Source organism: Sylvia atricapilla, chromosome W (genome assembly GCF_009819655.1).
Source record: "Sylvia atricapilla isolate bSylAtr1 chromosome W, bSylAtr1.pri, whole genome shotgun sequence".
Lineage (NCBI taxonomy): Eukaryota > Metazoa > Chordata > Aves > Passeriformes > Sylviidae > Sylvia > Sylvia atricapilla.
In genome coordinates this window covers 15,469,576-15,541,221 of record NC_089173.1, presented here as the reverse complement: position 1 = coordinate 15,541,221, position 71,646 = coordinate 15,469,576, and the positions used below count along the sequence as shown (strand labels likewise).

At 45.1% G+C, this 71,646-nt stretch overlaps 1 protein-coding gene across 1 annotated transcript; it reads left to right on the top strand.

The window, feature by feature from the left end:
* The first annotated feature begins 40,294 nt into the window (after positions 1–40,294).
* On the top strand, positions 40,295–68,603 carry LOC136373466 (highly divergent homeobox-like). Its single transcript, XM_066338366.1, has 9 exons — positions 40,295–40,447; positions 42,960–44,078; positions 46,259–46,312; positions 56,320–56,466; positions 59,638–59,845; positions 62,872–62,951; positions 64,525–64,608; positions 67,630–67,752; positions 67,964–68,603. Exons 1-9 carry the CDS (start codon positions 40,301–40,303, stop codon positions 68,087–68,089), a joined length of 2,088 nt encoding a protein of 695 aa, XP_066194463.1. The 5' UTR covers positions 40,295–40,300; the 3' UTR covers positions 68,090–68,603.
* The last annotated feature ends 3,043 nt before the right edge of the window (positions 68,604–71,646 follow it).

The following is a 71,646-nucleotide window of genomic DNA, read 5'->3' as shown; positions in this document are numbered from 1 at the left end:
TGTTTTCGGGTCCTTGATGCTATAGGCCCTTGTGGAGGAAGTTTGGGGGCTGATGGGGGAGGTTCAGGTTCATCCCACTCACTGTCACTGCTAGGCAGTGGTGGGTATGGTTCAGGAGTGGATGGAGAAACCCCTGCCTTAGTTGCTGTCCTTCCAAGGGAAGATGAAGTTAGAGATGAAGTAGGGGAGGCTGGAGTTAATGGTGGTTCTGAATCTGCATTTCCCCCCACCCTCCCCCTTTCCTGTCTTTTGGGGGGTGGTTTAAGCATGTCTTCTGTCTCCTGTTCCAAAGCCTCTACTTGGTATACCTTATCGGGATGTGTGCACCTCTGATTTATCGAGCAGGTGCTGCAGCAATGTTTGGGCTTCCCTTTAGTAGCTTTATTGTCCTTTTCAAGGGCCAGTACTAAAGGATCAGATGGTGGCCTCATTCCACAATCCTTTTGCCACTCAGGGTGATTTCGAAGGCTGAAAAACATATCCGCATGTGTCACTTCTGACCACCTTTGTTCCTGCCGGAGGAAAAGCATTAACTGTAATAGTGTCTCATAGTCCAGTGTACCATTTGCTGACCACTTCATTCCCTCATCAAGCTTATAGAGTGGCCACCACTGTGTACATAACTTGACCAGCTTTTTCTTGGTTTCTGTACCATCAAAGCCCACCAGCTCTTTCCAGTGTGTTAAAATGCACCCCAAAGGGCTTCCTCTGGGAATCTCTTTGCTCTCATTTGCCCCCATGTTTAGAATCCTCTTTTTCCCAACGCTTTTGATACACACACACAAAAAAGGAAAACCTCCTTTTTGTTAAAAAAACACCACACTATCAGCCAGGCACTTGACCCCAAATTGCTGGTTATTAATCACTTATTAAATCAGGTCTTCTGTTATGCCTTACCTTGGCTATATTACTGTTAAAATATTTAAAATTAACAAATGTGAACTTTGCAAAGTACCAACCGAGTTCCAGCAGAAATCCCACAATTCTATGCTGCACCTAGAGCTGTGCGAATCACGGCTACCGCAGCACACTAAAATCCCTCAGCTACCTCGGCTGGCACTGGGCTCTCTGTTCTTTGCACGCAATCAAAAGCTGCTAGACCGGGTTTCCCTTTTCTGCAGGGACCTGACTTCAAACACCAACCGTTTTAGGTTCACAAAAGAAACATCCGGGGTCCCTTGAGACCCTAAACACATTCAACCAAAAAAATTTAACAAGGTCTGTTGCTGTTTCTTTTCTGCAACGGCAGCGGCCTGGCTTTTAGGAACGACAGCACGGTGTACACTTTCTCCTGGTGTCACCGGGCTTAGTAACACGCTTACAGCCAGTTTGGTGGACGGTTACAAAGCGTTTATTATCTCAAACATGCAGTTTAAATACTCTGGGGTTCTTCACTACGTCAGAGGGGTCTTGCTACACTTCCTGGGTTAGAAGGGAGAATGGAAAAGTACTGGCACATGTTAGTAGAAGCTTACATTCTTGTGGTGATAGCTTATCTTTGGGGGGTTGGAGTGTTCTGCTCTTCCCGTTACAACCGCTATCTTCCGAGCGCCTGTCCCTATCCAACCACATCTCCCCCCCCCTCTTTTACAAAAGAACGAGGTAGTCATATATATATATATAGGCACTAAATGAGGTAGAAGGTTAGGATTTAATAAGGGAAGAAGGAGTTTGGAAACCTGAGTAAGTTTTTGCCAGGCAAGTTTGGAAAATCTTGTGACTGGCAATGTTCTCTGATTAATTCACAGCATTTCATGTTGGCCTATGAACAGAATGTTAGTCTGTTCTAGGCGAGCTTTAACAAATGAGACTATCTTGTTCAGCAGGCATGGTCCGAAGGTAGCAGCTAAAAGTAGCATTGCCAATGGGCCTACCAAAGTGGAAATTAAAGTGGTTAACCATGGGGATTGGTTAAACCAGGATTCGAACCAGCCTTGCTGAGCTTCCCTATCTTTCTGTCTCTGAGCCAGTCTGTTTCGGAGTTCTGCCATGGAGTCTCTGACGACTCCGGTGTGGTCCGCATAGAAGCAGCATTCCTCTTTCAAGGCGGCACACAGGCCTCCTTGCTGCATGAACAGGAGGTCCAGTCCTCGCCTGTTCTGCAGGACCACTTCTGAGAGCGAGGAGACTGACTTCTCTAAGTAGGAAATAGATTTCTCAATCCTCTGCAAGTCCTCGTCTATGGTCATTTGTAGCTGAGACAGACCTCGATGTTGCGTTGCTAGGGCCGAAACACCTGTGGCCGTTCCGGCTGCTCCTAGGCCGAGCAGCATTGCGATAGTTACACTTGTCATTATCTCTCTTTTGTGGAGTCTGTTGGATTCTTCGAAAAGGTTGTACACTTCTTCGTCTGAGTGGTACAGGACCCTAGGAACAATCAGAACTTGGACACAGAAGTCGTTAGAATGATTGAACTTGGGAAGAAATACACAGGGACTTACTCCAGATCTTTGACAAACCCACATTGCTGACGCAGCTGGAACCACCCACTTATTGTTTTTTCTGCTGGGCTTTACAACTCTGGTGCAGACGTTCCCTTTTCGCTCAGCTAGGGTTGCATTACCAAAGCATTTGCCTCGACCTGTGACTTGACTCAGGGTAATACCTCTGCGGGGTGTGTCCCATCTGCACTGGTGAGGTGCATCAGCTGTGGAGTAACTGAATGGGGTGTTTAAAGCAACTCCTTCATAGAAAGGGGGTTGGACATCATAACAAAGCCAACAGGAATTGGTTAGGTTAGGGTTAGATTCGTTCAGGGATAGGAAGGTAGCTTCTAACATACGAAGGATTGGGTCTGGGTCTGACCTGGCTAAACGGTCTATCTGAAAGGCTTTTGCATCGCTAGTTGGGATTTTGGTGACGCTTGTGGGTAAGGCTTTGGGGTAGGTCATGTTTCTCTTTGTCTGCGTGCTTTTAATCACCTTGTTGGGTCCAACCGCTCGGGATGCTGATGGTTGGAGCCTGGTAATTCGCACATTCACCCACTCTTTCGACCCTTGAAGGACCACTGTCCACGCTTTACCCACTGTCCAACTAGGATGATTGGGCTGCAAGACTGTCATGTTATAGTATATGCATTTTCGAAATCTAGGGATTTTATAGCTGTTTCGATAGGAGTTTCCATGTACAAAGAGAGGTGTTTTGCAACCTGCGGGTGCCCAGGTGAACTGTAGGAACTTGTCGGGCTCTTGTGGGTCCCACCCAGGCCCTGACGGCCTGGCATCTGTTACTATGGTTTCACAGCCCCAGTACCCACAATGTCCCCACCCGGGGTAATTACAATAACTTTTTCCTGCGTTTGAAGCTGGGTACCAGTAGGATAGGTACATGTGTGATGAGTGTGGAGAATAGGAATCTACCTTTGGTTGTCCTGGAGATAGATCGGTAATACGGAGCACGAAGGATGGAGTGTCTGGTGTGGTGATGTCTCTGAGCACCTTGTCGCTGGTAAGGTGTCTCATAACCCACCTGAACGGCTGATGTGGGTAGTAATCTGGGCTGGCTTGTCCTCTGGTGACAAGCCCCAACAACAAAATCACACAGACATATCGTTGATGCTTGGGTCTCACCCGTGCGGGTTTCTCTGGTGCTGTCTGACGGCTTGGTGGTGTGTCTCGTTCCTCTGGGAGAGGCATGTATGCGTTACGTGGATGCCTCACCAGCATGTCCTGTAAACAGAAACTCACAGTTCTCATTAGTCTCATCCTGCTCACTGTGAAGATCAGGTTTGATTGATTTAAGAGGACACCACCTGATTTTTCCGTCCTTTTTGACAGCTGCATACCCTCGCCCTGTAAGCATCAATCTCCAGCCCCGTTCCCATTCACCCAGCTCATTTTTAATTACAACCTGCGGGCCCTCCTCTAGCGCTCTGGAGGCCCAGTGTTTTTGAACGGGATTGTTTGCTTCATTTCCTCTAGGGAATTGATTCAATGCTATCAACGCGGTTGCCAATATACGTGCCTGCTCTCCTGAGGGAATGGACTTGGTAAAGCCTTCTGCTTTTGCCAACACCTCTATCTTGGTTTTCAGGGTTTGATTTGCCCGCTCAACTATAGCCTGCCCAGTACTGTTATATGGGATACCTTGCACTAGTGTGATCCCCCATTTGGAGGCGAATTCCTGTACTGGTTTAGAAATGAAATTGGAACCATTGTCTGTTTTGATCTCCTTGGGGATACCAAGCCACGCCATGGCTGTCAGCCAGTGCTGGATTGTGGCTTTAGAGTTGGTCTTGTGATGCTGTGTGGCTACGATCGTTCCACTGAACGTGTCCACTGTTACTGCAAGCCATGCTCGAGGCTTCAGCAGTTGACACAAGGTGAAGTCCGACTGCCAGATTTCTGAGGGCTTAAGACCTCTTGGGTTGACCCCACTGGTCCACAGGGGTGACTTCTGGCAGTGAGGACAGGTAGCCACTACATGTTTAGCATCCGCTGCCGTGATTCCGCATCTCTTCGCCAGTGCTTTGGGTCCGATGTGGAGGGATTCGTGCAATTGACGAGCTTCCTGCAAAGTCCAGACGCCTTTCGCTGCAGCGTCCGCCTTGTCGTTGCCGGTCTGGAAGTAACCTTTGACTGGGTTGTGGCTGTTGACGTGAATGACAGATACAGTGCCCTTTCGTGAGGAGAGTGCTTCTTCTAGCATTAGGGCTGCTGCTGATGTTGACACACCTGGTCCTGCCATGGCTAGGCAGAGCCTTGCCATGAATATAGAGTCTGTTACGATGTTAAGGTGCTCCTCTTGGAAGAGTCCACACGCCAAGACTACTGCTGTTGCTTCCAGTTGCTGCACTGACAGTGTGGGGTCACATGCTTTGACGCAATGCCATTGCTCTTCTGCCTGCCACACTGCTGTCGCGGTAGAAGTCGTGGAGGAAGCGTCTGTGAAGACTGTTGGTCCTGGCCGTGGTCTGTCCATGACCTTTGGCGGCATGTCTATGTCGACTATGGTCAGCAGCTGAGTCCAAGGTGGTCTGGTGGAGTAGGAGATTTCTCCTCCGAATCCGATGAGAGCAAGGGCTAGGTGCTCCGAAATTGTGGTTGACTCTATGGTCGGTTGCTTGCGGAAAGGAAGGTGGATTCTCGTTGGCTCAGTCCCTAGGTGTTTCAAGGCGAGTTTCCTGCCTTTCATGATGAGGTTAGCGATGCATTCTACTGCTGGGGAAAATGCACGAGCAGGTCTTCCAAGGACCACCCATTGGATCGGTCGGGCCTTTTCAGAAAGTCCTTGGGCCAATGCTCCCACTCCCCGCTTTGGCGTGAAGTGCACGTATAAGTCCAGGGGCATCGCTGGGTTCCATCTGGAAAGTGTGCCAGTGGACATCTGCTGTTCGATGAAGTCGAGGGAGCTCACTGCTTGCGGTGTCAGCTCCTTGGGTTCCCAGGGGTGCTTTCCTTTCAGGAGGTCATACAGAGGGTCTATGACCTCAGGAGGAATCAGGACGATGTTGCGAAGCCACTGCAGCGATCCTACCAGGCGTTGCACGTCATGGAGCGTCTTGACGTCTCGGTGGACTTTCACCTTGGGAGGTGTCACGTAGGAGCTTGTGATTCCCACTCCTAGGAAGGTGACGCAGGGTCCTCTCTTGATCTTCGCGCTCGCGATCTCGAAGCCGTTGGCCTGGAGGATCTCTGTGATCATGGATACCAGATGATCCACTTGGCTCGCTGATGGTGCTGAGACCAGGATGTCGTCCATGTACTGGATGATGGTTGCAGTGGGATAGGAGTGTCGGACTGGCGTCAGCGCTTTGTCCACAGTGATCTGGCAAATGGTTGGGCTGTTGACCATACCTTGAGGTAGCACTTTCCACTGGAAACGCAGGCTGGGCCGCTTGCCATTTGGGAAAACCACGGAAAAGGCAAATCGTTCCCTGTCCTCAGGATGCAAGGGTATTGAAAAGAAACAGTCTTTAATGTCCAATACTGCACATGGCTGTCCTTCAGGAATGGCTGAGTTCATGGGTAACAGTGTCTGAACTGGACCTATGGGTCAGATTGTTTTGTTCACTTCTCTCAGGTCGTGGACTAGGCGATAGCCCTCTCCAGACCTTTTGGGAATTGGGAACACAGGGGTGTTCCATTGACTTATGGAGGGTTCTATGTGACCCTTTTGCAGTTCCCGTTCAACCAGTTCTAATAATGCTGCCACTCGAGGCTCTGACAGGGGCCACTGCTTGACCCATACAGGGTCTGATGATTTCCAAGTCAATTTGATTGGCAGCAGAGGGTGTATGGCAGTGGCCCTCATTATAAATTTGTGATCCTGACTCCGAGCATAGCCAGGACTTCCCTTCCTATTAAGGGTGGAGAATTTTGCAAAATGTAAGGGTAAATTGCAACTGTTTGTTCTGGTCCCTTTTTTGTGTGAAGTGTTATAGCCACCAATTGGGTGCTTTTCCATGCCCTGGATTGTCCTCCCACCCCGTTCACAGGAGGGACTTCTTTAATTTGCCAATGTCTGGGCCAATGTGATTGGGGAAAAATGGTGCAGTCTGATCCAGTGTCTGCCAAAAACTGAAGCCCTAAAACGTGAGGGTCCTGACTGCCGTAGAGTTGACATGTCCCCCACACCCTCAAGGGCTCCTTCCCTACTTTCATAACTAGGGCCACCCAGGGGTTCCGCTCTGGGACGTCCCCTGCTGACCCTGTGACACTGGCACAGTTTGTGGCGGTGAAGGGTGCGTAATTGCCGCTGGTGGTGCTGCGCAGTTCTGCCACTGAATGGCTGGCGGAGATGAAATACTGACTGGTTCCTGTATATATATGGGGTATGAAGGTCCCCTGCCCCACTGGGTGTTGGGAAAGATGGGCCATCTCGCAGTGGGAGGAGGCTGAGTATGGCCCGCACGCCCCCTCCCCCTTCCGTTTCCCTGGGGCCTGGATCTGCATTCCTTGGCCACGTGGCCCCTCCTCCCACAGTTCCAGCAGGTCGGTCTCTGGTGCTGTTGGGTCGAGGGTGCTGCCACGGGCTACTGTGCTGGCTGGGGACAGCTTGCTGCCACGTGACCTGTTTGGCCACACCTCAAGCATGCCATGACATTGGTTATCGTATGAACCGCTGCCTGCATAGGTATTAGCTGTTCTTCCTTTACCACATGTTTGATCATGTCAGCCAAGCTGGCCCCTGCTGGCAGAGAGCGCAGGATATCCTTGGTGACGGTGTTACACTGTTGTTTCAGACAATCAGTCACCACAGGTCCCCTCGCAGCTACAGGCAGGGTAGATGAGTCAATTGCAGCTTGCAAACGGTCTACGAAGTGTGTGAAGCCTTCACTTTCCCCCTGCTTAATAGTGGACCATGGTGTTGACTTGTCCACTACCCGAGAAGCCGCTCTTATGGCCTCTCTAGCTGCTCTGGTTGTTGCTTTCACTTCCTCTGCTGAGAGGCATGCTGCCTGGTCCTGCGGTGTAGCCACATCATCATGCTTGCCTAGCAGTCTGGACAGGGTGGAGCCCTGGAGAGGCTGTCCCTGCCCTGAAGCTTGGGCTAGTGCAGCTGTGCAATGATCGGACCATTCCTGCTGAAATACAGTCAGCCCTGTCCCGTCAAAAAGCATACGAGTTACCTGTGAGATATCGAAAGGTAGCATATCATCATTGCTAAAAAGACCATCCACCAGTGTGGACACAATGGCTGAATTAATCCCCTTTTCCTGAACCGCTTTCACCACTGCTTGTACTTCATTTGTGCTCAACGGGGTGTAGGTTCACCTTAAATTCTGCCGTGCACTGGTAACTCGTACAGGGAATGCATGTATCATAACAGCTGGTTTCCACTCAGCGCATGCTACCTTTATTTTGCCCCAATCAGTGAGTTTGTACTGAGTTTGTTCCCTTACATTGTTAAAAGCTTTGCTCAATTTCGCTGGAAACCTCATAAATTCTGTTATCTCCGTTTCTGTATCGGACTCGGAGCTCTCTATAGAGCTAGCTGTGGAGCTGTTGCTCCCCTCAGTGTCGGAAGCAGACTGCTGGTAGACTTCTGGTTTGCTATGCCTTTTTGTTGGGCTCCGCCCCCGTTCCGCCTTCCGCGGGTGGGTTCGGTCTTTCCCTCAGGTTCGGCCCCGTTCCGCCTCCCGCGCCCGGCCCCTCTCCTCCTCCCGAGGGAGGCGCCGGCACGCCTCTTGGGGGCGGTCCCATTCCCACCCCCTGGGCTCGCCCTGGTCCCCCCCAGGAGGGGTTTCTCCCTTGTATGGTAGCATTGGGAGCGGTTTCCGATCGCGTATCCGCCCCCCCTCGCTCTCCCGCGCGTGCGCTGTGGAGACCGGCAGGTCCGGACTACTAGTTACGCGCGCCCGCGGGGGTTCGCGCTTCCAGGTTTTCCGCGCCATGCGGTCGGCCGCTCCGCCCCCGCTCTGGACGGTCGGCGCCATCTTGGCTATATGGCGGCGGCGACGGGGCTGCTGCTTGCGCTCCGGCGCCGGCTTTTTTCTCGGCGCCCCTCGCTTCCCACACGAGCTCTCCCCAGAAAGACCGCGCGCGCTCTTCCGCCCGCCGCACTGGTTCGGCGGTCGGAGAAGCCGCGATCCTTTGTACGGGCTCTGGGGGGAGGCTGCTGCCCAGCACGCTCAGATCCCGGAGACGGCGGCGAGGAACGGTCGGGAGAACCATGGTTTTTTCGGGGGGTTCCGCGGGGGTTTTTGGATCCGGGGGGTCCTGCGGGAGGGTCTGAGGGTCTCCTATGGGCTCTGGGGGGTTCAGGCATGGGCTCGGAGAAGGGTGTAACGCACCCGCTCCCCGCATGTTCCCGCTATTAATTTCACTATCCCCGGGGGGTCCCACGGTGCCGTAGCTCCCCCCCTTTTGCTGCGTAACGGCAAATAAACATGTTTTCGCAGCATTCCAAGTTTCTTGTTCTTCTATTGCTTTCCGCAACGCTTTCTCAACTTTTCCCCATGCTTTTAAAATTATTCCACTGCCGGTGGCTTTAGTATCTTCAGCCAGAACAGCAGTATATCTCTCCCAACCCTCTGATTTTAGTATATCTACGGGGCGCCGTATTGCGCCCAAATCCAAAAGCCTTGCAATAGCAAGATATAAATCCCTTTGGTCGCACCGTATTCCCCAGCAGACCTCCATTAGACTTACAATCTTCGCTAAAGCTTCCATGCCATTCGCGGGTTCTTGGGGCGTCCCCCTGTCCTCCTTCGCAGTAGATCAGGCCAGCCGCTACTGCCGCTGTCTCCTTCCAGGCGAAAATCCCATCCGCCGAGGTTTCTTCTTTCTTTCCTGGGCTTTCGGCACCACTTGTTGCTGTTTCTTTTCTGCAACGGCGGCGGCCTGGCTTTTAGGAACGACAGCACGGTGTACACTTTCTCCTGGTGTTGCCGGGCTTAGTAACACGCTTACGCCAGTATGGTGGACGGTTACAAGCGTTTATTACCTCAAACATGCAGTTTAAATACTCTGGGGTTCTTTACTACGTCAGAGGGGTCTTGCTACACTTCCTGGGTTAGAAGGGAGAATGGAAAAGTACTGGCACATGTTAGTAGAAGCTTACATTCTTGTGGTGATAGCTTATCTTTGGGGGGTTGGAGTGTTCTCTGCTCTTCCCGTTACAACCGAGATCTTCCGAGCGCCTGTCTCTATCTAACCACAAAGGTCTCACCAAAATCCCACGGATTTCAGCTGGGACGTAGCACAGACCCTTCTGCAGGAAAGCGGGGAAGCGGGGGAGACACCTTGATCTCACACTGCCTTTCTGCTCCTCCATGGTTGAGGACCAAGCCACCAGCACTTTAAGATATTACCACACACTCTGGCAACTGCAAACCTCACAAATAAATAAGAATATTTCTTTTTAACTAGAACATCCACTTGCCAAAAACCTCTCGGCATTTTACAAGGAGCTAAGGGACGTGGCCTGAGGCTGCGCAAGCCTAGATTCCTCTCTGGTTACCAGGGAAACAAATCACCCCCAATCACCGCGGCTGTGTTGGGCATAGACTTTCAAAAAGAAAACCCCTTACCCTTGCTTGTTTTATTTCGTACAAGCAATTAAACAGCTTGTTCACCCACAGATGTTTTTCTACTGAACAACACACTGATTAAAATCACACCATCAGTTATACAGTCAAAACTTACACACAGCACTTTCCGTGACGGACTCCAGTCACGACATGAGCACGCTAAGTCCCTCCGCTTACTCAGAGGTATTCTTCCCCAGATCGGTGGTAGTTTTAAAATCTCTTACAACTTTAAACTTGCAAAACTTCCAAGAACACTCACAAAGGTTAGTAACATGCAGCAAAATCACACAAACCAAAACACCTACCACACAAGCTTTCACAAACCACAACACATACAGTACACAAATGATTCTTTTTCTCACCTAAGCGCACACAATCACCAAACCACAGGACCACCACACAGACACGGATCCATCAATACACACACACCTTTGGCGCAGGGGACCACGACCTAAGACGGCACCCCCCGCGCCCCAGAACTCAGGCTAGCCCTTCAGATTATGGATTACCAGTGTTAAAAATGGGCCAGGAGACCTGCTCCTTTGAAAGGCCTTTATTAGTCAGCTCTTTCAAGGGGGAACACGAGGGGTTGCCTGAGCCGTCGTCGCTCCCGTCGCCGCTCCCGCTCGGGGCGCCGCTGAGGAGGAGGTGCCGATCGAATCTGCTGCTCTCACCGCAGCAGAGTCGGGAGTTCCGGCCTCGTGGGAATCCCCAGGAACTCAACTGGGCTCGTGTGGTCTAGGGGCGTCACTTCTTCCCAGTCTCTTTGTTGTTATGGCGAGGCGGCAGAAGCAGAATTCAGTCCTTAGGTAGCTGAGGGTCTTCTCGGTGTTGTAGTGTCTCCCTTTTATCTGGATTTTGTGCTGGGTCGCGGCTTTTGGGTCCGTTTGCCGGCAACTGCACTTCGGTTTGGAGCGGTGCACCATGGAAGTCCTTGGATTTTCCTATTAGGCGGGGCCGGCAGTTCGAGGAGCCGGCGGGGAATGGCGACACTTTAGCCCGACGGAAGGGGAAGGGAACCCGGGGTTTTAGAGGGGGTATACAACTTGGAATAAGGTTTTGAGGGTACAAACTTTGGTACAAACAGCATAACTTTCTTAACAGACAGGGTACAACTGGCATAACATTTTAAACAGCATAACCTTCCTAACAAATGACAGACTGTGTCAAAAATGGAAGTTTCTTAAATTTTATTCATTTCAACCAAGGTGCACCTTTAAACTACAAGCCGAAACTGGAGCCACCACTGCTCCTAAAACCAACAAGATTTGCGGCCCTGCTGCTGCCGCTGCCTCCCCCCACTCAGGACGCAGTCACAAGTTACCAGCTCTACCTGGAACACAACCATTTACAAGACTCTGCGGAGTTTCCAAAACCCAGTCAGGCTTCTGCTTTGCATAAGACGTCTCTTATGACTTATAAGCTTCCTCTATTCCAAGGTACCTTTTTTCAATATTTTTTAAACATACCTTTTGTCCGTAGTTCCAGCAGGCTCTGGTCTTTCCCCGGGGGTGTCAGCGGGGCCGCGGGAGCCCTCTTCCCAGGAAATTCTGGGCAGACGCCCTGAGGGGTCCCAGACCCCGATGGCCCCCTCGACCAGAGAGAGCAGTGTCCTGCCGCGGTTGCCAAAATGATTTATTGAAAATAAGGATATTGATCTAATACCGATATCCAACTATGACGGACAAAGACTCTCTAACAGTTTGAAGTTAGAAAGTGTATGTTTATTACGACGCCGGGCAGCGTGCGGGATAGCTCCCAAATACACACACGCAATTTACAGATGATCACAGGGTCTTTTTATGTACAAGAGTATTGAATACCCAAAACACAAATGCATATTCATGACTCTGGTCCATCCCTTTCCCTGCTTCGTATGGTAATTAGCCAAAAAGCAATTAAGCATGCGTAGTTTGTTCTTTGAAATGGGTCAGTGGTCCTTCTTATGGGGTGGGGGTGTTAAAATGATGAAGTTAGATGGGTCTTCCTCGCTTTGACTTTTTAACCTTTTAGTGTTGATGACACCTGAATCCTGTTTTCTCAAGACTATCTGATTTATGATCACATTGTGTTCTTGGAGTCTATTGATTAAGTTGACAGGCCTCCTGATTTATCAGTTCCTTAAATCCGGCTTCTGTTAACAAAGGGAAGTTTACCTCAACAATATCTAGTTTAACTGAAGTCCTTAGTTCTTCAAAATTAATGTCTCACCATGAAGAATTTTGTCCTAATGTCCAGCCTAAATCTACCTTGGCAAAGCTTAAGACTGTGTCCTTTTGTGTCATGAGTTGCCTCAGTCCTTAGTGCCCCGGTGTCCCCAGTGCCTCAGTGTGCCTATGTGAGCAGGGGTGTGGAACAAGATGAATTTTAAGGTCCCTTCCAACCCAAACCTTTCTGTGATTCCATGGTATCAGCCTACTGTGGTGCCAGGCACGGCTCGTCATGGTGGTTGGGCAGGGGGCCTTGTGCTGCCATGCTTTCATCTCTCAGGTGTTTGAGGATGAGGAGGAGGACATGTCCTTGGCTGTGCTGTTTTGGAGGTATCACCCCTGGAAGTGCCTGTGTGGCACTCATCTGCCCCGAGCAGTCCCCAACCTTGTCCCCTGCCCTCTTAGCCTGGGGTTTCTCATTCTGTGGATAAGATCACACATAACTCACCTAAAGTAGTGCTGTGTCCCCCCAACTGGAGTGCTGAAGCAGCTCACATGTTCAGAGTAACACTGCATTTTAATTTTTCTTCTCTTTTTTCTGACATAGGTCTTACAAAACGTGTTCATGCTTTATTTAAAACTCGTGGCTAATCCAGCTGCAGTCAGAAGTCTCATTTTCATCAATAAAGCAGGATGGGATGCATAAACCTGCAGTGTTGTGGTTATGGGTTATTATGTAATTAACTTACTGAGGGTTGTCTAATTTGTCCCTAATAAAGGGCTGCATTTTATAGGTAGGGCTGTAATACCATCCTACAGATGCTGTACTTAGTGGAGAGGGAAGCAATTATGCTGCGAGTCACAGATATTTAAAAGTAGTTTTACAAGCTGGCCTGTACATTACACTCACCCAAGCATCAGCCTCATCTACTTGTACTTGGAGTGAGTGGTTGTAAGTGGTTTGGCCTGTGTAGGAAAGAGGCACCAACCTAGAAATTCAGATTATTAAAGGTTGTTGCTTGATGTGCGTCCAGTATATCCACATAGTGTGTAAGTTGGGGGATTGGTTGGTTGATTGTTTTCTTTCTATTTGAGATGTGGAAAAAATGGTGAGTTTTTGTCAGCTGTGGAAAGTGAATGAGATGATTTCAGTTCAAGTTTCTAAAGCTGGAGGAATAGTGTCACTACTGCAGTCTTGTTTTGTCTATAATAGTTTTCTTGCCATAGTTCCAGTTTTGTCTCAGATTTATATTGGCACTAAGACTTGTTATTTTTTACCACTGGAGATCTGTGGAGGGAGCAAAAAAAAAGATAAATTGGGAGTGTGCTGATTTTCTTGTTTTACCTCTTACAGATGGAGAGACTGAAACAGAAATAGTCTTTGTAAGGTGACTTTTTTCTAGGCAAATGCCTTTTTGGAGCTGAAGTTAAAAAAGAAAACTCTCAGAAACTGATTGTTCCCTTTTATCACTCTGTGTTAATCCGTGACAGTTTTAGAATATGTTATACCATAAATATTTTTATACTTAGTTACTTCCTGGTGGCTTGTACTCTTGAGTTAATTGATTTTTTTACTATTTATTTGACATCCAAGACTAGTTTCTATTGCTGTTTGAAGTGAGTATAATTATGGGTTTGTTTCCTATTTTTCAAATTAATTAGTATTAGTATAAAGATTTACCTTGTAAATGTTTACTTGATTCAGCAATCCAAACATTCAAGGATTTTTGGAGACTAAGATCATACTGCTACACATTGTAGGCAGAAATTATTTTTCCTTCTTATGCTGCTCCTTTTTTTTTTCTTTATGTTTCCTGCCATATCTCTCAAGTAATTGCAGAACAGCTCAGTAACTCCTGAATTATTTGATTACATTATTTTTCCCATTTCCTTATAATAGTTCTTTCTTTTGTGGCACTCCTTGACATTGAGTTGTTTCCATTAGTTGCTAAAAAGGAATTACCTGGCTTCACCAGGTCTCCCTGGAGAGATTCCTGATTTTGGAATGTTGGATGAAGTAACTGAGGTGGAAGGGCTGGATTTGCAGCAGACACTGTGGGATTGTGCACTGAGTACCTGTTCCATGAGGCAAACCAAAGCTTCAGGAGCAAACTCTGCTGGAGGTCTGCGTGCTCTCCCCTCTCCCCTCATTCTCGCTCATCCCAGAGAAGGGATGGACTGGGGAGAAGTTGCTCAAGCCACTAAAGAAGCCTGAAAAAGTTCAGCTGTAAGAACAACCTCAATGTCATCTGCCAAGGAGCCGATGATGGTCGCAGGGTGTCCATGGAATTGTCCTTGGGTCAAACTGAAGGCCATGGAGTTCCCATATTTGTCCTTATCAGTCACCACCCTGGGATCTTCCAGTGTCCCCAGTGCCTGGCAGCACCATTTACACCTCCCAAACCACAACACAGCAGAGGGATCTTACAATGAGCAGAATTTTTAATTAGCATTCAGTTCAGAAAGGCAATGAAAACATCTTTTTATTGTTGGGTTCACAGCAGGCTGAGGAGTGGGAGACCGTGGGAGTGGAGAGTTACCAGTGTTGGTTGGCTTAGGACAAGTAGCAGAGGCAAGGGAAACCTTGGAAAACCTGCTTTTTCAGCTGTCATAGGTTATTCTCTGCACTGCCAAAGACACCAACATACTTGGCCAAGGTTGCTGTATTTTATTAGAGCAGGCAGATGTTGAATCCTTAAATACAACTTTGCCACCTCTGTCTTTTATTAAAGTGAAAATTCAATTTATATTCATGGAATTTGTTTGCATAATGCTTTACCTGATTTTTATTAAGTTTCACAGAGTTCTTTTCTGTAACAAACTCTCTTTTCAGTGCCAATGTGTTGCCAACCAGCTGGACACCCAGCTTCCCAAAAGCTCACATGCATGTTTGCTAAGCTTGGCAAGTTGAGATCAAAATGAAATTATGATAAAAATCCATATGGATTTCTAACTTGGAGTTTGAGGTTCAAGACAAGGGGGAGAAATCCTGAAGAGACTGGAGTGCTATGTAGGTGGACAGATTGGGAAAAGGAGTTTATTTCCTTGGAAGTTGCTGAGGTTGTTTTGAATAATAGTGTGTGATGAAGGTGTGTGACCTGCTGATTCCCTTCACACTAATGTGGCTGCCTCAATGTTTGTTGCAAGGGACTCTAATTAGTGGGAGGCTGGACAGAGCAAACGACATGTCTCAACCAATGTGGCTACCATGTCATTCTCCCCTTTATTGTTTCTGGACAGCGAATTGTATAGATTCACAACATAGTTTACAATTACAGGGTATACAAAGAATGCAAACAATCCTTATTTATCTTAGTCTTAAGGTGGCTAAGTTGTCAGTGCTACAATTCTACATTTAGAAACCCACTATTCCCCGGAACACCTTAAGTGAATTCCTAGTGAATTTTTACTGCGCTATAACCAGACGCCTGCAGGCCCCGCGGGCCCCAGAGGCCCACAGGCCCTGTAGGCCAAAGGGCCCAGTCTGGAATTGCTCACTCCTCAATAAATCATGTCCTCGCTCTCCACAACAGATGTTCAGTAATTTTAGCACTTTGCAAGTTACTTCCTGTGTTAAAGAAAAGGTAAGAGTTCATATCTTGTTCTAATTAGGAAAACTGATGCTGAACATGTAATACTTCCCAAAAAAATAATCAGTGTAATCCTTTGGTGAATGTATCCTGGATTAATTTGTCTCAGAGTCAGTAGCATTATGTTCTTACAGCTGTTTGAATACTCAGTGTAGGTAAAATCCCAGGTATGACAGGCATGGGAAGTGAGCAGAACTTGTTGCCTGTGTAGGTGGGGTATGCAGAGGCAACTCTTCCTGGATTAATGGGATGGCTCTGGACTCTGGTTTTCTAGGGGAGCTCCCAAACATCTACCAATTGGTTTATTCAACACAGGGTACTGCTTTGGATATTCAGAATCAGCACTTAAGAACTGCTGATAGCAAACTGATTTCCACCTGCACTTTACAGGTGACTTAATATCAGAGAGCTTTGAACCTGCCAGAGACAAAATATTGCCAGATGTCCTTCACACTGGTGTGAAATCGGTGGAAAATGGTACAGAACTGTCTGGTGACTGAGGATTTGGTATATCCAAGACACAAAAAGCTTTAATAAATCTCACCTGTTTATATTTGAAAGTTTAGATGTTAGAATGTAAACTGCAGTTATGGCAGTTCATAACTCTGTGGCTGGAGGATCCTGTAATCTGTTTATTTAAATCAGTTTCTAATCGTCTCTGCAGGGATTCTTTGAGCTCTGCTTTACTGGATTCAAGGCAGAGGCTACCAAGGAATCTTACCAGGACTTTGGTTGGCAGGTGTAGTTCACAAGTGATTAAAATCCACTGCAAAAATGAGTTATTAAAGCAGAGCATGACCTCTTCTTGAGTTTATCTGGGCCAAGCCTGTCATGCAATGCTCAAGGGTTTATCTGAAGTTCAAGTGATTTAATCAAAATGTTCCACCCTCTCTTTATCTAAATTACAGATGTCAAATGCAACAATGAAACTATTTTAACACAGAAGTGACCTTGGATACAGAAATCCACATAATTAAAAAATGTGTCAAGGACCTGACACAGGTCTTCCCTCGCAGGTCATCAGGTCTGGCTTTAAAAATTTATCTTGCCATTGGAAGAGTCTTCACTGCAGTTGATGAACTGTTTGGAGAGCATGATGTGATTAGCCTGTGTATGGAAATGCTGGAGCTTTGGGATGACTTCAGCTGGATCTTGAAAGATGGAAGTTTCGGAACTATTTCTGATGAGGCCATTTGTGGGAACTGAGCTCCACTAGATAAAACAGGAGCACTGGTACTGAAAGAGGCAAAAACAGGAGTGGAAGCTGGGTCCTGCCAATCGTGCAGGAGAAAAAAGAATCACAAAATTAACTCATCTATGTTCTTTCAAAGTGACATAAATCAGTCGGTGGCCTTGTCATTGTGTATCCACATGGGAGATCTGAATGCATTTCTCAACATGACAAAGTAGATTATTATGAACTTTATTGATTTGTTAATGGACTAATAATTGTCTCCTCTGTTGCTTGCTATAAATTTGTTTAAGGAGTAGATTATTCAGAGCAAGAGTCTCCTTTGCCCAGCTCTGGCTGTGACTGAATAAATGTTCTGGGGGAGGCAGATTTGGGCAAATCTGACTTGTAATGCAGCTGGTGCTGCATTTAGTAATGCACTGGATTGAGAGGGTGAATAAGAATTGAGAACAGAGGTAAAAAATATGATTGAAAAATCATCTTCTATTTTATCCGTTAATTCAAAGAAACAGTAATTTTTACAAATTGGTAATTACTGATTTTTCTATTGCCTGTTGACATAGAGAAGAAAGTAAACTGAAGTCAAAGCTCTGGCCTACAAGCATTTTACTCCAAATTCTAGATAGCAATCTCTTTCTTTATATAGGCCTATTGAATTCTTAACATCCATTACCATTATGTAGTATAATCATCTTGGAGAATAAAGTGAAAGCAGTTGAATGCCTGCTTATGCTTTCAACCCCTTAATAATTTTATTTGCCTTATATTAGAAGCAGCTCTTGTGCAAAGATTAGGTAGATCACCCCTCTCCTCCTTTCCATTCAGAATTTTCAAAAATGCTTGGCTACAAAGGGTTTCCTCATCCCCTTTATTTTCCTACTGGATTATGGCAGGTTTCTTGTCCTTTGGTTCATTCTGTATTATTGTGATGCATGTACTGCATTAAAATAACTTGTGACTGCTGACATTTTTGCTTCCCAAGGCACCAAGTTGAATGCAGGTTGTTCCTGGCCAGCACTTGCACTGTCTCAGCTAGTGGCCTCCTGTCTGGGACAAAAAAAGGCCCTGCCTTGAAAATCTGTGATAATGAGGCTCTTCTTTTCTGATATCTACCCAGAGGATTACATTATTTGCCTGTGTAGATTGTGTAACAAGAGCATCAAGCTCCAGTTTGCTGTTTGGACGCTGCTGTGTGCTTGGTAATATTGATAATATTGGCAATAATATTTGCCTTTCCCCAGCCAGGGCATTAATTTTCACACATAACAAATCAGTGTCTGGTTTAATGTGTTCATCAAAGTGCTGCCCTGTCCAAGCCACCTCCTGTGTCCCCACAGTGAAACTCAGGGGGACCCAGTGCTGGGAACTGACCTGAGGAGTTGCTGCTGGTCTGAGAGGAACCTGGGCCTCATCCTGGTTGAGTTCCTGTGTTGCTATTTATCGGCAAAGCTGGAACTTTGTGTTAGCTCAGTTTTCCGCTATGGATGATTTTGTGTGGGACATGTCCCCCGAGCCGAGCTCCGGGCAATGTGTCTCAGAGCTTCTTTGGCTCTACAGCTAGAATGTCTTTGCTAGGCACAGGTTGGAAGCAAAGAGTGAGAGAGAGGCAGTCTGGGTGTGATCCAGAAGGGTTTATTCTGGATAGCCTGAGACAGACCCACCCCGAGCGCCAGGTGCAGCAGGTTTTAAACAGACAGGATTAAGGGGCAAGTAGTGACTTTCGACCAATCAGGGGAGGGGGGAGGAGAACTTGGGAGAGTCTCAAGCAAATAGAAAACCAGTAAAAGGAAAACAAATTATATGGACGAATGATATGACAGAGATTGATAGAAACTTCAGGAAAAGGGTTGAGTTCTGACAGAACTGACAGCTCTGGGAGAGCAGACAACTTTTGGGACAAAACCCCAGACTCAGACTAAACACGGGGTACAGAACCATCCCTGTAACACTACAACTTGAACAGACTGCAACATCTCCCCTTTTCTTTTTAAAAAGAGAGAGTGCATGCAGAGAAGCTTTTTGGAATCCTTGAACTTTTAGGCAGATTTCTTTCCACCATGGTTGCTCTTTTGGAACTACTGCATGGTTCAACACATGAGTGGGAGAAGCTACCTTCTTTAAACCTTCTATCACCATCATTTTTAAGGCTCTGAAAGCAATTAGGATAAGAAATACAACTACTAGAAACCATACAATTGATTTAACAATGGAACCTTCCCATCCCAAAAGTCCCCAATTTTTAAAGATATTGCTCATCCAATCTTCAGTTTCTTGTTTGATGCTTCCAATCAAGGTCTTCATTTTTCTAATGGAAGCATGGATGCTTTCACCCTTGGAGGATAAGTTGAAACAACAGAGACCCTCGAATTCCTCACACCCATGTCCATGTGCGAGAAGGAGGAAATCAATGGCAGCTCGATTTTGTAAAGTGGCCTTCCTGGTGATCTCCTCATCCTTAAGGAGGTCACTGAGTGCAGTTGACATTAAATTTGCCTGTTTTCTAACCCAGCATTCTAGGTGGCCCAATTTACCCAGAGCTTTGGTTACTGATGCCCATGGCAAAAACACTGAGACAGCAACCCTTTTGGACTTTGACCAATGGAAAATTTCAGGGTGACAGTTCTCATCCAATTGTTGCACACTACGTTTTTGGATGGTCGATTTTTTTCTTTTGGTTCTAATTCAAAATTTTGGTCTGGTTAGGCAAAAACAAGGACAACTGACCTATGGTGCATGGGCCTCTGTAAAGATGAGAGGGGATGCCTGCCCACGCTTGGTCCCCACAAATAAAAAAGTTCCCTTTGGGTAGTTTTTTGGGAACATCAGTAGAGAAGGTGGCAACTTTGTCTACCACAGCACACCATTGGGAAGCCATGAATTCCCTTTTTTATTGTGCCACTTTAATAAACCTCTATGGCCCATAACTGGGTGAATAATCTAAATGAATACAAAAGGCGGCATGAGCAGAGCCAAGGAGTTCAAACTCCTGAGGCTCTTGATCTGCGTCATGTAGTTCTTTCACCCACGGCATCCACTGGTGGAGAGGGCGACTTATTACCAGGTGCTCTTGGAGCACTAGAGGGTGGTGTGGGTTAGAATGTAAATTCAACAAACTTTCAGGAAATTGGGTTGGTTTGAAAGGGATCCCCACCAGGCAAGTAGACAAAGGGTTGTCTACTGCTGCCATTGACATGCACAGATGGTCTTGCTTCAATGCACTGGCCAGGGTCACCTATACATTCTTTTGGGGTTGAGGGACGATCCACACTTCCAAAGACTGGACAAGGATTTCCAGGAGTGACAAGATGTACATCAGCATTCTTAGGGATGGGGTAACCTCAAAAAAGAAAAAAGAGTTACACAATAGCAACCTGAAAACATCTGATAAATGAATCTGGGATCAGGACTCAGGTTCTTCCATTCCTTCCCGTCAGCATCTCCTTAAGGAAGCCACTATCACATCTTTTGGTTGGTTCGCTGGCCCTGTAGATGTTTTGGGGAGATAGGGTTTTACCCATTTTTGAGGTCGAAAGGAAGAGGAAGTTCCAGGCTTCCTTCTGGCTTTTTAAGGCTGTGTGACCCAGAGGTGTGTACCTGCACCAAATTGGCTATTCTGGTTGTCAGTTCAAAGGAAATCGCCAATTGGTCCCCACCATCCATGCTAAACCAACACATTCAGCTTGGCCTGCTGGAACAGATCAGGTAAGTTGGCCATTTCTGCTGGAGCGGCTAGGGCATCAGCCTTTCAATTGCGCTCTGCAATGAAGCCTGGCAGGTCCGTGTGTGACCTCACATGCATCACATAATATGGTTGCTCTCGGTGAGAAATCAGATAGATTAATTTCGAGAGCAAGTTGAAGAGATTTTGATTTGAGATCTCTCTCAAAACTGAATTTTCTGCTCTAGACACTACCCCTGTTACATATGCCAAATCAGTGATTAAATTGAGTGCTTCGGAAAATCTCTCAAATGCCCTGACAACTGTGGCCAACTCAGAAATTTGAGGAGTACCCTTGACTTCCTCAATGTCTGACTCCTACTGCTGAGTTTGAGGATCCTTCCAGATTACCATAGACCTGTGGGATGCTCCAGATGTGTCAGTGAAAACTGTCAGTGCTTTAAGTGGCTTCTTACTCAATTTCTCTTTTAGAATCAATTTAAATTCAGAATTGAAAAATTTATGAGCTGGACTGTGAATTGAAATTTGTCCAGGGTAGCTGTCTAAAGCAAACTGCAGAACCTTGGTTTTTTTTGAGCAACTACTCCAACATCTCTTTTGTTAATTTGTCTGATGACAATAGAGTGGCAAGTGAATGTATGAAAAGTCACACCCCACCTGTTCACACAGCCTTGCTCTCGCTTTTCTAATTAGCTGAGACACCAGTTCTTGTGGCTTTGTGATACTCTTGGACCGTAGATGACTGAGGAACACCCACTCTATAATCAAGAGGGAGTCCCTCTGGCCTTTGTCCTTGTCCCACTGAAATATAACTCCATAGAGATGTGGCAACCTCCCCATCACAATAAGTTTGAATGGCAGGTCCAGCAGGCACTGATGGGCTTGCCTATTGGACATTGCTGACTGTACCTATTCTATAGCAACTCTTGCCTCCTGGGTCAATACCCTAGGTGAATCTAGCTCCTCTCCCCCTTCAATAAATTGAAGAGTGGGACTAGGTCTTTGGTGGTAATGCCTAGCCAAGGTCTGACCCAGTTTAAAGACCCACACAGTCGTTGGAGATCTGCCAAGGTCCTAGGGTCTTCCTTGATCACCAGCTTCGAGGGTTGAATGGTTCTGCTGGTGATCTCCAGGCCCAGACACCTCCAAGGGGGGATCCATTGAACTTTCTCTTGCTGGAGTTCAAACCCTGCAGCAATTAAAGCATCAACAGTTAGGTCAAGCCCATATTGGAGCACATCACTGTCAGGGGCACACACGAGCACATCATCCATGTAATGCAGGATGATGGCCTTCCCCACTTTGGTGTATATTGGGGACAGCAATGAAGCCACATACCATTGGCAAATGCTAGGGCTGTTCTGCATTCCTTGGGGAAGAACTCACCAATGGTAGCGTTTCATTGGGGCTTCTCAGTTAATGGAAGGAACCGAGAAGGCAAACTGTGGAGCATCAGCCGGGTCAAGGGGAATTTGGAAAAAACAATCCTTGATGTCTATGACTGATAGGTTCCAATTTTGGGAGAACATTGAAGGGGAAGGCATCCCTAGCTGGAGGGACCCCATGTCCTCAATGGCCTTGTTAATCTTTCTGAGGTTGTGCAGGAGCCGCCACTTGTCCTTCTCCGGCTTCCGAATAACAAAAACCGGAGAGTTCTAAGGGCTCGTAGTTGGCACAATGTGATCTTTGGCCAACTGCTCCTCCACAAGCTCATTGAGCACCTTCAATTTATCCTTTGCTAGCGACCACTGGTCTACCCAGACTGGGCAATCAGTTTTCCAGTTCAGTTTCTGAGCAGGGTGCTCCTCAGTGGCCGCCATTAGAAAATCCCAAGGGGTTTTTGGGATCTCAGTTTTCACCCCCCATTGGGCCATGGTGTCCCTTTCCCACAAGGGAACCACATAATCCAAAACGAATGGGCAAATACTTGCCAATTGAACATCTGGCCCCTCAATTTGTACTACACTCTTAGATTGTTTTGGGAATTGAGCACCCCCAATGCCACGTACCTTGCCCTGCACGGGTTGCAATTCCCAATGTGATGGCCATAACCTAGAGGGAATGAGCATCACATCCACACCCATGTCCAACAATCCATCTAAGTTTTGATTCTACACCCTATGATTGGCTTGTCCTCCCCCACCACCTTCATCCAGTAGACATCTGGAGACGAGTTGTCTACTGGGAGCTTCGTTGGTATCAGAATGGCTTGGGCGATGACCTGACCCTCTGGGAGGAAGTAGGGTGGGTGGACACAACGTACCAGGAGAAGGAGTCCCCCCGATCTGATGTTATGATCACAGGAGAAATCTCAATCTCTGTGTATGTGCTTGGTGTCCCCAACCACAATGTACCTGCAGTCCAGTCCAAGAAAAGAGTCCATGTCCAGTGCTCTGACAACAGTCACCTGCCTGCGATGTGACTTAAAGTATGTACTTTTTACAGCTGTCAACATAAATGGTTGGTGTGGCTCCCAAACTTCATCTTTACTGCTTTGTTCTCCCCATGCCCCTCTCTGACCTGCTCCATTTTTATCGTCACACGGGGCAGGTCCGCAATCCCCCTTAAGTTTTTTGGGCAATTGACTTGTCTCCCCCCACCCTGTTTGTCATTTTGTCCATCCTGCTGGTTGTCCCCTTGAGGGAAAACCCTGGCAATGTGTCCTTCCTTACCGGTGATTGATGGAGAGACGGGAAAACTGATTCATGATCAGAATTCGATTTTACTGAGGTTTTCCAAGTCTTATATACCATTTCAGAGAGGTTAATAATTTCTACTACAATAATTAGGTTAGAAGATCATACAAGCAACTCATGCATTATACAACATCTTTATCGTAGGGGGTTGATTGAATCTTTTCCCTCAAACAGGTTTTAATCCCATCTTCTCATAGGCTCAAAGTTCTGTTTGTCCTTGCCATGGCATCCTAGTCACCAGACTAGTTATGCTAATTAAGTCTGTCTTACTCTCAGACTTGTGTATTCCCACACTTCGTGCCTGCAAATAAAACAACGGAGCGGTGTATTGCGCTGTCTGTAAGGTGTTGCTGCAGCGACCGTCCTTCTCAACCCTGCTTCTCTCTTCTGTGGCTCTGGAATGACAGCTCTTTTTGCGCATGCCTCAATCCTCATTTCCAAGGTCGGTGGTGGGTCCAGCGGCAAGGCCAATATGATATGCTTACAGGTATCATTTGCATTGGCCTGCATTACCTCTGTCATGACTTCTAATTGCACCAACCAACTCTCCACTTGTTCAATCGCCATCTGAAGCCTTTCTACAAAATCTATAAATTATTCTAGAGGAGACTGTTTAATATTAACATAACTAAATTTGGGGTCCCTTGTAGGCATTGTAATCAAAGCTTTCTCTGCAGCTCTTTTTTACATGCTCCAAAACTGGCTGTGGGATTTTCTCAGCCTGTTTTGGTGCCACAATCCAATCTCCTTCACCGCACCAATGATCAAGTGTAATTTGGTTCCTATCAGCATCAAAGGTGCAGTCAGGAATTCTTAAAAGCTCAGGAAGAAGCTCCTTCAGAGATCATTTCCATGTTCTCTCCCATAGAAGGTATTCTGTGGGAACTAGGAGACAAGAAAATAACTCTTGGTGGTCACCAGGAACCAACATGTTAGAAGAAAAGGTGGCTTTAAGAAGGCCTCTAAAATATTTACTCTTTCTCCCAAATGCTTTCTGGGCTTTACAGAGTTCCTTTTTGTTTTGGTAGGAGAATGGTTCCCATGTGAGATTTCTCCTTGTTTGGCTATAATGCACAGGTGTGGCAAACAGGAGAGGCCCCTGTTCTGGGTTCTGGCTTCTGGGTCCATCACTTCATGGTTCCGGATCACGGGAACCAGAAGTGGGACCGTGGGAACTGGAAGTCAAAAGAGGGGGGGCGGAGCTGCTCAAGACAGAGGAGGTGACAGGGGTGGGACTGAAGCCAAGAGGGGTGACGCTTAAGGATGACCTCATGGGAACAGGGAGTGGAGCTGACAGGGAAGGGGAGGTACCAAGGGAGGAGGGGTTTTGGGGTGATTTAATTGAGGGAAGAGCAAAGGGTGGAGCCAGGGGAGGGGCCATAGCAATCAACATCAGAGGAGGGGCAATGCCCGAGGTATAGGAGGGGTCAAGTGACCAAAAGAGGTTGGACAAGGAAAGAAAAGGATTGTGGGATGAAGAAGCACATGGACCTGCCATGTGGCCTTATCTCCCTTGTGCCCCCTGGGGGCCATTTTGGGTAGACAAAGAAACTGGGGGTATTTGAGAACCTTTATGAACCATAACTTGGGGATTAGCAACTGGGGAAAAGGGTTCTAGGACAGGATCCTTGCCTGCTGGTACCTCACCAGCAAGGCTAGGGTGCTGAGGAGCCTGTGTGGGGTCAGAGAGATGGTGGCTGCTCTGTACTTTTGTGGTCTGCACCAGGCAGTTCTCCCAGCTTAGGGGTCAAGGGTTTAGGGCTGGAGGGCAAGGGAATTGGGATAGCTTCTTCTGGCTGTTCCTGCACCTTCCCTTTATCACTCAATTCCATCCAAATTAAAAGAAACAGTTTGAGAAACTTAGCAGCTATCTCCTTGTCTCACTAGGACTGTTAATTCTGTTCCCACTTTATCCCAGGAGTGCAATGGTGTGGTGCTTTTCTCGGGACTTTCGCTCTCTTTCCCTGGCTAGCTCTGGCATTGACGTCACAAAAAGGTAGGGTCCTGTATTCTGGAATACAGTTCTGATCCTGTAGGTTCTTGCCTCAGCAGAAGCATGAACAATGCGAGAAATAAAGGGATGGAACTCCGGTGGGGGACTTCAACTGGGTTTTATTAAATTCTCATGACTTCCTTTTACCCAGGAGTCAGCCCGCTGAAGTTGACCACACTCGTGGGTTTTCACCTTAAATATGGGGGTGGGGGAGTGGGGAGTGAGGAGGATCCAACTTGGAACCAATCAAGAATGGGAAGGGAGTGATCTCAAACATAAAGGACAACTTATTGGACAAATCAAGGGACAAAGGGGGAAGAGGGACTTGGACTCCACCAACCACTTGATGTCCTCACCAGAACTTTCTAGAGATCAGGGTGAGGCTTCAAAGTGACAGGCAGGACTCAGGTGTCACATAAATGAGAATTGATTAATAACAATAACTGGGGTAAACCATAATGGGGTAAAACATGGGGTACATGGAACAAACCATTATAAAACAAAGAACAAAAGCATGTAGAAACTTGATAAAGTTCAAAATGCACCATAACACAGAAAGGTACCTTCTCTACTTCTGAAGGAGATACATTTGGAAGATTCATGAATAGCCTCCGCACAAACCTTTTCAACTACTCCCGGGAAGAGCTTAACTTTTTCCCTCCCCCTTAAAGGAGTCCCATAACTTGGAAAAAAATCCCTCTCTGTGAAGCTGAGAGCTTAGCACCCATATCTGTCAGCTTCACACAATCCTCTTTCCCCTGTGGCAAAAGGAAAAATGAAAAAATCCTGCTGGAGACTGGTCTGGATGGAGGGATGCAGTTGACATGGCTCCCCCCTTCCCTCGGGAAGCAGTGCACCCCCACCCTGTTTGGAAAGATTAAAGTCTGACAAGAGAGTTTCACAGATATGTATGTTTGGCAGAAAGCTCTCTGAATGTGGAACTTGAGAACGGAATAGAGATGGATGCAAGTTCGTATATAAAAGAATAAAAGATGTCTAAATTAAGTATTGCTGAGCCAGTTGTTACTGGACAACTGAGAAAGCAAAGGTTAAGTCGAGTTGGAAGGAGGTTTTATGACTAGAGCAGAGGATATGTTGGCCACAAACAAAGAAGATGTTTTAACAAGCAGAAAGAGGTCTCACGAAAAGCAAAAGATGCCATAGGCAAACAAAAACATATTTTTACCAAGTAGAAAGAAGGTCTAAGAACTTTCCACTGCAAGAAAACAGAAAAACAATTTAACGCCTTAACTGTAACATTATGTGGTAATGATAGTAGTTATGATAGGCTATAGATGATGGTAAAGGTATTGTGTATGATGCTGACTGGTTTTTATGTATTAAGATGCTCGGCAAAGAAAACTATATAATGCATTGTAACCAAAACTAAAGTGGCCTTCAGGCTTGCCTATAAGTTGTAGCTGGCAGCTTTAGGCGTGGCTCTGTCACCCACAACCCATGACTGCTGTAACATCTTCTATACAATAAATGGCATTTTGAAGAGCCGCCTGTTGTCCCACATCTCTCAGTTCAGGCTCCTATACCACCCGTTCACTTAGCATCCTCCCCTCTCAGGATACTCACCACCTTTGGTCATCCAGAACCAAAAAGCACTCAGAGAAAGTCCCCCAAGCCGAAGGCAGTCCTCTTTGGTGCCAAAGGGTTAATGCCTTCTCCCCCCGGAGCGCCGCCGGACAGAAGTCAGTGCGTTCACAGGAGGTACCTGATGGCAAAATCGTCTCAGAGACTCATTCCATGGATCTTCCCCGGGTCCCTCCAAAAAGAGCCCCTCAGTGGACGCTAGATATCATCACAGCCAGAACCTTTGTGCTGCCTCAGTTTTCCGCTATGAACGATTTTGTGTGGGACACTTCCCCCCAAGCTGAGGTCTGGGCAACGTGTCTCAGAGCTTCTTTGGCTCTACTGCTAGAATGTCTTTTCTAGGCACAGGTTGGAAGTAAGGAGTGAGAGAGAGGCAGTCTGGGTGTGATGCAGAAGGGTTTATTGTGATGTTGTATTATTTAGGAGTGGAGCTGAAGCCTAGATCTCAGTAAGCCTCTCCAGTGGAAAGGCCGCTTGGGGAAACTCAGGCAAAGCAGTCAAGCTCACACATCCACACACACCATGTGGCTAGCACAGCTAGGAGAGGCAGAAGGCCTTGACACCAGATCAGTTCCAGCAGGTTTATTTCCAGGAGCCGAAGGGAAACCCAGAGTCAAGAGGCTGGGTCATCTGCTTGTCCCCGCTTAAGTATGGGGTTCAGCAGCCAATGACCTTGAGGTATGGGGGCAGAGCAAAGGGCAGGTAAGGTCAGTATTCCATAGAGGAGACAGGGCTGGTCACCGGGTCCCACAACCAATGGAGACACACTGAGGAGAGGAGAAACCAAAGGCCAGGGGCATTGGAGGGGGCAGGAGGAGCTGGGGCAAACCATGTGTACAGAGCACCATTGGGAGGTCCCCTCTCTCAGGCTGGGCAGGTAACTATGGTCTGTCCTGCCAAGGCCAGCCCCTGGGTATTATGTTGAGGGGCTGCAGGGATTCCACAACTTCTGTTTTTTCTTACTAAGAAGACACTCCAATGGATTTCTGTAAGCACTTAACTAAGCAGGGAAACATGAGCAAAATTATAAAAACCATGATTATAACCAAAAGGATCCCTTTAACAAAGGATGAAACCAATCCTGTCAGTCCCCATTGTCTGAAAAGTTCGTTGATCCAGTCTGAGTTCTCAGCCTTTAATTCCTTCACTTGCTCCCTCAGCTTCTGGATGTTAGCATAGATGGATTCTGAGTGCAAGGAGAGCCTGAAGCAGCACATTCCTTCAAAGTCTTGGCAGCCATGTCCATGGGCGAGCAGCAAATAGTCGATTGCTGCTCAATTATGCAATGTAGCGTGCCTGGTAATCTCAGTGTCACTAAGCAAGTCACTGAGTGCAGCAGAGGTAGCATTTTCCTGCTTACTAAGCCAGCATTCCAGGTGAGAAAGCTCACCGAGAGCCTAAGCTGCAGCCACCCAAGGTAAAAACAGTAAGACCACGACTCTCTTTCCATTATTCCAATTATAAACTTGGCTATCACAATTTTCATTAAATTCAGTATATGATCCCTTTTGGCATGCTAATTTCCCTTTCTGTTTCCAATTCTGAAGTAGTTATGTTTAGAGTGAAGGTAGTAAGCTGGCCAAGGTTACAGGGGACCCCCTTGAAGGAGTGAGGGGATTCTGGCCCATACCTGGTCTCCACAGATAAGAAACAGTCTCCAAGGCAGCACTTTGGGGTGGAGTGAGGACAAGGAAAGTTTAGGACTGGTGTAATTGCACCAATTTAGGGGGGTATAATTTTTGTCAAATGGAGTTACATCTTTCCTATGTGTTGCAGAGTTTCTTAGAGAGTGAGGACATGATTTATATTTGGATTGAGGGCTGAGGAACTACAGACTGAGCCTTTGGCTTATGAGGCCCGTAGGCCCCTGTGGCGCAGGTGGAAATTCATGTTAAGGTGTACACAGGGAATAGTGGGTTTCTAGTTGTAGTGTTGTGGCATGAACAGTTCAGCCACCTTAAGACTAAGATAAACAGTGTTGGTTTGCATTCTTTGTATGGCCTGTTATTGTAAACTATACTAAGAATCTATATAACCTGCCATCTGAGAGAGAATAAATGGAGAACGCCATGCTAACCACATTGGTTCAACGTGTCGTTTTGCTCTCTGTCTGGCCTCCTATTATTTAGAGCCTCTGTCAACAAATGGTGCCTGAGCAGGGGCTCTATGCTTAAATGCTGGATGTTTTGATACGGTTTTGATTTTTTTAATTTTTTTAATCGGGTTGATGTGGGACGTTTGAATACGGGAAGTCTCAGTCCTTGTTCCCGGACCGAACATGGCAGGGGGAGCAAGAGTGGGAGTTAGGAGGTCAGAAGGCATGTTCGCTCAGTTTGAAAAGTGGAGCTGCAGCGACACGCCGTGGTGAGGTAAGCTACAGTAAGCTGCGGTGGTGAAACAAAGAAACAACAAAAAAATATGGATAGAGACTTGCAGGCAGCTACTCGGCTTCTCTTGAACATTATCTCCAAGAGAGATGAAAAGATAAAAGAAAATTACTTAGAACAACTAGCCCTATGGGCCAGAAAACGAGGAAAATTAACCAGACCGTCACTCGTCTTTAGTGAGATTGAGTGGTGAGAAATAGGAGAAATGCTGTGGGATTGTGCCATCAGAGGTGGGAAAGAAGGAAAATCTGCTCAAGAACTTGGAGCCATTTGGAAAAAACTCTTAATTACTTTGCAGACTGTCTCAGCAAGAAAAAAGCTGCTGATGCCGCCATTCAGGCTCTTGAGGGCACGGGGAACGGGAGCAGGGAGGTGCAAAAATTCTCCAAAATTGTGAAATTCTTTGGTGTTTATAATACCCACCCCATAAAGGGCTTGATGGCACCGGTGAGTTCCACTCTGCAGGATGTGCTGCATCACGTCCAGGGACCAGAAGTTCCCTCGCCAGCTCTGAGACAGAATGAGAACGATCAGGAAGTGGCACAGCCGCCAGAGTCTGGGGGTGTGATGAAAGACGAGAAGTCAGGCGGAGCTGAGAGCGAAATGAGGCTGGCACCGGGGACGACACAGGGTGGTGGAGTGTGAGGCAGAGAGAGGAGTGAGGTGGCACTGCCCCCTCCCTCCCTTGAGAACAGGGAAGCGACGGACTGCGCGGGAGGTGGGATAGCCCCATCTCCTGTGGCGGAGGCAGCAGAGGCAGTGACACGGCAATGTCCTCTTCCCCACGACTCAGGCTCCAAAACATCGGAGGATGAGGGACCCAGCTGTAGCCTCCTATGCAAGCAACGAACCCAGAAAAACCCACAGCATGTAAATGAATTACAACGGATAATAGCCAAGTTTGGTGAGTTATCAACCCGACAAGATCAATTAGAAAAGCAAGCAGCTGTGCTTCCTCAGCCCTGGTCACAAAGGGAGCACAACCTCCCCCCATCCATGCTGACAGCTCCTCCTGCACCGTCGGTTTTCCCTTCAGCCCAGCAGGTGTTGCTGCCAGCTATGCCAAGAAATCCAGTTGAGAGGCTCTGGGCTTCAGTTCTTAAAAATGCCATATTAGATGGAGATTGGGAAGTTGCCGGTTCCATAGCCTGTCCTGTCATTGTTAATACTGGGAATGCTAGTTGGGAACCTCACAAATGGAAAGTGCTTCAGTCAGCAAAGCAAACAGCCACTACTTATGGAATCAGATCAGAAGCGGCCAGAAACATAATTCAATATATATTACCTGCAGATGTACTGTGTCCTGCTGATTCTACTAGCATTGCTTCCTTGTTGTTATCTCCATCGCAGTTTCTCATTTTTGAGTGAGAATGGAGGCGTTTGACAATTGAGGAAGCCAACAGACATCAAACAGTGGGGGATCGGTTGTATGGGATCCAGCCAGATATGCTGACAGGACAAGGACCTTACACCACAACAAATGTTCAGTTGACAAATCCTATCAAGATTCACCAGCTGTCTCAGTTGCTGGCCCACAAAGCCTTGCTTTTGGTTCCTGACAAGAAGAAGCCAGAACCCTATTCTACGATAAAGCAGGGAGCCACAGAGCCTTATGGGCAATTTATTGACTGACTGTCAGCTGCTTTGAAAGATACACCAGATGTGTCACCAGAGGTACAAGAACACCTGTTTTGTTCTCTTGCTTTCAAGAATGCTAATTCATGCACGATAACTATCTTGGCCACATTTCCTCAAGGCAGTCCGGTAGATGAGATGCCAATTGTTGCGACCAGGTCGGAACAAAATAGCCAGACTGCAGCATTCACAGCAGCCATGCAGGATGCCATGCAGCGACAAGGACACATCATTGCAGGTGCTTTATCAGGTGGCAAAATCAGTAACCCTAGCCATAACAACAAATCTTTATGTAACAATAAACCAACTAACAGCATTTGCTTCCGATGTGGAGAAACAGACCATTTCAAACAAGCCTGTCAAAAGACTGTGTGGTGTCACAAATGTAATACTGGCACCCATGCCACGGAAGCTTGTCGCAACTCAGGAAACTTCAAGCTCAGTGCGTCGAGGCAACGCACAAGGACAGAAATCAATGCCTTGACCCACAAGACCCCAAAAATGGCTTCTTGGTGAAAAACAAGCCTGCCACTTGGGGAAGCCTTTGGGTCGATGTATTAACAGCAACAGAAGTTACCTTGCAAGATAAAGAAGTAACCCTGATTTCTACTAATGTATATGGCCCAATGTACAGCACGCTCTCTTTAATTGGAGGTTTGTTACTTGAAAGGTCCTCCACAAGCAAACAAGGTGTGATCGTGCTTCCAGGACTTATTGATGCAGACTTCACAGGACAAGTTCAAATATTAGCGTATGCCCTACAGCCACCTGTGACAATTCCGAAAGGCAGCAGAATTGCTCAAATTGTAGTATTTGAAGATCTTCTACCACATTGCCAGCGTCCAAGAGAACCAACTGAAATGCAAAGAGGGGACAAAGATTTTGGATCAACTGACCATGATGTTTTCCTTACTTTAAACTTGAAAGATCACCCACTCAAAAAGGCACAATTGCATCGTGGCTCCCATCACATTTACCTAAAGTTACTGCTTGATACAGGATAGGATGTTTCTATTGTCAGTCTAATGTACTGGCCATCTACTTGGCCCTTGCCAAGACACCCACATTGTGGGAGTGGGCGGAATGAAGATTCCTTCGGTAAGCAAAGACCCCATCAGCATCACCTTTGAAGACAAGCAAGTTATTGTGACTCAACTATACATCATGCCTTTGCCCATACAGCTTCGAGGACTGTTAGGCAGAGATGCGCTATCTCAGCTCGGCATGTTGTTAACCACAGACCAGAATTTTCCCTGATGGCCACTGTAGGGCAGCTGTCCATCCTGAAAATCACCTGGTTGACTAAAACCCCTGTTTGGGTTGAGCAGTGGCCAATGACTGAAAGAAGGCTGCAAATTGCAGAACAACTAATTCAAGAGCAACTTGATGCTGGACACATTCAACCTTCTGTGAACCCATGGAACACTTCAATTTTTGTTATACCAAAGAAATCAGGTAAATGGAGACTGTTGCATGACCTGTGAAAGGTCAATGAACAAATGCAAGCAATGGGTGCTTTACAACCTGGACTGCCAGCACCAACTATGATACCACAGGGGTGGAACATTGTTATTATTGATTTAAAAGACTGTTCCTATACCATTCCACTCCATCCACATGACACCCAACGCTTTGCCTTCACTGTGCCGTCTATCAATAGAGCAGCCCCCACCAAATGATATGAATGGACCGTGCTTCCCCAGGGCATGCACAATTCTCCTACCATGTGTCAACTCTTTGTTGATTGGGCTTTGCAATCAATATGTCAACGTTTTTCAAATGCAATGATTTATCATTACATGGATGATATTATTGCCACCAAGCAGCCATTGGCAGATGCAAGCTTAAACTGGTTGGTTTCACAATTGAAGCGTCATGGACTAATGGTAGCTCCAGAAAAGATACAGTGATCAGCTCCCTGGAAATATTTAGGCTGGCTGATCACAGATGCACAAATTTGTCCACAGAAAATTACCTTACATGTCAACATTTCTACTTTGCATGATGCGCAAAGACTCTTTGGAGACTTACAATGGGTTCGTACCATTGTGGGAATTACCAATGATGATTTACAACCATTTTTACCATGGCTCCATGGCAGTGATGCTAACAGCCCTCGGATTTGCACCCCTGCACAACAAAAAGCTCTGATTCAGGTATCAGAAAAATTACAACGTGGGTGGAGTGCTTGCCATGTGGAACATCTTCCACTGTCAATTTCCTCTCCAACGCTGATGCCTGCCCACTTGCCATTGTTTTTCAATGGCAAAAGAAAATGGGGGAGATTCGACCTGGCTGGAAGTTTGGTTCAGCAGCAATCATACTTGAATGGGTGCTTTAACCCGTTCAACCAAAATGTCGTGTTATGGGCAGAACAGATGCTCTTGCTGCATTGATACGAAAAGGCAGAGACAGAATTGTAGAAATAGAGGGAAAAGAACCAGCAGATATTAGTGTTCCCGTGAAAAATGAAGATTTAGAATGGCTGTTAAGGCACTCCGTTGCATTGCAAGAAGCACTCTTGGGTTTTACAGGCGTGGTGCACAATAAGCAGCCAAAAGGCCCGATGTGGCATCTAATTATGCATCATCAGTGGTTGGAAAGACCTTTGTGTTCACTGAAACCAGTTGAAGGAAGGACAGTTTTTACTGATGCCGGCTGAAGAACAAAAAAGGCTGCGTGTGTTTGGCAGCAGCAAGGGAAATGGTTGCAACATCTAATTAAAGGTGAAACAGAAGACAGTCTGCAAACCCTTGAATCGAAGGCTGTGTGTTTGGCTTTGCAATCCTGGAACAAAGAACCACTCAATGTTGTTTCAGATTCTCTGTACGTAGTTGGAGTTGTGTAGAGAATCGAAGATGCACTTATTAGACAAACACAAAATCAACGCCTTGGAGAACTGTTTTTGCAGTTGCGGAGTGTGCTGAGACAGCGTCAGCATGTTTTCTGTATCATGCACATTCGGAGCCATCAATACAACAGTGGTCTGGGAGAAGGCAATGCATGAGCAGATGCTGCAGTCAGCTGTGTTGTTCATGCTCCCCCACAGAACAAGTTTGAAGGGGCTTGCAACAGTCATGGAACATTTCATCAAAATGCTAGAGCCCTACATCGACAATTTCAGATCCCCCTGAGTGATGCACAAGGGATTGTGAGTGCCTGCCCTCAATGTAGTCATCATGGCCCTGGCCTTGGACTAGGCACAAACCCAAGGGGACTGAAAGCTTTAGAATTGTAGCAAATGGATGTAACTCATGCTTTAGAATTTGGAAAAATCAAATATGTTCATGTGACTGTAGATATCTACTCAAAGTTTATTTGGGCGATAGCCCAAACAGGAGAAAAGGCTCTGCATGTTGAAAGACATTTGTCTGTCTGTTTTGCAGTTATGGGTGTACCTGTAGAAATTAAGACCGACAATGGTCCAGCTTATGTCGGCCAACGAGTTGCTAGATTCATGCAGAAGTGGGGGGTGAAAGATACCACTAGAATCCCTCACTCTCCTACAGGTCAGGCTATTGTGGAAAGAGCCAATTGCACCCTGAAAGAATATTTAGCAAAACAAAAGCAAAATTATGAGATTGATGTTGCTAGCCGATTGTCAAAAGTATTGTTCACTTTAAATTATTTGTGTTTAGCAGAAGGAAGAGAAGAACCTGTGGTCATAATACATCACTATGCAGTGAAAGAGGGGAGACCACAGGCAATTCCAGGACTTTATGTTTATTACAAAGACATGCGAACGGGTGAAGGGCAAGGACCAAGTCCTGTGTTGTTTAATGGTCGTGGTTATATGTGTGTCTCCACAGGAACAGGATCTGTTTGGGTGCTGAGCCGATTTACCCGTGCATGTCCCCAGTCACAGATACCAGGAAGTAGTGATAACAACGTTGACAACAGCAACTTACCTGGAGCACCCTGTGACAACTCTGAAACTGATGAAAATTGACTTTATAGAGTGCAAAAACAAAAAATAGTTTATATAATCATAGTTATAAAGTTAAGTTTGCTATAGGTTGTAATTAGTATTTAGGATTAAGTAATAACCAGCACCTGTTTATTTTGAATGAGAATTACGAGAGACAATCGAAAAATATGAGAAAAATGTTGTGGGTTGGAATGTTTGTTTTAAGCAGTGTTTTAGCAAAGAAAGTATCTGGACTGCTTGACATTGATCAAAGACAAAATATGTGGGTCACTTGGGCCAATCAATCTGGTCAAGATTCATTTTGCCTATCTTTAGCTATGCCGTCCAATCCTTTTCATACCGGTTTGATTGGAGTGCCGTTGAATTCCATGGCAGAGTTCAAAACTTGGACTCAAGCCAAAATATATCAAAATTTGAATGAAGCTTGGAACACGAGGTGTAATAGGCCCACCAGTTCCTCCAGCACTCAATTTGTCAATTGGTGTGAGACCCAGAAAATTTTAAAGAATGCTTTAGGAGCACAAGCTGTTGTAGTTGCACAAAATCTTAAGATCACAGGTACTAAGCCATAAGAACTCAATCTTCTTGGTTCTGTGCCAGGCAATTATTGTCTAATTTTTGGACAGCATGTTGAAAAATCAGGTCTGTTACCTATGAAAGAAAAGCAGCTAAAAAATGGCAACACTTGGGTGTCTCCTAAATCCTCATTGTATTATAATTATTCAGAATATTGTAACAATTGGACTCAATTTGTAACACCATTGACAGGTGCTGCAAGAAAACTGCCACCAGGAATTTTTCCTTATTTGTGGAGATCAAGCCTGGTGTTCAGTACCTCAAAAAGCTGTAGGAGGCCCATGCTATTTTGGCAAATTAACACTGTTTGCTCCAACCATTCATCAGATTTTTGCATTGTCTCAGTAAACCTGATGAGCCAGACGTAGTGTTTCCCAACTAGGCCCCAATTGCAAAGACCAAGTATCATTATGGGGGCGTCCTGCTGTAATATTAGCTTCAATTTTCTCCCCAGGAGTTGCTTTAGCACAAGCTCTCACACAGTTACGAACTTTGGCCTGCTGGACTGGAAAACAAATTAACATCTAATATGTTAAGTGAACTTGCTATGGATGTTGATAGCATCCATCATTCAGTTCTTCAGAACAGGGCTGCCATCGACTTCCTTCTTCTTGCCTAAGGACATGGATGTGAAGAGTTTGAGGGCATGTGTGTATGAATTTGTCTGACCATTCTCAATCAATTTACAAACAGCTTTCACAGCTGAAAAGCAATATGAAAAAACTTGTGGTTGCTGACACTCCTTTTGATAAATGGCTCAGTTCATGGGATTTTGCTGTTTGGATGAAAGATTGGTCCATTTTGGTATTATACTTTTTATTGTTATTATAGTTATTTTAGTTTTTGTGCCTTGTCTTTGACAACGTATGCAAAAAATGGTTAGCTGTGCCTTTGACTCAGTCTGGATTGCTCAAAAAGAAAAAGGGGGAATTGTTGTGGAATTTCTTAGAGAGCAAGGACATGATTTATATTTGGATTGAGGGTTGAGCAACTACAGACTGAGCCTTTGGCTTACGAGGCCTGAAGGCCCCTGTGGCGCAGGTGGAAATTCATGTTAACTTATACCCAGGGAATAGTGGGTTTCTAGGTGTAGTGTTGTGGCATGAACAGTTCATCCACCTTAAGACTAAGATAAATAGTGTTGGTTTGCATTCTTTGTATGGCCTGTCATTGTAAACTATACTAAGAATCTATATAACCTGCCATCTGAGAGAGACTAAATGGAGAACGCCATGATAGCCACATTGGTTCAACGTGTCGTTTTGCTCTCTGTCTGGCCTCCTATTATTTAGAGCCTCTGTCAACACCTATGGGCAGACCTAATAAGTTCAAGGCAGGTCAAGAGTTCATTGGGAGGTTGACATTGAAATTGAATGCAGTAATGAGCTTTAGAGGACCCTAACAGCTCTAATTCTTGGGGTTCATCTAGTGCTTGTGGTAAGGACTATGTCCACTCATCCCAAGCGTCTACTGGATTGGGTTTCTTATCTGCATATGGGTATTCATTTGCTGTTAGAGGGACTCCTACTAGGCATGTCGACAGTGGGTTATCCATGCTGCCTACGGACAGACATAGATTGTCTTGTTGTAAGGACTTGGCTATTATGACCCAGATGTTCTGGTTGGGCTGAGGGACAATCCACGCACTAGCTGATTGAAGGGTGAGGAGCATCCAAAATCCTTCTCAGAGCAGTTGGGGATTCCCTGCCACAGGAGACATGGCAGTATACTTGTGGATGATGAGATGATCTGTGAGTCTGAAAAAAGGAAATTTTAAACTTATCTAAATCTAACAGCCCCTCGTATCTTCCCTCCTAACCCCTCAGTTTATACTGAGTAGCAAGGGCATATGAAAACACGAGGGGATAGCAGTGCAACATCCAACAGAGAGGCAACAGTAAGATTAACAAAAAACAAAACAAAAGGTAACCATATAACACAATTTGAGAATGAAGTCCATCAGAGAGTTTTATAGTTTCTTGAGGTACTGGAGGTTCGTCTTTTTCTGCAACGAACATCTGTAGTCATACTCCTTTTCCTTCTCCATTCTTCCCGGGCTTGACCTCCTTGCTGTCTCTGAGGTTCCGGAGAGATGTCTCTGGGTGCTGCCTTTAGCGGTTCAATGTACGTCTTGACATTCCTGCCAGGAATCCACCTTGGGCCAGAATCTGTGGACACGCAAGCATATCCTCTCCCCCAAGTTATTAACTGGAATAGACCCATTATTTGCTTGGATTCAGGGTCTTTGATCAGCACAGGGGGGTTCTCCAAGAGCTGAGCTCTGCTTGTGTTGGAGAAGTGCCTGAGAATGGGTGGGTTTGGCTCAGTGAAAGAATTATTAAGAAAATTGATCACATAAAGAGCCTTGCATAATCTTTCTACATTTGATAGTGTTTCCACACCCCCACACTGCTGATCAAGGACTCTCTTGAGAGTGCGGTGAGCCCTTTTTACAATAGATTGACCTGTTGGGGAGTGGGATATGCCTGTGTTGTGTTTCACCCCCCACTGACTCAGGAACTGTTTGAAAATTTTGGAGCTGTAAGCAGGACCGTTATCTGTTTTGATGGCTTGGGGAATGCCCAGGGTGGAAAATGCTTGGAGGAAGTGTCAGATGATATCTTTTGTCTTTTCTCCTGAGTGTGCTGATGCAAATATAGCCTTAGAAAAATGTATTTATGGACATGTGAATGTATTTCAGTCTCCCAAAGGGTGCATAATGTGTGGCATCGGTCTGCCACAATTCTAAACTCTCAAGGCCTCAGGGGTTAACCCCAGCCCCTATGGATGGCAATGCATAATTCTGGCAGTTGGGACAGGAATTCACTATTGCTCTTGCTTGTTCTCTTGTAATTTTAAATATCCAGACTAGGGCAGGTACATTTTGATGAAAAAACTGACGGCTCAGTTTAGCTTGATTAAAGATGTCTGGTAGAGTAACTTGTGTTGCCATTGCTAAAATGTCAGCTCTCCGTTTGCCTTCTGTAATGGGTCCAGGGAGGTCAGTGTGTGACCTCACATGCATAATGTGGTATGGTTGCTCCTGGTGGGAGAGGAGGAATACTAACTTCGAGAGCAAGCTGTATAAATCTGGATTTGACACTTTCTTTAATAAAGAATGTTCTGCCCTCTCGACTATCCCGGCAACATAGTCTGAATCAGTAACTAAATTTAGAGGTTTTTTTAACTTCTCAAAGGCTCTAACAACAGTTGCTAATTCTGCTATTTGTGGAGATCCCTGAACGATCTGGACATCAGATTCCCACTCCTGAGTGTCAGGATTTTTCCAAGTCATAACTGACTTGTGAGATCTCCCTGAACCATCAGTAAACACAGTCAGTGCCTTGAGGGGAGTTCTACTTTTCCATGAGTTTGGAACCAAATTAAAACAAGTTTTAAATAGTTTATGTTTTGGTGGGTGAACAGAGATTTGACCCGAGTAGCTATCAAGGGTGAACTGGAGGTGTTCATTGGTTTGGAGCACAGGTTCTAGCTTGTTTAATGTTACAGGAAGATATATGCATGTGAATTCACATCCTGCTAAGGTCCTGAGGTGAGCTCTGGCCCTAATGATAAGCTGAGCCATAAGCTCCTGAGGTGTAGTGATGGTTTTGTTTGGTTTATGTGATTGAAACACCCACTCTATGATTAGGAGCTGATCCTTTAGAGTGGGGTCCCACTGAAAAATGAGGCCATGAAACCTGAGTGTCTTACCCAAAATGACAAATTGGAAAGTCAGGGCAGGATCAGCACAGTGTGCTTGTCTTGTGGACAGCACCTCCAATACCTTTCAGATCACTTTCTGGGCCTCTGGTGTGATGGTTTGTGGAGAATCGAGGTCATCAGGGCCTCTCGGGAGGTTTAAAATGGGTGCAAGGTCCTCAGTTGTGATCCCTATTAGGTTACACACCCAGTTTATGCTGCCACAGAGCTGTTGAAGGTCTCTCAGGGTCCTTGGATTGTCCTTGATGGTGAGCTGCTGGGATGCGATCATCCATTCACCTATCTGGAGTCCAAGGTATGTCCATGGGCAGGTGCGCTGGATCTTCTCTGTTGTGATTTCAAATCCTGCTCCTTCAATGGCTTTGATAATCTTTTCGGTTTATTCTTCTGGATAGCCTGAGACAGACCCACCCCGAGCGCCAGGTGCAGCAGGTTTTAAACAGACAGGATTAAGGGGCAAGTAGTGACTTTCGACCAATCAGGGGAGGGGGGAGGAGAACTTGGGAGAGTCTCAAGCAAATAGAAAACCAGTAAAAGGAAAACAAATTATACGGACGAATGATATGACAGAGATTGGTAGAAACTTCAGGAAAAGGGTTGAGTTCTGACAGAACTGACAGCTCTGGGAGAGCAGACAACTTTTGGGACAAAATCCCAGACTCAGACTAAACACGGGGTACAGAACCATCCCTGTAACACTACAACTTGAACAGACTGCAACAGCTATTGTATTAGGGATGGCTGAATAATGACACACGACTCAGGTCTTCTCAGAAGGCGAGACCCTCTTTATTCGACATCCCATCCTTTTGTAGACAGTTCCAAGAGAGCAGAACATGATTGGTCCTCAAACCAACACCTCACCACCACTGGCTAACCAGAAATAACACCTCTTCTTAAACACCTTGCAAGTAAACAGCTAGTTCAAAACACCAGCTGCAAAGGTTGTTTTAATACCTTCTTACAGTTTCTCAGGCCAGTGTGGGAAAGTTATGTGACTTGCTTTCCCACAGACTCTGCTGCTGCCTGATACTTGAAAATATCTCTCTCTGACCTGGCTGTCAGCATCCACATCCTGAGCGCCACTTTTGACAAAGCCAAGGAGCAGGAGCCTGTGGATCTTGCAAGTGTTGCAGTTTCCATTCCAGCTTTCATAGTATCTCCTTTTCCTTTCAGATGAATCTGCGTTCTGTATTTACTGTAGAGCAACAAAGGATATTACAGCGTTACTATGAAAATGGAATGACAAATCAAAGTAAAAATTGCTTTCAGCTCATTTTACAGTGTGCACAAGAAACTAAACTGGATTTCAGCGTGGTCAGGGTAAGTACTGGAGCCTTTCAAATTTGTTAAGCATACACATTCATTGCTTTACATAAAATATAGAGAGGTCTGGAGTCTAACCTTATCCTTGTCTTAAATCAGACTTCAGTGTGTGTGTGTGAGCCTATTTTTACCCGGTGAGCCTATTTAGAGTTTGTTTTCACTGAAATATCTTCACATGACTGTTGAATTTAGCAGGGGCCTGGGTTGCACAAGGAGTCATTTTTGTTCTTTGTCTTTTATTGGGATTTTTTAAATTATTATTCATAAAATTATAAGTTGATTTGCCTATAGAAACTTTGTATAATGTATCAAAGCAAGGTCATGTTATCAAGAAACTATTTTTAAGCTAAATAAGTTTCTATAAATTAATATATTTGGGGGAAACAATTGTGAAACTGTTTCTTTTGATGCACTCTGTCACACTCGTATTCCACATCACAATCATAAATATTGTGGTCCCTTGTTTTTATTTACAGTGAGGACATTCTTTTCCTGTAAAACAAGAATGTCCCAGTGCTAACAGGAGCTCTTCCAGAGTCTATGAATTCCATGGGAAGGGAAATAATAATCCCTTTGTGAAACACTAGACAACAAAATGGCTGTTGTCTGAGGGCAGAAATAGAAATCCTGAGGCATTAGATGGAAAAATAACAAAGGATAGTGGAGCTCCCAGGAGCTGCTCTGACACTGGACACTGAGGAGGAGCAAGTGGGACCAGTCTAGGTTGGTTTTTTATTGGTTTAACAGTGGCACATTGACAATAACAACTTTGCTCCCAAATTCTTGCCTGTATTCCCCTCCCTCAGAACACTCTGGAAGCATTAGAAGTTACTTTTTCAACTCGAGGTGGTAGAAGCTGTGAAAGTCAGCCAGGGATTCAGGCTCCTGGGGCAGGCAGGCAGTTGTAACAGGAATCTGGATGCTGATGGTGCAGCCAGGGCTGGTTTGCTATTTTTGTGCTGACTGAATGTCCTAGAAGAGGCAGTTCAGCTCCCCTCTCCTTGCAGTTCTCTCCATCTTCATGTTTCCTTTCCCTCTCCATTTTCCTTCCTGCAATCAAGTATCATTCCTTGTGTTCCCTTTCTGAGCTGTGATCTGCAGCACTTAAACTTTTTCTTACTTAGGAAGTGCAATGGAAACTGAACCAGTGTTTGTCCTGCATTGTTGTGGTGCATTTTGGGTTTTACCAAGTTTCTGCATGCTTTTGTTCTTTGTTTTATAATGGTTTGTTCCATGTACCCCATGTTTTACCCCATTATGGTTTACCCCAGTTATTGTTATTAATCAGTCATCGTTTATGTGACACCTGAGTCCTGCCTGTCACTTTGAAGCCTCACCCTCATCTCTAGAAAGTTTTGGTGAGGATGTTGAGTGGTTGATGGGGTCCAAGTCCCCCTTCCCCCTTTGTCCCTTGATTTGTCCTATAAGTTGTCCTTTATGTTCGGGGTCACTCGTTTCCCATTCTCGATTGGTTCCAAGTTGTATCCTCCCCACTCCTCCACCCCCATATTTAAGGTGAAAACCCGCGAGTTTAGTCAGCTTTGGTGGGCTGACTCCTGGGTGAAAGGAATTTAATAAAATCCAGTTGAAGTCCCCCACTGGAGTTCCATCCCTTTATTTCTCACATTGTTCATGCTTCTGCTGAGGCAAGAACCTACAGGATCAGAACTGTATTCCAGAATACAGTACTGTACATTTTGTGATGCCAGTGCCAGAGCTAGCCAAGGAAAGAGGGCAAAAGCCCCGAGAGAAGCACCACACCGTCGCACTGCATTTGTCATATTTTAGCATGATCTTACCTTTCTCTTCCTTACACCCCTCCACCCCTCATTTCTGCTTCTCCTAATGCCCCCTTTTTTCCTTTTTTTTATTTTTTTTCCTATAAAACTCTTGGTCTGTGATTAGTTCTTTGCAAAATGATACTTGAGTTGCAGCTGGCACTTGCAAATAGGATTATAATAGGCACATGAATTCCTTAAATACAATCGATCAGGAGAATGGGACTCTCAGCAGAGGCAAAGCTGACCAGTAACTGACATTTTACTGCATGTTACAAATTGTGCCTCAAATTAGACATTTTGTAAAATCTGACAAAAAAATTAGTATAGCGGAATTATGTATGGCAGGGATGTTTGTTTTCCTGTAGGAAATCAGTCATGGTGGTGTCAATGAAATAAATCTTGAGGGTAACTTCAAGACAGGAGGCACGAGAGTCTCAGGATTTTTGAGAAGCTGGGGCTTCAGAATTGAGACTGGGGTTGTCCCATGTATGAGTTGTAGATCCCAAGGAGGAGAGGCCTGGATTTCTACCCTGTATTGTTCAGGCCTGTATTTCCACCCCGTCATGTTCACTGCATAATCAGTACATGATTTACATATTTGTAAACTTAGATCGCAACTCGAGCACTTAACATGTCATCAGATCTGCTTAAAAATAGAATTGCTAATTTTTTTCTGCCTCTTTGATGCCTTGTTTTGTGTTTGTTGTGTTTGCTGCCGTTGTTTGCAGACATGGGTTGGCAACAAGCGGCGGAAGATGAGCAGCAAGAGCGCTGTGGAATCTGGGGGCACCCCCCCGGGGACTGCCCCTTCCACTCCCTCCGTGCCCCCGGAAGCAGCAGTGAGAAATGTGGTGAATATTGCTCGATCCCAAAGCCAGCAATCCTCTTGGACCTCTTCTAATAACGACGTGATAGTGACTGGTATCTACAGCCCTGCCAGCTCGTCGGGCCAGCCCAGAGCCACCAAGCACATGGATGCCTCTGTGGCAGAGCTACACAAAACCTCCATCCCACGGCTCCTGGGCAAGAGCGACACAGACTTCCAGCAGCAGCACATCCCTCTGGGACGGCAAGTACCCCACTGTAAGAACGCTTCCCTCTTAGTGGGGGAAAAGACCATTATTCTGTCCAGGCAAACGAGCGTGCTCAATTCCGCAAACTCCATCTACAGTCACACAAAGAAAAGCTACGGCGGCTCCTCGGTGCAGACGGCAGAGCTGGTGTTACCTCACAAACCCATGATTTGCCACAGGCCCTGCAAGGCCGAGCCCTTGGGGTGCCAGCGCTTGCAGAAACCCGAGCACGTGGCCCCGGCGTCACACGTGCCCCCCGGGCCGAGGGGTCACCCCAGGCACCCTGCGTGTGGCACCCAGAACCTGGAGATCCGCGAGGTGTTCTCGCTGGCGGTCACGGATAAGCCCCAGCGGCTCGTGGCGGGGAGCACAACGCAGAAACATCCCTCCCTGGAGGGCAGCTGCCTGTCCATTGCAATGGAGACAGGCAACGTGGATGACGAGTACGCCCGGGAGGAGGAGCTGGCCTCCATGGGAGCGCAGATCCAGAGCTACTCCAGATACTGTGAGGGCAGCGGCTCCGGCCGCGGGTACAACCAAAGCACGGCCGGGCCGGGCCGCAGTGCGGGCTGTGGGGCACAGCTGGGCAGTGCCAGGGATGTGCCTGACAATCTCCTCTACCACAGCAGAGAGTTCCACCTGCCTGCACGGACCTCATTGCACACCACATCCAGCACGATTTATAACACTGCAAACGCAGCCAGAAGTACCTTTTCTCCTCATTTCACATCTTCAAGTCAAATGAGGCTGTCACAAAACCAAAATAATTACCAGGTAATCCATTAGTTTATCTCTGTATTCAAACCTCAAAGCCGAGGTTGTAGCTAAATGCTGTTTCCTTTCAAAGTTGGCAGCTGTTAAGCAATAGGTTCACCGTTCTGCAGGCTGTGCTTCTTTTATGCCATTCAGTGGAGAGAATTCCTTCTCAAACCCAGTGCAGGCAGCACTGCAGTGTGGTAGCACTTCTACCTGTCCAACTGAGCCCCTGGTAGCCGCATATTGAAGGCTTGTACAGGATGACACTTCATTTTTTTGTAGTCAGTTTATGTTAATTTTATTGCCTATGTTTAGCTAATTTATCCATCAGCACAGAGATGAAAATCCTTAGGGAAATCTTCTTGAATTTAAAAATAGATTAAACCTGAGCTAAATGATTATTGGAGTAGTTGAACATCCAAGCAGATGCTTCTTCAAAGTCAGGTTTGTGTGATTCATGTTTTGATGAAGTGATTACTGTCATATATTGGTGGGGTATCTAATTAGCAATTAGTTATAGCTTCCTTACTGGTTCAATTAATCAAATTCATGTTAGTGTAACTTAAAACTAAATTTATTTAAGTGATCAATTTTAATGCCTGAGCAATTTCAGTAAACAAATTCTTCAGCCTACTTGCTTGTCTTAGTTTGACTTTGAGTGTGTTGGAGTAGAGAGGTTATCTGTGCTGTCCTCCAGGCTGCATTGGGATTTAGTCATGGTTCCTTTCCCTAACCCTAAGGGATAAGAACACTGTTGAGAATGTGTGTATTTTTTATTTACTTAGTTCCCAAGCCCAGCCCTTGTGCCTGTTTGACAAAGGCAGTTCAGGACAGTGCCATGCACATTGTCTTTCAGGGACTTCTCTTAAGATGAGCTAGGTTGGTTTTGGCCTCATCCCTTTCAGAACTGTGTGCATTTGTCTTCCCAGCAACCCTTAATGCTCTGCCAGGTAGATTTTGCTTTATTCCCATAGAAAAGCACTTTTTTTTTTTTTTTTTTTTTTTTTTTTTGTAACCCCCCCCCCTTTAAATTAGTGAAGAGGAGCCACCTGGGTAGTTCCTCAGGGTGCCTTTACAGTGGATTCTGTGGTGTGAAGCTGTTGTGTGGGATATAGGGTTGTAATAGATGTAACTTTTCTATATAGAATTTCCAAAATGTGTGTGTGCAGTGAAGAAATCAATATTTTAGGCTCAAAACCTGATGCAGGCTGGCCCTTGGGAGGGGAGGTGCTCCTTTCCAGCCCCCCTCAACCCTCTTTGTGCTGTAGTGAGAAAGTGTCTGACCTTGGGTGAGCTCCAAGTGCTTCCAGCTAAAAGCTTGAAGAATAATAGTGTTTTATGTGCTTATGCAGCAGGCACCTGTACCTGGGCTGCTGTGCTTGTTGTGCTGTCCTGCAAGAGCCATCAGTGAAGCACTTTGTAAATGCAAAAACTCTCAGTGCAGTTTGGTTCAGTCAGCAGAAGTGCACAGGTTTTTTCCTCACATATGTGTGTGTAATGACTTGAGGCGATTGATCTCTCCAGAGCTATGTTTAAGCTCTCAGACATTACTTGTCTGCAGCAGAAGATGAACATGGAATCTTAGATAAGCCTACAATATTCCAGGCTATGACATACCTCAGATGGTCAGGGAAAACACTCTCAGATTTTTATTTTATAAAGTCTGACCTCTGGGAATGATGGAGAAGCAATAGGAATGGAAGCAGCTCTCCTTTGCCTTCACACTCTTTCCCCATTTTTCTTCATTCTGATATCCCTGATTTTTCTGTTGGTACTCAAATCTTTAACATCAGACATTGAACAGCTCAGTGGCAAACATGAGAACATTTTTTCTGGAAGTTGAAGTGCTGTAATTGAAAAAGATGTGAGGGCAGCTCAGTCCTCAGCCCTTGTCTGGCTCCAATCTGCTCATCCTGCCAGTTTGGGAGAGATGGCAAACTGCTGTTGTGAAATCCAAGTTTTGGGGTACTAAAAGTACAGAAACACCCAAGTTATCACCGTGTTATCTTGCCCTCACCCAAAGAAACAGTGTTTTATTCTTGGCAGTAAAGGTGAGTGTGGCTTTGGTTTTGAATCTTAACCTGTTTACAGACACTGGTTTCAGAATTGAATGCACAGTGCTGAAGTCTCAGTATTGACTCTCACAGCAACCTAAGCTGCTCTTGTTTTCTGATCTGTTTTCTCCTTCCTCTCTGCAGATTTCAGGAAACCTTACTGTGCCTTGGATTACAGGTTGTTCCAGAAAAAGAGCAGTAAGTACATTTTCATTTAAGTATCTAATGCATCAAGTGAAGCAATGAAAAGTTGATAAAAGTGCATTTTTGAAAATGTCAGTTCTATTTACCTTGGATGTTTTTTCCCCATTTTTCTTTGATACAAACATTATCTGCAAGTGCAGTATTTCAGTTGAGGTGAAGTTGATGTCTATCTTTAAAAGCAGGTCAAGGTCATAATCCAGTGTGAGGTGATACCCAGGCAGAAATCATGCTCTTAGCTCAAATACAACATCTGAATTGATAAGAACTGAGAGTTTGGAGCTCAGAATATGTTTTTTATATTGAAAGTGAAGTGGTTGTTAATTGAGGTAACTGAATGCTTAAGAGAGTAATTCCCTCTGCAGCTTCTCTGCACATGCACAGAACTAGTCAGTGCTGGCTGTAGGAACTTGATCAAGTCTAATTTTATCCACATAAATGTCATTTCACAGTAGCAGAATCAGCCAGTTTGATGTCCTCAATTCACAGACAACTCCAAACCATTAACGCAAGGTATGAAACAGCTTTTGTCAGGGAAGAAAAAAACCTCTGTCCTACTCATTTGTTTAGTTCCTGCTCAGCATTTCCAGCTTGTCTTTGAAGAGGTGTCAGTTCTGCCTTCTTACCAAGAAATCCAGCCTCAGGTGGGATGGTACAACCAGGCTCTCCAGGGGCTGCTCTGTCACTCCAGCTCTGTCAGAAGCAACAACTGGGGAAGTGTCTGTCATGGTAACCAAACTCCCCAGTCTGTGGAGATGGCACAGCCACTGGCAGTGGCTGCTGTCTTGGCAACGAGGTCTAGGCAATGGAAGAGCCTTTTCTTGCTTTCTCCTGCTGTAACCAGAACATTTTCCTTTCTTGATTATTTTCTGTTCTTTAGTCTTCAAAAGGTATGAGTGTGGCAGTGTTTCCTGTATAAATAGGAATCTAAGGACATCACATTAATGGTGTTTTCTCTCAGACCTTTTCTAGGTCTCAGCTGAAGCACTTCCACTTTCTGCAGAGTTTGATACAATCACTTACTTCTTTTTATACAGAGAGCACTTTATGAGAGCATCTCCCAGAGGAACTGGTACTTTTATACAAATCCTGTTGTGCTCAATCCATCTTTTTTCTTTCCTAAGTGCTAATTCTCTTGAGGAGGCCTTTTAAAATGCAGCTCTTTTCTGGAAGGCTCATCCCCTCATCACTTAGAGCATCACTTAGACCTTTTAGGGCATCTCACCAAGGAGCTGGGGACTGTCCTTGGATAGTTTCACAGCTAAATGGGGAGGTTTTCCCCCTCCCTCCCAGTACTCTGCCACCCCATCCATAGCCAATATCCAGTTGTAAGGTAATCCAGGTCGGGTGTGTGACCTGTCAGGTACAAATTCAGCTGCTGAGGTTGTTTTTTAGTGTTTAGTGCTGTTTTAGGGGTCAGGTGAGTGCCAGAGCCAGCTCAGATTCGGCAGTGGGAGCACTGGGCTGGGAATGGGGTGATGTTGGTGTCTGCCTGCAGCACTTGGGGGGTTGTTGGGCACTGTGGTCATGCTGGATACATGACCTCAGCTGTAGAAGACATTTCTGGAGTAAATTTTAAACTTTCAAGGATGTGAAGGTGCCTGTTTATTAATCTTAGAAGAATCCTTAAGGTTTGAAAATACCTTTAAGATCACTGAGTACAACTGTCAGCCCTGTGAACAGCCGTGGAGTCTGTGGTCCAGCCCGGATAGCCGCAACCTTCCCAGAGAGAGAGGTCTCACTAGAGACAGCCTTCTGGGGGTCTCAGGCAGCCTCCAACCACTGGGCAGCCTCAGCAAGGCGCAGCCAGTGGCTGCAAGTGATCAGCTCTGAGCAGTGGTTTCAGCTCTTAGTAGTGATTTCAGCTCTGCCTTGCGAGGTTCTCCCAGGCCGACTCAGGGACAGAGAGACAAGTGCCGTGTAGCGATTCCACAGGGTAGCTTTTATTATCCAGCACCCTACAAAGGGGTGGCCAGGGACAGCAGCTCCTTGTCGAGCAGGGTAAACTCTGGGGTATTTATGGGGGAAAGCAGGGGTGGTACCAAAGGGGAAGAATCAATGGGTTGGAAAGGTATATCAAAGCATTGTGGGTGCTTTGCTCTGACCCGAGAGAGAACTGCCTCATCTAAGGGTTCTCTCTCCTGGGGGGAGGGGTTTGAGATGAGCTTATCACATTCCATTCAAGGGACATCCCTCCAGGGCAGAGGCCTGGCAGACTCATCCACCTCCACACAGGCCAGCATCAGCATGGTCACCACTAAACCATGTCCCCAAGGGCCACATCCACAAGTTTTTTGAACACTTCCAGGGATGGTGATTCCACCCCTGCCCTGGGCAACCTGTTCTAATGTTTTATAACCCTTTCAGTGACAAAATATTTCCTGATATCCAACCTGAACCCATCCTGGTGCAGCTTGAAGCTGTTCCTTCTCATCCTGCCCCTGCTCCCTGGGAGCAGAGCCCGAGCCCTCCCCAGCTGTCCCATCCTGTCAGGGAGTTGTGCAGAGCCAGAAGGTCCCCCCTGAGCCTCCTTTTCTCTAGGCTGAGCCCCTTTCCCAGCTCCCTCAGCCTCTCCTGGTGCTCCAGCCCCTTCCCCAGCTTCATTCCCTTCCCTGTCTCCAGCCTCTCAATGTCTTTCCTGCAGTAAGAGACCATTAAGGATGGTTATTAGGGAATACTTTTTCCTTAGACCTTTACTCATTTGTCTTTTTAATCAATAAAGTGCATAAAACCCATTGGTTAATACAATCTGTTTGCCAACATCTGTGTCCAGATTTGTGGATGCACTTTCCCAGTCAGAGTGCAGAATCAGCCTCCTTCAGGAGACAAATTGCAGACTTGGCACTCTAAAACTGCTGTGTACATACAGGGGTAAGACAAGCTGTTGCGGAGATCGAGGACATGATTTATACTTGGAGTGAAGGTTGAGCAATTCCAGACTGGGCCCCTTGGCCTGCAGAGCCTGTGGGCCTCCAGGGCCCACGGGGCCTGCAGGCCGCAGTGGCGCAGTAAAAAATTCACTAGAAATTCACATTTCATATTAAGGTGTACCAGGGAATAATGGGTTTCTAAATGTAGAATTATAGCACTGACAATATAGCCACCTTAAGACTAAGATAAATAAGGCTTGTTTGCATTCCTTGTATGCCCTGTAATTGTAAACTATGTTGTGAATCTATACAATTCGCTGTCCAGAAACAATAAAGGGGAGAATGACATGGTAGCCACATTGGTTGAGACGTGTCGTTTGCTCTGTCCAGCCTCCTATTAATCAGAGTCTCTGCTACAACAAGCAAAGGAGAAAAAGCTCCTACTTCCTAGAAACTTTGATTTCAACTGTGAAATTCTTTTGAATAAAGAGTGTGAGGGAACAGAAATAAAATGGATAGAGTTGTAGAAGTGCCATTATGGCAATTACTGCCATTCAAACAGGAAAAAGGCTAATCTGTATTTTGGTTAAAATGGAGAGGATTGTCTTTTAGATGCTCTGAATTTTTAATCTTCTGCCTTGATGTTTTGTTTCCCTTGCCCTGTCCTTCAACTGTATCAGGAGAGAAATAAAAGCTGTGCAGTTCTGCAGAAACTCTTTCTTGTCTGCTCAGTTCTGCTGTAGGATGATGTAATTCTGATTGTTAACAAATATTAGTCTAGAAATATCACCCTCTCAGTAACTCCTGAGAGTGTCTTTGGAAATGACAGAGTTCTCTGTTCTGTCCTGGTGCATGTGCAGTGGCCTTTATGAATGCATTGATTTTTGTTTTTTCACAGGGTGGTGGAAGGATAACAAGGATTCAAAAATAGCAGTAAAGGTACCAGTTAAGGAGAGTTAAATGGGGAGAAAATATCTTCACTTCTGTTCTTAAGTCTTGAGTGTACTGACTGTGCTTCAGTTCTGTGTCATCTGAGGTCTGAGCAGAATGATTTGTTTGTGGTAGATTTAAAAGTACTGATGTGCTCTGGAGAACATTTGTCACACAGGTGGTGGCTCTGGGTAAGATGTGCCTTAGTGGTGAAGTTTTATTTCGGGAGAGAGAAGGGGCTTGTCTGCCCTGTGCTTCACTTTGGAGTGTCTGGGCTCTCAGGCTGATGTATTTGGGGACAGGAAAGACCTGAAATGGGTGGAGAGTGCTAGAATTTGATTTTTGTATCACTGTTTGCACATTGGCTATTTGAATAAAACTGTCACAGGAGTGCAGGCACACTTTGGGCAGGTGGAGGGGCTGAGGTGTGGCACCTGCCCCCAGCTGTTCTGGGCTTAGGAACACAGCTGGATTTTATGGGGGAGGCACATCAGTACAACTCTAAAGAAAGCTCCTTCTTGGCCTGGGGTCTGCAGGGCTCAGGAAAATGGAGGTGAGCTGAGAGCAAACACCTCAGAGCAGCTTCACAGAGAAACACCGGCAGGGATTAAAGCTGCCTGAAGTCAGAGAGCACCTCAGCTCTGCCTTTTGTTTTAAAACTATCCCAGGAAGAACTTGTGGAGTTCTCTCCACCTTCCTCTGCTCTTCCAGGAGGGAAGAAGACTGATTTTGTCAAGTCAGTGGGAGCATATCAGAGTGAGACAGTCGGGGTCTGCAGGGAGAGGTCAGCCAAGCTGGAGGTCTCTGGATGGGAACACTGTGCTTGTTCCTACTTTGTGGCATTTGGGATACTGACTAAAGTGTTTCCTCCTTCTGTGAGATATTTTACTACCTATCTCAAGATACTTCTCCATTGGTAATGCCATCCATAGCATGGCATGGCCACCTGGCTGGGAGCAGCACCTCCTTGTCCCACAACAGTGCTGAAGGAATGCAAAGGGAAACAAGTCTCGTCATCTTTTTATTATGTGATGTGCTGCACCTCAGTGCCACAAATCACCTTGACTTATTGTCTGCTGTGAACCTGCAGGCAAGGAATGCATCCTGTCTGAACAGGAACTGCAAGACTTTCTGGTCCAGTGTGACGAAGACATTAATAGATCAAGTAAGAATCATGATAATTACCATCTAAAAATCAGTTTACTTTGAGGCTGAACATTCACTGTTTCAGAAATCAGCTCAAAATCTCCAGAAGGGTGAGTTGTTAGTTTGTGTGGTTTGAGGGTCGGTTTGGAAATTAGAGTGAGATGACTGGGGCTCAGTGTAATTTCTTTGCTAGACTGTTCATTGCACTGATATTTTTTTTCTTTTTTTTTTTCGTATTTTTAGTTGAGTTTGATTTAGAAACAGATATTAACAGAATATCTGTAATTTTGGCTGAGTGCTGAAGCAGTTGCAGCTCTTCTCACAATGGAGTGCTATGAAATTTTTATCAGTTCTGCTTCCATCAGAGCAAACTTCAAGCTTACCCAACCAGTGGGGAAAGATGCAAAAAGTCTCTGCTGCAGAAACCTAGCAGTGTGTGAACAGGAAGAGTTGAAGGGTGCCTTCAGACACCTTTGTGCCCGAGTTTGTGCAGCTGTGTGTGAGCAGCAGTGTCCAGCCTAAGCTCAGGATGGGTGTCACTGACAGGGGGCAGCTTTGTGGCACTGCTGAAACCTGAAGCTGAAACCTCAGGCTGAAGGAATGTGTAATCTGTGACAGCTTTAATGAGGTTAAATATCTTGGTGTGTTAAGGGAAAATGCAGACCTTCAGAATTTGTATGTGGGAAATCAAGAAATAATAAACTGAAAAGCAAGAATGATATTAAATGGTGCAGATGGAAAAGGAGAAACATAGTGGAATGATTTAGAAATCACTGTTAATACATACAAATAAGATTTTGAGGTGGGAATTGATAATCCTCTGAAGAAAACAGATATTAAATAGTGTCAGGGTTCAGAGAGCTCCATGCTGGTGTCACTGGGAAAGGTGAATAAGGCAAAATGACACTGTGCTTGTACAGAAGAATCTGGGATTTGTTCATAGCTTGAATACTTTGAGTGCTTCTGATCTTCCCATTCCTCCCAAAATATAACAGAGAAGCAGAGACAGGGATCAAAGGCATAGAAAATTTGTTTGTGAGAGGTTTGTTTACTAAAAATATTCATTACCTCAGTTCATTTCATCACCAAGTATCAGAACTGAATGTTGATTCAATATGATTTCACTGCAATTGAAATGAACACCACACAGTGCTCAGCTGCAGCATAAAGGCAAGTTATGTATAAAACCTCTAGTTGTTCCATTTTTTAGCATGTCTTTGATTAATAATCTGAAATTTGTGTATAGCTTCTGTGCACGTGGCCTGAAACATTTTCAACTGGTGCATAAAACCCGATCTAAAAACGCAGGCTCTAAGAAAAGGCAGGATGAGGACACTCCACTCCGTGCAATTATTCCTCCCAATTATAGGCACTGGATTTGCACCACAGATATTGCTGCACAGTGGGGGAGATGAGGGGCTGGGCAGAGAGCCAGGAATGTCTCTAATAAACTGGGTCATCTCTTCCAAGGATGATGTTGTTACACTTGGGAGGTCGGGGCTAAGCCAGGTTTAACCCTGCACGCGGCACAACTACTAATTCAATTTGCTTTTCCTTGGGAATGGATAGGCTGGGTTCTGCTGGACAAAGCCTCTACTGCTTTTTAAACTGTGGCCAACAGAAGTGACAAATGTAAAGGATTCAGCCAACAGCCAGCACTGCCAAGGATAAAGACAAGCCTTGAATCAGCAAGCCAGGTATCTGGAGAGAGGAAATGAGAATTATATTCAGAGCCAAGTTAATGACATAAAAAAAAAGAACTGAATTACTGGCTTGCCTTCACTTATAAGTATTGTCATAAATATGAAGCTTTCCAATATTATCTTTTGATATTTTCCTATAATGAATATTATGATATTTGTAGGGCTCTGAGATTTTCCTCTTGGTCCCTCATTTTCTCTGATGATATTAATCATGAGAAGGTTATTAACTAAATTGATGGAAGCTTAGTTACATGTACAATGTAGAAATTCTATCTTTTGCTTTCTGACAAAAGTAATTGTGTAATTTTTAAGCAGTTCATAATGCAGTAATCAAACTTGGGTATGATCCATGTCAAGGGGATGATCCTGTAATTGAAGGTAGTTGGTGATTTCCCTAAGAAATTGCTGATAAGGCCCATGGCACAGAGTGTTACATGAAGGCAGCTAATCTGGAGCTGAGATTTGGACATGCTCAAGTGTCATTTACATCTACTGAGCTTAAGGGGTGACACTGATCCCATGGTGCTGGTGCAGCAATTGAGAGCAGGGTGTGTAAATGATTATCCTTCAGGATCTCTGAGATCCCACAGTGCTACTGACTTGGCAGAGCACAGAGGCTCCTCAGTGCTGGTCTTGGCAGAACAAAATGGCTAAAATGAGACAGACTCCAAAGTAGAAAAGATAAGCTACATTAACATAATTATACAGCAATTGTGAGGTGAAAACCATTGAGTAGTGATGTATCTAATAAGATTTTAATTGAAACAGTTGCAATAGGTCATCAGAATTAACATCTATCCACTGAAATGGAAAAGATCTAACTCTTCTTTTTAAAGAAAATTTTTGAAGGCCGGGTGCTTTTGCTAAATTCTGCTTTTTTCCATGTAAATCCCTTGTTTTGAGTAAGTAAAAGCTGAGGAGGCTCTGCACCTTCCTGAGTACCATCTCTCAGGAAGCTCGAGGCAAGCACTGGGTGTCTTTTGTCCAAGGCAGGATCCTCTTGCAGATCACTTTCCCTGCTACCGAATCCTTGCCCTGGGTTCTTTTAGGAGAGGAAGCATTTCTGAATAACTGGGAAACCACGTGGCAAGAAGAAACCTGAGCTTCCTCCAGCAGCAGCTGGACTTTCTTTGTGTTTTGTTCTAATTTGGTCAATGCAACCACCGAGGTGGGAGAAGACAGACTGAGCAAGGTTTCTCCCTTACCTGTGCTGTAACACCAGGCACATTTCCTGGTGCTCCACAGAGTTTCACAGAATATTCTGAACTGGAAGGGACCCCACAAGGATCACTTAAGTGAATGGGCTGAAATGAGACAGTTGTATGTGGGAGGGCAAATTTGGGTGTTCCAGGGGGGATTTGGCTATGGATGTTAAATGTGAGGGACTGCTGCGTGTTCTGTCCCTGCCAAGCACCAATCACAGGGAGCTCTGTGAGTTCACTGCGAGGGCCTGCAGCTGTGTGAACTCTGTAGAACCAGCAGGCAAAGGTTAGTTATTTATCTTTGAAAAATACCCACTGTCCTTTAGGAGGTGGGGTTGCTCTGAGCAGTCAGGAATGTGGATAGGCCGGGGTGCCTTGTATCTCCGTGTAGTCTGAGCGTTGCTCTCTGCCTTCCCTCTCCTCAGTGCTGGGCTGCCGCAGAGCAGAGCCCTTCCCAAGTCCCAATCTCTTTTGCCAGCAGCTATAAAAGGAGTTATTGCTGCAGTGATCCAGGAGATGGCTGTACTTTTGTTCCTTGAACATGGCTTGTAGTCAGGAGGAGCTCAGGTCAGGTGTGCAGCGAGAGCGGCGGCAGCTCCGGTCGAACGGGCACCGGGGATTTGGCTTTGCCCGGGTCTGGGGCTGAACTTTGCTCAGCCTAGAGCAACCTTCAGTGAGCCAAGTGGATTCCTTTTGGATAAACGTGACCTGGGGCATTCTGCCTGGGAGCATCTCCTGTTCTGGGCTGCCTGAGGCTGTGCAGAGTGCAGCGGCTCAGGGGTGTCCAGGGTGCTCCTCACCATCCCCACTCTGACCCAGAACATCAGCCATGGGATGGGCAGGATGGGAACAACCCCCCTAATTCCAGACTGGCATGATGGAATGATAGCCAGGAAAAGCTCAGAGTGCCTGGTAGGCAATTAATCGTGGATTCATTAAAGTTGGAAAAGACCTCTAGGGTTATCAAGTGCAACTGGACCATATTTGAATTTATCTGGTGCATCTTTTTACTGGGATTACTTTAGGAAGAGAAAGGTTTGATGCCCCTATTTTGTGTTCATACATTGAGGAGACTCAAGTGCTTCTAACATTTTGAGAAATAGTAATTTTTAAGAGAAGTCAATTGCAACAATTACAATATTCTGAAGATTAACAAAAGCTAGAACTGGGAACTGTACAAGATTGTCAAATGATCCTAGTTCTGCAAAGTTACTTTTTATTCCACTTAAAATTATTCCTTTCTAACTTTTAACAGTTTTTAAATGAGCAAACACAGAATTCAGCTATTGAAATCATGAACACAATTCAGCTACTGAAATAGTGACACATGTGGCATGTTACCTGTGCAGACTTTGTGGTTGATTTTATGTCCTCTAAATAGCAGGAGAAGTGAAAAACATGGGTTGGTGTAACAAAACTGTAGATTTTAGATAAAATTCTGTGCGAAAAGCTTTTGATAAAGCTTGGAAGCTCTACTAGAGAAATACACTGTGCTCACACCAGTTCAAACAGTGGTAAGATGGAATTCTTTTTCAGTGTTACTCCTTTTATCACTGATCCACTCTCACATGTTTTGATAAATGTAGACAAAAAGTTTGAGAACTCACAGATAAACAGTGGAACCAATTTAAACTCGAGCTCACCACATAAACATTAAAGTATTCCCTTTAGGAAGTCAGAATCCTTTGAATTATGCATGTGTTGTAGTTTGCAATAAGATAAAAGAACTTTAAGGAGGGAGGGTGAAAAATTTGAAAAGCCTTTAAGGAGTAATTTGCATAAATTGGGTGGAGAGAGTAAACAGCACAAGGGGGAAAAAGTTATTTTCAGGAAGGTCTTATAGAATGAGGTAAAACAAATTACCAAAAAAATCAGGTGGAGTTGAAACAAAGCTGAAGTGCCTTAAACTTGTGTTAATGCTGCCACTGTCTTTACAGCAAATCCCAGGGAACTCTGAAGTGTCCTGGATAAAAAAAAAAAAAAAAAAAAAAGAAATAAAAAAAAAAAAAACAAATTCTTAAGGGAGACTTAAAAGAGAAGAAGAGCCATGGAGACAGTAGAATGTGTGTGTTACTGTGTGGGAGACCTCTGTACATGAATGCTCAGGATAAGCAGATTTTTTTCAATCTAACAGTATTTTTTTTATCTTGCAGTTACAGGACCGCACACAGTTTAGTGACCGAGACTTAGCTACCCTAAAGAAATACTGGGACAATGGCATGACCAGCCTGGGCTCAGTCTGCAGAGAGAAAATTGAAGCTGTGGCTGCAGAATTAAATGTTGACTGTGAAATAGTTCGGGTAAGAAATCCAGAGTCTTCCCTTATCTTGTCACAGGAGCAAAAATAGGACAGATGAAAGGCTTTAAAAATTTCATGAGGAAGCTTGAAATAGATTTCGTGTATTGCATAATGAATGGTATGTTGGCAAGTGCTCTCCTGCTCTTTCTGCAGTCTATATTTAGTAAAAGCCCTCAGGTAAGAGTCTTATTGATCAGCAGCAGAAGCAGCACTACAAGCTGTTTGACATTCTCTTGAGTAAGATTTTAAGAAAAGTGGTGCATTTTTGAGGGAGATCCTAGAAGGCTGAAAGGTACCATTTATATTGCTAATAAGATACCAAAAAAGGGCTTTTCTAAAGATACAGGGGAAAACTCTTCTCATTCATGCTTGTAGGGAAAATTGTGTGAAAAAAAAATCCTCCAAAATAGGAAAAAAATATTTTACAAGACTGTCTTGAAGGGCAGGTTGAAGTGTGTTGGAGGCATTCTGGGTCAGTTCAGTTTGATGGTCCCTATAGGTGGCACAGGTGTGCTGGAGATAACCTGGTTCCCAAGAACCTCTGCACATCATCTCTTCCAGAGGCTGGGAAGTGTTGCTGCTGTGTCCTGGATGAGCAGACACACAGCAGCACCCTACACCTCTGGGGTCTCCTTTGCTCATCCCACCCTCAGGAAATGGCCCCACTGTTTGCAGTCAGACAAAGACAGGAGCCTTCCTTTCCCTCATGACAGGCGTGACAGTTGGGATTATTCCTTTGAGGCTTCATCTTCTTTTTCCACCTGTTTCCTAAATTTCTGACACTGCTGCAGGAGCAGGGCTGTGAGCCCCTAGTGAAACTCTCCTGTTGTGGAGACATCTGGCTTGGTGCATCCAAATGGTTCCAAAGCTGCTTTTAGGGTTGAACAGCAATCTGGTTATTTGTTTTTGTAGGGACATAGGAATTCTAAACAACCCAGTTGTACTTTTGGAGGCTGAAGAGAATCACTCTTTTCTCTATCAAGAGCAAAGCTGCTCGTTGTTTTCCAAGGGCTTCACTTTGCTCTCTGAAAGGTGAAGCTGTTCCCCTTGGCACACACCTCCTGGACAGCACAGTGACACCCAGGCTCCCTTGGTTGTTCCCTTGGGAACATTCTCGTTATCACACAAGGGATGACACTGGAGTTCTATGCAAACCTTTCCACTTGCTGGAATGTTTCTGTCCTCAGGGCAGAGACAAGGACGGCCTGGAAGGCTCTGGCATCACCTGAACAAGAACAGACTCACAAATGATCCCATGCACTTTACAGACCTTGCTGGAAGTGTTTAAGGAGAATGTATTTTAGGGATAGAGAGAGAATGCTGAATTTCCCACATGGCAATTCCAGTCTGCTCTTGCCCTCACTGTTTTGCTGTTCCAGAATGTTCTCTGTTCAGCAGAGCACACAGGATGTGGAACCTTCTCTTCCCCATTTAATTTGAGACACTATCAAAGCACGTTCATCTTCTCTGATATTCTCAGTATGTTGAATGAAAGATTTTCTGCTTTGAAGCGTCTGTGAAATGATCTGCCTTTCCCAAGTGCCTTTTTTACTAAAAAATAGGTAGATTTGATTTTAAATTTTGTTAGCGCTGTTTGTTAAAATCATAAGATGATGGGAAAATTCAAAAGAATGGCAATGCACTGCTTGGAAAAAAGAGACTCAGATCTCAAAGGGCTGCTTGTGTGGGTGTTTTTCTTTAATTTCTTTCTCCCGAAACTGTAGGTAATAGAAAAAAATGGTCTAGGTAGTTCTCTGCATACTTCTTCAAAGAGGAAAATCAGCAAGCTGGGAAAGCAAATACCAGCCAACAAAAATTATGCCATGGCCTGATCATGTTTTCAAATCCAGGAACTGCTGCTCCTTTTTCGGGGGGGGGGGAGGGGGTTGTAAGTGGTGTGGAAGGGGGACGAGAGCCAGCCTGAGAAGAGTGGGAGTAGCAGTTGGTAAAGAAATGAATTCCTGGCTCTGGGAAGGATTTTTGGTTGTCAGTGGAGAACTGATTTGATGGAATGAAGGGTCTGGGGTACAGGGGCTGTTGAGCAGAGTTGAGATGAGATGAGAAGTTGAAAGCCTGAATGCCACAAGGGAAGGGAGAGCCTTAGGAGGTGAAGAGTTGCAGACAATTCTTGTTACATCATGTTAAACTCTGAATCTTTAATAATTTTTGGTGTAGATGTTTATTCATCAGAGAAGGCAAATTAATGACCAGGTGTACAGATCCACTTGGAGAATTTGGAATGTGGATCTTCTTTTTTTTTTTTTTTTTTTTTTTTTTTTTTTTTTTTTTTTTTTTTTTTCTCCTTTGAAATTCAATTTTATTGATATAAGATGAACTTAAAATGAACTTAAAGCATTCATCTCCATCCATGGCAGGGTTTCCAGGTTCCCTGGGCTGGTTTCATCTCCCAGACTGTTCCCAGTGTGTTCCTCTGCACTCACTGCAAACAACTTTTCCTAAAGCTCTGTCTTACAGCCAAAGGGGACTGAAGGATGAGCTGCTCTGAGCTTTATTCTTCCAAGTTCCTTTCTGTCCTCCAAGGGGAGTGCTGTAGATGTGTCACTTTGGCCAGTTCCCTCTGTGCTGTAGGAAATCCTAGAACATGGAGGATGTTTGGGTCATCAGATGCTTCAGTCCCATTATGGAAGTTGCAGAGTAGGAAAACCTGGATCAAAGACCTTACGTTAAATTTGTTGAATAATTTAGGTGGGCAGAGACCGTACAAAGTCACCTAGTCCTGCTCTTTATCTGGAGCAGGATTGACATTGGAATCAGGTCAGGTTTCTCTGGATGTTGTCCAGTAAAAGGTTGAGTACCTCCAAGACTGGAGGTACCAAGGCTCCTATGGACAAACTGTCCCTCTGCCTCACTGTAAAGCATTATTTTTTCTTTTATATTCTCACTTCCAGTCACAGCTTCCCTTGCTGCCACTTGTGTCTATTGCTTCTTTACCTTTTGCTGTGCACCTTCCTGTTTCCCTTGGAAAGCTGAGCCTGGATACAGGATTTTGGGAAGCAGCCTCAGGAGGGTCAAATACTGGGGAATAATCAGCTCCCTGAACTGCTGGCTGCACCCTTGCTCCTGTAGTCCAGATGTGCTGATGTCACTTGGTTGGGAGCCTGTTGCTTTTGTTATAGTTTCTGATATCATTCATGTTTATTTCTTTTACAAGACTTGGATTGGGAATCGAAGACGGAAATATCGTTTAATGGGGATTGAGGTTCCACCCCCTAGAGGAGGTCCTGCTGATTTCTCTGATCAATCTGAATTTGTTTCTAAATCAGCACTTAATCCAGGAGAGGAAACTGCTACTGAAGTGGGGGATGATAATGATAGGAATGATGAAGTATCAATCTGCTTATCTGAAGGAAGCTCACAAGGTATTTGGAATGCAGTTACTACCGGGCCTATGTTTTCAATTTTGTGCAGTGTGCATGCTTTGGATTCTGTTGTACACATTCAAAAACATCTGACGGAGTCACAAGCTCCACCCCGCCTGGGCTGAAGGTACTGTTTGATCTCTTTCTTCTACTTCTGTGTCTCTGAGTTTTGTTGGGTTTGTTACACAAAGATTGGAGAAACCTTTGATCACATGAGCCCCATTTCTGCCAGATTCATCTGAAATGAAATCAAGAGTTCATATTTTGCTGGTGCAAGTGAGAGCTGGGCAGCCAGTACAGGTGGGGAAGCCTCACTTCCCAAGGAAGCCAGATTTAAAAAATGCTCTCTGCCAACTGCTCAGTTCTTCCCAGCCGGCTGGAATGGCCATTCCATTTGACATCCCACCCCTGGAAGTGTCCAAAGCCAGGTTGGATGAGGCCTGGAGCACCCTGGGATAGTGGAAGGTGTCCCTGCCATGGAAGAGGATGGAACAGGATGAACTTTAAGGTCCCTCCCATCCCAAGCCATACTGTGATTCCGTGGTTCCATCCCTGTGATCCTGAGTCACCCCAGGCACTGGTGGGGCTGGAGCTGCTGCTGGGACTGAACAGAGCTGCTGGGACTGTGCATTCCCAGTTCTCCTGGCAGGCAACCCCTCAGCTCAGGCTGGAACAAGGAGCTGCCCAGGCCTCCTGCTGCTCAGTCTGACAGGCAAACACAACCCAGCAGATCAAAGCCAGGAGCAGGGGGCAGCTCAGAAGCCTTGGAACTGCACACACAGGGGGATGTCCTCAGTAAACTGCAGCATCTGGAGTGAGAAGTGTCTTCAACTTAATTCCCTTTTCCCTCCCAGGAGCACATGGGATCGATGTCTCCCTGCCCCTCCTGTCCATGATCCTGGCACATCCCCCACTCACTAATTGCTCCCAGTGCTTCTGCTCAGAGGAGATCAATGGAGCCTTTGCTCTCCAAGATAAAAGAAAGTCTGACCTCGGGCCTGCTGCTGCTGCAGCTCAGTGTGCCAGGCTTGATCCTGTCATTTCCTCAGAACAATTTGAAGGGAAGAGCCAGGGGAACGGAGAGCTGCTGGGAATGAGTTTGGGAGAGCTTTGTCATATTCAACTGTAGAGGGAATAAGATTAAGATGATAAAGAAATGGGTCAAGTGATTGCAAGCCAAGTGAGATGAGGAATCTGAGTCCTTGATTTGCCTGAGGTGTGGAAGGAGCTGATTTAAGTCAGATCTGCTTGAGAGAAAATGGTGACGGGGTAGAGTCTGAAGTGTCTGTAGTTCAAGTGAGGAATAACTCCATGTTTGTTGAACAAGGCTTTCATCAGGCAAGGTGAGGCTGAACATTTGGCTGCATTATTAGTGTCAAAGCCTAAGGAAGTGCAAGGAAATGACAGGATTTCCATAGCATTCAGGAATCCCACTTTCTTTCCTTTCTTCTCCCACAACAATTATTTCTGTTCATTTCTCCAGTTCAAAGGAGGAGGTTTCACTGCTGCAGCTCAGCTGGTTTTGAACTTTCTGGAAAATATTTCCCCCAATACTAGTGGTTAATGTTCAATCACAGATAGGGAATCATTCTAATGTTTGAAAACTGTAAGTTTTGGTCCTAATTTATTAAAAAAACAAAACCACAACAGCAAAAAAACACTCTGAAAGACAGACAAAAGCAATTTTCGGTCACCTAATTAGAGTGACAGTTGATGGCTTCTGCTTTTAAAATGTAGTGTGTCAATATAAACAAAATAAGCTGTGCTGTGATGCAAAATGGATCATTAAAGCTCTCATATTGCCTCACCTTTTTTAATTGTGTGTTAATTGAATCCACACCGTGTCAGTGGTGGTCATTAGGGTTGTGTTGGGTTCCATGAACTGAGGATGAATATTTAAGGAGTTGGGAATGCTGTAGGGAGCTGCTTCCTTCAGCTATTGAATCCAAGGGGTGACTGTCAGGGTTACAGAGTTCCTGGTGCCTTGGAATGTCCCTGAGGAGCATCCTCACCCAGTGCACTTCACCCTTCCTTGCTCCCTGCTCCCCAGTGCTCCCGTTTGATCCCATGTGCTCCTGGCACAAATTGTCCTATGGAGCTGTGACCAGTGGCAGATTAAGTTTATTTGAAACAATTTCCAATCAGATTTGCTCAGTTTAGAGATATTTAAATTAAAAGTTGTTTAAGACCATTAACTGGCTCTGTGTGGTCTGGCCTAAACATTACCCTATCTTTGGTAATCCCAGGGAAATCCTGTTATCCCTGGGTTTGTGTGGAGGTGGCAGACCCTGGAATCACCTGAATCTTGCTGCCCCTTCCCTCTTTTCCTCTTTTTATTTAATATCTATAATAGATTTATGCTTTAATATGCAGAAGTCAAGTAAATATGAGAAACAAACTTCAATTTAAAGGGTAAATAGACTTACCTTTCTTTGGGTTTTTTGTTCTCCTTGGCCTTTAAGGTCAATGGAATCATCTCATGCTTTGTGGATGAAATACCAGGGTAAAATCTGCTCTGTTTTCAAGTGTTTATACATAAAAAAGCACTTCAGGTTCACTGGGGATAAGCATTTGCCATAATCTGATCAGTTTTTGGTTCAAAACCCATCAGTGTCTGCAAGGGGGAAGTGGGATTTAGATATGTACCCCAGAATTTCAGGTAATGCAGGATTTTCATGCAGGAATTTATTTTCATTTAAAAAAAAACCAGCTTCTGCACACCTCTGATGTGAAACTCTTAATCACCTTTGAATATTCCAGCCTGAACCTAAAAATGGGAAGGTTTTGATACAGAGAATAACTGAGAGTTGGGTTGTTGTTTCAGGTTGCAATTGGTTTGAAGTTGGCCTGAAATACTTGTGACAAGATGTCTTTTTAATAAGGCAGATATTCTGTTTATGATTAGACATTGATACCATGACTTTGCTGTTGGATTTAGCAGCTGTGACATTTAGTGGTAAACACCATTAGTGGTCCTTCAGCATAAAACTGGAATGAAATCTGACAAAACCAATTTATTTCTGCAGAAGAGACAAATGAAGCTCTTCAAAATGAAGAAATTGGCCACAAAGACAATGACCAGAATCCAGTTTCCACTGATAATGTGGTATGTTTACCTTTCCTTTACCACCAATTAATAACTCCTTAATTAATGTTGGGGTTGTTGTCCAGCACCTGTCTTTTTCACTAGGTGACAACTTCAGTTGTGTGTGTTAAAAGTCCTTCATATTTGAGCTTTAAAACTGTGCTAAAAATACTAAAACACAGCAGGAAAAAACCCTAAAACCTTCAGTAGAAATGGTTTGCAGAGATGGTGTCCAAGAGACTCAGCTCCTCAACCTGCCTGAACCCCAGATTTTGTCATTTGATACAACAACAGAACAAAACCAGGGAAGAGTTTCTTCATACTTTGTTCTGAAAACTGTAACAAAACTTTTTAAAAGTGCACTTAAGATTGGACTAAAATACATTGTATTTGCATAAGAGATACGGTTTCCATATTTCAAATTCTAATCTGTTCCTTCCCTTCCTATCTTAAAAAGTGTGTCTAAGAAAGGGAATGTGAATGTTTGGCAGTTATTTAGAGACTCTTTCCTCAAGCTGAGTCTGAAACCAACAATATTTGAGTCCCAGCTTTACTGAGGGTCTGATGGAGCAGCAGAACTTGGGGACATTTCTGAACTGTTGTCACTTCAGCTGGGCTAGCAGACACTGGAGTACACAAAATGTGCTTTATCCTCCCTGCCTTCAGCACAGGCTTAGGAGCTTGGTGGGTCCTGCCAGGGAGAGCTGGGAATGCCCCTGGAAGGATTTCTCCTCCTTGATTTCAGGGAAATTCCTGGTGTGCAGGTAGGAGGGACCACATGCTGCAGGAAAAACCTGAATTAAAGCATCAGGAATGACCCATGGACATGGATTGGGTTCCCTACACTGGGTTAAACACCATCCTAAAAATTAGGAAAATTGCTTTAACCTATTATGGACAGGTTCATAAATGTTCACAACTGTCAAAACAATTAAAAACAGTAAAAAAAACTTGGGACATATTTCTGAGTCTTAATCAGTGTTAGGCTTGGACTTAACACTGTGCTTTAGGTATCTTTAGAAACCCAATATACAAAGCTCCCCCATTTTTTTTGTGAATTAAGTGAAAATGACCATATTTATGCATTTGGAAGTGTCCTTTGGATCAGCATCCCCTACAGCTAAGGGCATTTCCCTTGCACTGTGGCCAGGGGAGGTCAGAGGAGAACTCCTTGATTTCTTTAGGCGAGGAGTAGCTCAGGACTTGCTGTGATGGGTGGTTTATCCAGAAGGACAAATTTCCAGACCCTCCTTTGCAACAACAGAGCAGAGCAGGGGCTGTGAGGGGATAAATTTAAAGTCAAAAAGCTGGGCCAAGGAGCTTCTCCTCTGTAAACAGCCCGAGTCTCCATGGCAGCAGCTCCCGCTGGATTCCTGCTGGATCTCCTGGCTGAGGTGCATGATTGCCATCTAATGGGGACTGCATGGCTCAGAACTCCTCAGGAGCCAGCACAGAGCTCCCTTACCTTCATTCTTTATCCTCCATCCTTCATCCTCCATCCTTCATCCTGCACCCTTCCTGTCCCTTTGGGATGCAGATCCTCATTTGTTTGTCTCCTTTGTGCATTGGAATGAACTGTTTGCTTCTGTTTTAGAAAATAGAAATTTTAGATGATGAAGAGAGTGATCTGATCAGCAATTCTGAAGTGGATCAGATGAGTTCTCTTTTGGATTACAAGGTGAGTGATTGGGCCATGTCAGGGACAGCGGGATAATCCCCAGGGAGTTCAGGAGGTGGAGCTGTCAGGAATTCAGCAAAGGCTTCTGGGATCCCGAGTTTCTCTGCTGTTTTCCTGGTGTGCGCATCATGCCCTCATCCCACCTCCAGCCACTTTATCCATGTTTCAACTCAAATGGAGGCAGGAAAACCCCATTTCTACAGAGCTGCAGCTCCCTCCATGTGTCCCAACAAAGGGAATTTTCTCCACCAGAATTGTTCCTTGGAGTGCTGCGACACTTTTCCTGCAGCGTGGTGCTGCCAGCTCTGGAAGGGACTGAACAGCTGGAATCCTCTGCTGGAATGGGGGGATCTGAGGAGAAGTAATGTCTAACAGTGTGTCCTTTTGGAGTGCAGTTACAGCCTTTCTAAATCCCAGTCAGCCTCTCCATAGAGAAAGGCATCAGTCAAGCTCACACAACCACACACCTTACCAGGCAACTCAGCAAGAGAGGCAGAAGGCTCCCAGCCCCAGATCAAGTTCCAGCAAGCGTTTATTCCAGTGTGCTGAAGGTGAATCCGGAGGCAAAGAGAGTGAACGTGGTTTTTCTTAGTTATATAGGGTCTCAGGTTCATGGGTGGTACAAGGGGCAGGGCAGGGAGCAAGTGACCATAGGTAAGAGAGGAACAGGACACCAACGCCCATAGCCAATGGGGAAACAGGGAAAGGGGATACTGTGGGGTGATGGACTTGCAAAACCCAGGGAGAAGATTGCACAATGTCTGCAAGGATCAATGGGGGAGAAGCCTTTTACATCTGAGATATCTTTAATCTTCACTTTTCCAGGGAAGGGCAGTTGGAGATTCCTTTAATGGCATGAGGGTCTCCACAATCATTCCCCAGGACATGCCTGGAAGCGATGGTTGTGGGAAGGAGGAGAAGCAGCTGGATCCAGCTCCTGTCTCCTCTGAAGGCTGAGGGTTGTGTGTGCTGCTCTCCCAGGAGTTGCCAAAATTCCATGTTTCCTTGAGTTTTTACCTCCATTGCTGATTTTTTCCCTTAGAAACCAGGTCTGTTCTCCTGACAATAATCAATTATCAAAATAATAAACAGATCATTTCTTCAGAACAAAAATTCCTCCTTCCAGCAGTGTTTGCCTTGGAAGGGCAGTGGAGAATGAACCAGGAGAGGGAATGACCTTCTCTTAATGTCACCTGTCAGCACAGTGAGAGGCTTGTGACAGTGCCCTGCAGAGCCAGGGTTGTTATTTGACAGCACTGATTACTCCCTGAGTTTTCTGCCTAAATCTGAATTCTTCCTGGGCTGGGCAAAATCCAGAGCTAAACAGGCAACTGCTAAGTATCCATCAGGAAGAACTCAGCTGATTTTTTATGAAAGCCTCAGAATTGCAGCCCAAATATTCCTCTCTCGTTCCCAGAGCTGTTATCATCTGGAACAGTGTGGTGAGCAGTGCTTTCACTGAAAAAAGGTGAATTTTCTGGGAAAAAAAACAACAAAAATACAACTAGTTTTAAAGGTTTGTTGCAAACCTTTAGAGCATCATGTAGTCACAGCTTTTAATGTCAACTAAAGCTGAATTCCAGCCAGTGTGAGCATGAATATCATATTTTTTTCATTATTCTCTCATGAGTTGGTACTATTAAGCAGAGCCCTTCTGCAAAAATGAGCAATGCCTTTGATCTTGTAACCTAAATAAACAGTTTGATTTTCATGATCTTTGCAAAGGTGAATAACCAGAGAAAATTAATTTTAGCTCTGCACTGATCAACAGATTTAGCATTTTGATCAAATAAGTTTGAAAGAGAAGAGATACTTGGAATAAATGGAAATACTTATCAAATCTGAATTTTTAATTAAGAGATTTGCAAGTATAGATTGGGAAAATGCCTTTTTAGCCAAAGCACAAAAATTATTGATATTTCCTCATTTTGTAATATATTACATTCAGTTCCAGTCCCACAAACCACTCTGTAGAGGTTGGAACTAAATGATCTTTAAGGTCCTTTCCAAACTCTTCTGTCACTCTGTGATATTCCTGTTTAATCTGTAACCCAAGGGATCCCGAGGAGCTTGGTTGATACTGTTTAACACATGGCCAGAGTGTTATGAGCCTTGTGTAAATGTATCAAGTCTCTGAGGGTGTCCTGCACTTTCAGAATGGCATTAAATAATTAGCAAGACTGTTCTTCAGGTGTGTTTTGTAAAACTAAAAGGTTTAATAAGTGAAAAATAATAAATGTTACGGAAACAAAAGAAAAAGCCAAGCGCAGGTGTCCGAGAAGCCTCTGACCTTGCTAAGACACCCTAAAAAGCCTCTGAATTCCTTTGTGCTGTTTCTTTAGTACTCAACAGTTTAGGTGGGCTGTTTGGCACTCTGCCCAATGAAATTGGCAACAGGTTTTGAGGTACATTTCCAAAGCCCATTAATGCTTTTGTGCTGGCACTGAGCCAACTACAATGAGAAGGGCACAGAACTTTCTAGTTTGGTTTCCTTATATGTTTAGGTAAGCTGAAACTTTTTCCTTATATAGACACACCTTCTCAGTGTGGGAAATGCATTTCTACACTTTGTGAGCTGACATCTGATCCACGTCAAACCCAGCTGCACTGGAGGATGTTATCCTTTAATTTGTGGTAGCTTTGAGGAATTTTCAAGTAATTTTCCCTGGTTTTTTGTATCAAGCCTTCTGCTGCAATAATGGAATTTTTTGCTGTCTCTTCTCACAGCCCCATGATCACTTCTAGGAAGAGATCTGGACTTTGGTTGTCATTGTCACTAAAAACTATTTTTAGTGACAATTTAGTTTTAACCCAGGGGTGTTTGGGTTTGCTTATTCCAATGCTTTGTCCTGTCCCCATCCCTGTAGGGATTTAACAGATGGATGTGGCACTTAGGGACACAAGGTCAGTGATGGGCTTAGCAGTGCTGGGGAATGGTTGGGCTCAGTCTTATAGAGCTTTTCCAACCTAAAGGATTCCATGGTTCTGAGTTTATTCCAGAACTCTCTGGTTTCCCCACAGAATGAAGAAGTCAGGTTCATCGAGAGTCAGTTGGAGAGCCATAAACAGAAATATTTTGAACTGCAGACGTTTACCCGGAGTTTGATACTTGCAATTAAATCAGATGATAAGGAACAGCAGCAGGTAAATCCTGGAGCAGGTTTAATATCTGTGTTTAATATCAGAAGATGTTTATTCTTTTGTCTTGTGTCCCTCCCTTGCATTTATTCCAGAGGCTCAAATTTTGGTTGAAAAACCCAATTAATTTTCTCACTCTCTGTTTAAAGCACTGCTGACATAAAAAACATACCTAATAGTGTATATACTATATATTAGATATGTTTTTCCCTTGTAGGCTCTGCTTTCAGACTTACCTCCTGAACTTGAAGAAATGGATTTCAACCACACATCCCTGGAGCCCGACGATACCTCAGTCAGCCTCTCGTCCCTGTCGGAGAAAAATGCCTCAGACAGTTTGTGATTTTTTTTTTTTTTTTTTATGAGACAGAACAGAAGCCCCACAGGAGGTGCAGGGTTCAGGAGAGAGAGAGGCATTTGCTCTGCAGTGTTCTCAGCCCAAGAACGCCAGCCCGAGGAGGAGGAGCCTATGCTGGAGGGTGGCTGTGGCTCCTCACAGCCTTGCACTTCCCAGGGACTGGGAATGTTGGGTTTGGAAAATCAAAGGACTGGGTGAGGGAAGGGTTCACTGGTAGCAGGTTGGCCTTGGGTAGGATTAACTTTGACTCTCCAGAACAACTCTGGCTTTGTAGCAGTCTTTCTGAGCAGGGATGCAAGAGTGGGAAACAAATGTTGTGTGACACACAGCAAATTCTCCAGCTCCACATACTCCCCAGGCCTGTTTATTATATTTTTTCCCCATTTCTACTCAGGTAGGTGGACTAAAAATTTGGGATCCAAATAGAATAACGGGCTTTCTCTGAGTTGTGCTTGAAAACCTGAAATTAAACTGAAGTGTTTTTCATTTTCTGACTTGAGATTGTTAAATCTTCCATTTTTCTGACCAAAATATCTGAAAAACCTTGAAAGGCTAAGTGAAAAAATTGAATTATCCTCAATAAATTATTAATGCAAGGAAGCAGTGATAAGTGTTGGAAGAAATGAGGTGGAAATGGGAACACTGATAGCTGCAGGACACAACTTCCTAATACAGTAGCAATGGGATTGGATGTTTATGCTCATTAGAGTTTAATGATTGCAGTTGCAGTTTTTATTTGTCAAAGCCTGAATGCTAAAGTTCTGCTTATTATTTTAAGTCTTGGTTATATATTTTTCCACAAACCTTGCTCCAGTTTACCAAGCCAGTCAGAATTCCACAGCTGTCATTGCATCCTGAAAGGTTTTCCAGTGTTGGGAAGTGAGTTTTGCAGATCTGGATTGAAGCCCTGCCTGGTGCATTTTTTGGCAAGTGCCATTTCTAAGCTGTGATCTCGATTGCAGACGGGGGCTGAACTGAATTTGTTCTTTCCCAGAGCTGTTGGCACTGAATCCCTCCACTCCTGTGGTGGAATGGATGTGCAAAGATGTTCAGATGGATTCAGTGGGGTGTGTTTGTGTCCAGGGAATGCCTGGCCTTGGCAGTGGTGCTGTGGTTGAGTTGACAGGGTGGTGACCAGTCCAAGGCAGATCTGAGTCCTGGAGCTCTTTTCCTCCAGGATGGTTCTGTGGGATGCTGCAGGTGCCTGCCCATGGCATTGATGCTCCAATTCCAACTTGGATATCCTTCAGCAAGCATTTTTCACACAGATACTTCAGTCTGGTAAAAAACCTGATCTTCCCATTTTATGCCAAATAATAATTGACTCTGGGGAATCCTGGTTCATGCAGTGAGTAATCCTCTTAATTTCTGTGGGAGGTCCAAGGTGTAGCTCAGAAAATCCAGAGTGTTGGGGAAATAACACCTATTTTTTCTTTAATACTGGGATTAAACTCGGATTTTAGGGTTTTCTCACTCTGATCAGTCCCTCCTTAATCACTTATACAGCTCTTTTTGTTTAGTATCAGTAGTGAGCTCTGTTCTTTCAGGTTTTTAGTCTCTCCTCTCCTTGGGCACGAGGAGCTTTTAGCAATACTGTTAAATACCAGCTGCAGAAAGGGCAAGAACGGTTTTAAAAGGTATTCTGAAAAACCAAAAGTCTCACAGTTTCCCCCCTGTACAATTCTGTAAGTTCCCAACAGAGCTACCCTTGCACAGACAAAGCCCAGAGTTCCAAGCAGCTGGGCCTGTGTGTGAGTTGAGGCATTAAAACTTGGAGTGGAAATGGAGGTTTGTGAACAGAGTTCACAGTGCTGTCCTTCACAGGGAAGATAGAGCTGAGCTGGAATTCTGCTCACTCTGGAAAAACTCATTTATAAAGGGTTTTCTATGCCAGGCCAACAATGGTTTCTATTGCTGTTCTCTTTAGACAGGAAATTTGTGCCACTGACAGTGAAACCTCTTGTTTTCTGTAAAATTAAAAAAAAATAGTGCTGGGATTTGCCACTACTTGGACCCTGTTTTCCTTCTTCTTCCACTTTAATTCCCATGACAGACAGCAGGATACTCTTAACAGGAGTTCTCAATTCCATGGTCAATTAAATCATCCACTTTCCTGCAAGAAAAACTTCCATTGATGATTCATATTTTGCTGTCTTGCTGCTTTTTCATATCCAAACAAATCGAAGGAGTGAATTTTGAATGAACTGTTTGCTAGATACAAGCAATTATGTCAGTCCCTGTTCTCCAGACAGCTGGAATCCTCTTGGATGTGCAGCTGAAATGAGCTGCAGTCAAGGCCCACCCCATCCCTGGGAGATGTTCTGTGGTCCTTTCTCCTGTGGGGAGACAAAACACAGCCTGGGACACTTGGCAACACTACCAGATAGTCAGGAAAAAAGAATATAAATTCTATCCCTGAATAACAAAATCTGGGAAGGAAGGTGCTCCACAGCTCCTTGGCTGGGCTTTTTTCAGTATCAGTGTGTATTTCCAACAAAAATCTAATGACTGTTACCATTAGTGCTGGTTAAATGTTGGTGGAGAGCAGTGGGGGCGGCTCTGGGGTGGGTTTGGGTTCAGGGTGTTTCCCTGTCTGTAGGATGGTAACAAACACCTGCATTAAGTGCAGCTCATCATTTCATAACCTTCCATGGGAGATAAAGCTCATCCTGTGCTTTTCTGGGTGACAGACATCGGCCCCCTTTCTGTTCCAGTGAGTGACTCTAATGTGAATTATCACTGCAGCAGGAGGGCCACATGTTGGTGGTTTTATCACCTTTCTGTGGACATGTATCAATATCTGACCATCCTGCAAAGTTTCTCATTTACTTTGTCCATGAAAAATGACTTCCCTGGCGTTGTTCTTTCCTAAAGCATCCATGGAAACATCAGTGATGTCTTTCTGACAAAACCCAGGTGGGAAAGTAGCCCAGAACAGACACTTTACCCAGAGGCAGGACGGGCTCTCCCTGGGGAGCTGTTTTTGACACTGGAAGGTTTGCTCATGGTTAAAACTCTATTTCCTGGAGCTCTGCCTCCTTTCTCCTCCCTGCAGGTGACACTTCAGTCACATCCATAGGTCTGACAGGAGTAACAGTAACAGGAAATACTCCAATAAGACAAAAATACTCCAGGAGGTGATTTTGGGGCAGGTTTAAAGGTACCTGAGCAGTTGAACCTTACAAGGTTTCTGGAGTGCCCAGCCCTGGAGGCAGCTCTGCACTTTAATCTCTCTAAGTATTTCTTTTCAGTAAGGCAATAAAAAGTGTGAAATGAGGAGTTAGGGGCTTTGCAGCCCTGTGAGTGAGGAAAGGAACGTCCTGGTTCTGTCCTCACTTGGAACTGGGCAGCAGCTTCAGAGAGTCTGTTCAAGGGGATAAGCTGTGTCTGCTGCTGGGATCAGACAGGTGAAGTGCTGGGACAAACCAGCAGCATCATGGACATCCTGGCTTGGGAATGGGAATCCCTGTTTAAAATGGGTCTGCCCTCCCCTTTGAGGTCTCTTGCACTGCTGTATCCCTGACACTGAACACAAACTCCTG

Coding starts and splice junctions, on each gene's coding strand:
- LOC136373466 (XM_066338366.1), top strand. CDS start 40,301: ATGAATCTGCGTTCTGTATTTACTGTAGAGCAACAAAGGATATTACAG. Junction 44,079..46,258: donor AAAACCAAAATAATTACCAG/GTAATCCATTAG, acceptor TCCTCTCTGCAG/ATTTCAGGAAACCTTACTGT. Junction 59,846..62,871: donor ATCTGAAGGAAGCTCACAAG/GTATTTGGAATG, acceptor TTATTTCTGCAG/AAGAGACAAATGAAGCTCTT.